At 42.6% G+C, this 72,089-nt stretch overlaps 1 protein-coding gene and 1 pseudogene across 1 annotated transcript; both read right to left on the minus strand.

Annotated features, from left to right (window-relative positions):
* Positions 1-20,481: 20,481 nt before the first annotated feature.
* On the minus strand, positions 20,482-22,661 carry LOC148534674 (uncharacterized; annotated as a pseudogene).
* Positions 22,662-23,426: 765 nt separating this feature from the next.
* LOC148534675 (chymotrypsin-like elastase family member 1) lies at positions 23,427-51,420 on the minus strand. The gene is made up of 10 exons (XM_088465871.1): positions 51,381-51,420; positions 49,765-49,862; positions 47,341-47,441; positions 46,247-46,372; positions 44,456-44,592; positions 43,500-43,645; positions 34,377-34,559; positions 27,073-27,201; positions 24,840-24,978; positions 23,427-23,710 (listed from the first exon to the last, which is right to left on the minus strand). Exons 1-10 carry the CDS (start codon positions 51,418-51,420, stop codon positions 23,427-23,429), a joined length of 1,383 nt encoding a protein of 460 aa, XP_088321997.1.
* Between the last annotated feature and the right edge of the window lie 20,669 nt (positions 51,421-72,089).

Genomic DNA, 72,089 nt, shown 5'->3' on the forward strand with positions numbered 1-72,089 from the left:
ATTGAGTCACAATGCGGGAAATATTACCTTGGTTTACTTGGTCTGTTAAGGGAACGTCGCCATCCAATACACAGTCCGTGATAAATTTTGTCACGTCGGTATTGTGTGGCAGGCAGGCCCTTAACACCACACGCCAATCTTTATTAGTGGGCTCATGAGAACTACCCAAATTTCTCAAAAATCTTTGACATTTGGCTAGTTCCTTTTTGGGATTGGGGAAATCATTTATGATGTAATTCAGTTCTGCTCTTGTCCATGGACAATGCATTACTACTTCCCTCGTGGGCACTAAACCGTTTGCATCCGCATTTCCATTCGGAACAGTTATTGTCCGAATGGGATGCAGACCGGCAGCGTTGCTACCTCTGACCGGGTTACCTGGCTAGGGGTTTAATCTGCTGCTGCTATGTATGGTATTAACAACTTCCTCAATGGGTGCAGAGTGTATTAACACTTCCCTTGCTGTTACCGATGGAGATGGCGGCACCACCCGTGATTGTGGTGATGCAGCATCTATCATTTGTACAGCATGGGAAATGGCAGACATTACGATAGGCTCATCTTCTACATCATAAACATTTTCTTTATGGTTACTTAAGAGGGGGTACAAATTACTTGTTACATTTTTATTGGTATTTTTGGTAACTGTACTTGCACCTCCATCCACATAAGGTGGGGGAGGTGAGCGTGAACTGCTGGCAATACTCTCCACGGCGCTACTTTGCCGCACGTGCGCGCCAATTTGCGGCTCACCCGTATTGCAACTCAGCGTCGTGGATGTATTTTCTGGCAATGCGTTCGCAAAGCTAGTTTGCGTCATTTGCACATTTTTAAGCCAAGCATCCCCTTCATGCTGTCATATTTTTAAACATTCAAAATACTTAATCTTTTTCTCTCGGGATCGCACCATACTGATGTGATCCTGGACATTATCTAACACATTTTTGTCAAAACTACCAATTCTGGGAAACGGTCTAACACTCTTTCTCGTCATATTAAACCATATATCACAATACCTTATTGCATAAATACCGTACTTAGTATGCATAATACGACGGGCTGATCCAATCGGAGCCTCCATTAGCAGCTCATCATTGCTTAACATTTCTACTGTTTGCGTGCCTCCCATTCTGAGACAACTCCTACGCTTTTCAATAAAAATGTAAACTGATGAAAGACAATCAAGATACTTTCACTTACCTGTGAACGATTTAAGTTGGCGGCGCCCACACACCTGGATAAGATTTCGTAAGGCCACTTCCACACCTAGATAAGTTTTGAAACAGGCAACTTCCAGACTCGGATAAGCTGTAGTAAGGTAACTTCCAGACCTATGAGAGTTTATATGTCGGCCACTCTCACGCACCTCTATACAACAAAGACAACAAGTACACCTGCTACTGTGTTTAGAACGGTAAAGCTGCTTACCGAGCGACTAGGCTAACCCTTGCACCTAGCCCTTAAGGATCATACGGTACCCTTAACTTTAGGGAATAAATTACCCCTACCAACAATACACACACTGTTACACACTTTTTCTCAGCGCAGAAAATAAACGTTTAACCCAGATATTGGTAGATAGAAAAAAATGTAAACCTCAATGGCTTTGTTCAAACACGTGGCAGCAGAACCGGAAGTGCGTATACGCTATTGTGCGATCGGCCGCATACACAAATGGGCGACTACCTCACAAGCATATAATTACTTTTTCTAACTGCGTACGCAAAAATGCGTTTTTTAGCTGCGTACGCAATACTGCAGCACCCCTCTACACATAAGGTTCTATCAACAGAGAAAAAAAAACTTTTTTTTCTCTCTCTTGTCCCTGGATTCTGATCAGCGGTTCCTCTACACAATAACCGGCAGTACGCTCTCAGCAACACTGTGGTAATGAAAGACTAATGCGTCTCTCAAAAGGCGCCTCCACCCTTTTGCTGAGAGAGGACTGACCGAGTGTTATCGTGTATCAGATAGTGTGATAAACCTACGAGCCCCCAACTGTTGAATCGTCAGTATTAACCTTTAATATATTCCTGCCTATAAACCTCTAAGATTCACCTGCCTAGAACCTCTAAGACAAAAACCTGCCTATAACCTCTAAACAGAACGCTAATTGCGTACACAGTATAACCGCAAATAAAGACAGGAGTGGAATCTGTGTTTCCAACGCACAAGTATTATTCAGGTAAAAGTACAGTCAGTTACACGCAATCTATACATACACAAGTTAGGCGTAAAAGGAAATAATACAGACCCAAGTACAGTTATACATACGCTGCGCCTCTGGACCCAGAGATAGACCTCAGACTAGATATCCTCAGTTCACCCAAAATTCAGCATGAACTGGCAAACCAGTGTTCGGACACATGTATTTATTCCCCCCCCAGCCTGAAACAGGACAAAGGGAAAACTTCCTGCTGATCTCATTGGTTCCCAGAGGAGAAGGGTATGTTACGACACATTTAACAGGTTGTTTCAAATAGACTTTCCCTGCCTCTAACAGCCGGAGTCTTTCTGGTAACGCCTCCTGTAACATTCCATCAGCTAAACATTTTGTTGCTTGTAAGTTCTGCGATCCGTAACTTGAGTTTGCATGATGCGATCTCTCCACTGATAACACCGGGATGCTGTAAAAAGTGTACGCATCAGAACGAAACCAAACACACCTTGCTTATCATGTATTATACCTTAGTTATCAAAAACCTCTATTTCTTAGCATTTAAACTAACTTAACCAACTTGAATCATACAATTTGATGCTAATGGAACCTTGTGTGCGAATTTGTAGTGTGTGAGTATTCGGGGTTTGATATAAGGACGCTAGATAATTTGGGGCAGATGCGTGCGCATAAAGCTACTTTTTCAGCAGTTTCATACTAAGTCTCATGCATTCGCTAATATGCGATTATTTAATAGCGCCCTTGTGGGTATGATTGTGCGTATGAAAAATGGTGAAAGAAGCGATCGCATAGTGCTAATAAAAATATCGCCACATGTACTATATTGTGAGTTCACCTAAAATGGCGCTTAGGCGGCCATTCGCAAAATGGCGTCTTGCGATCGCATTTCTAAAATGGAGTCTTGCGGCCATTCGCAAGATGGCGTCGCTGCGATTAAATTTTAAACTGAACTTGTCTCACTCAATTATTCAGCTTCGACAACGTCTGCAAGAAGTTGACTGCCCTTCCCCACATTTACAGGGCACACAAATGTTGGAACTTGGAGGATCCTCCAGTACACTAGTATTTAGGTCTGGCTCACACATGGCAACCGCGGACACACTTGCACTCTCCTCGGGGATTTGTGATTTCGATTTCTTAGGGTACACAGTTGGTTTTTCCGATCTTACTCTTCTTAACAACTTTCAATTTTTCAATGATACCACCACCACTACTACTACAAGCAGATGGGCGATCAGAACCAGCAGTCAACATAAATAAAGGCCAAGGCCTTATCCTTTCCTTGCCACTTTGTGTAGTTAATGGCATATTGCCAAGTTTTTGTTTATCTAAAGGCAACTTGCCTTTCGATTTTTTTTTCTTTACTACTGTACAGTAAAAGTAGCTTTACCATATTCATGGCATGACTTAAGCCCTGGGGCATGGGCCTTCATAGAGGGCAAGGAAGTTGACGGCCTTAAATTATCATGATGACTGCTGGCGGCAGCTACAACATTTGGTTCTTGGCCTTGCTCTCCTGTCATCTGACAGCCCTCCATATTTTCTGCGGTCTTGAAGCAGTATAGCTAAGGTGCACCAATAGTATAGCCAAGGTACGGTTACAAAAATTCACACACATGCAGTCTTGCGCACACAGAAAATATTAGACAAAAAAAGACACTATGGGCCAAATGTAATAGGGTGTCAGTTTTAGTAACAGTACAAACTCGCACTTTCTCGCACTTTTGAAAAGTGCGAGTTTGTACTGAAACTCGCAAATTCAATAGCCTGCGAACTTTTCAGCTCGAGGCTACTGCATTGCCTGCTTGGACAAGTGGATGTGATCGAAGCATAGCAGAGGTGAGTATGGATTTTTTTTTCAGGTACCCCTATGGATTCAGATACTAGGTGAGTATGTGTGAGTGTGAGTGTGCATGTATGTTTTATTAAAATGTTACTTTCACGGTGTATGCTTGTTTATTTACGTATTTCTTTAGTTGTGGAACTACAAGTGCCAGCGGGCCCGTAATGCCCCGCATGCTGGTATTTGTGGTTCTCCAAATACCAGCATGCAGGGGAGGCTTGCTGGTACTTGTGGTTCTACAACTAAAGATAATATGGACACTTTATTTTTACACTTTACACTAACACTATCAACCCGGCACCCATGGCCATAGGGTGCCGGGGATAGCCCCGGGCTATCAGTCTAGGCCTGGGGTGCCCTGGAGAGGCGGGCCCCTTTATTGGGGGGGTCCTCAACTCCCCAGGGACCCCCAGCCTGGACTGATTAGCGGTCAGGGATAATGCTTTGGCCGGGGAAACCGGTGAAAGGTTTTCCCTGGCTGTGGCATTATCCCCCCACTAGAAAGAGTTTGGTGCTGGTTCTGGAAATTTCAGGGGACCCCTACTCGTTTTGTCCCCTGATTTTCCAGAACCAGGACCAGCTCAACAAAGCCCTGTGCTGGTTCTTAATATACAGGGGCCCCCTACGCATTTTGGCCCCTGTATTTTTAGAACCAGAAAAGGCTTTATAAAGCCTGGGGCTGGTTATGCTTTTGGGGAGAAGGTGCACGTAATTTTTTTTACATTTAAAAACATTTTTCATAAGTACACACAGAAACTTATACATATCTCATGGATATGTGCATGTTTCTGTGTTAATCTGACCTGCTCAGGATATACTCGCTAGCCTGAAGCAGGTCTAATATTTGGGGACTTTTGGTAATCTTTTTTTTGCGAGTCTGAAACAGACACTCTATTACACTGGGTGAGCTGATTGTTTCCAATGTGAAAACATCTGGATGCGAGTTTGAGAATGGGGATTCTTAGTAACTATGAAAAATGTGAGTTTTAGTGAACTGACACCCTATTACATTGGAGAGTTGTGAAAAATTGCGAGTTTAGCACCAAACTCGCAATTTACCAAAACAGACTACCTATTACATTTGGCTCCATTTGTTTTTTGTTTTATTGGGTCCAGAACTTGGACCCAGAGCACAGATTGATGACGACTGGAGTCAGGCAACACTAGGTTGCATTGCTGTATCTTGTGTTGCTAAGGCTAACACGCACACACAGAAGAAAAATAAAAAGACAATATTTTTTTTTCCGGGTCCAGCAGACAGCACAGCACCAGCCTAGATGGTTTAGCACCAGCCCAGATGGACGCAGCAGACAGCACAGCACCAGCCCAGATGGATCAGCAACAGCACCAGCCCAGATGGACACAACCGACAGCACAGCACCAGCCCAGATGGATCAGCACCAGCCCAGATGGACACAGCAAACAGCACAGCACCAGCCCAGATGGATCAGCAACAGCACCAACCCAGATTGACACAGCAGACAGCACAGCAGTGACAGCACCAGATGAATCAGCAGTACACCAGCCTAGGACGCAGAAGACAGCACAGCACCAGCACAGCACAAGCACAGACAAGTACCTCCCAGCCCTACACTACCCACTCTCCCTGTTCAGCACATTCGGTTCTCGCCCCGGATCTCACAATTCGGGTAGGTTCGGACTTCTGAGATCCAAACCCGCTCATCTCTACTTTAAATCAGTTCACCAAAACAAAACTAAGGTTGAAAAACAAACTGTGTGTTCACTAAACTTCACAAATCCCTGAGGACAACCTAATGGTGCATACACACGGGACGACCGTCAGCAATAACAAAATCACTGAACAATCTCCCGGGTGTGCTGGATGATCAATATTGATCATTCAGCACACCACCAACCCACCAATGACGGCCAATGACCCACGATCAACGATCATGGGTCCTTATGATAACTTGGTCGATATTGACAAGGTTGGCCTGCATGCACGGGCGATGGACGATATTGTCCATACATGCCCACACATCACAGGTCTTTGGTGGGTTGGAAGGGACCAAAAAATGCACGATATGAATGACAACAATATGATTGATATCGTTATCATTCATATCGAGCATTTTAATCGTTCCGTGTGTATGCACCTTAAGTATGTCCATGAGTGCTATATGTGTGAGTCTGACATTTCTGACACTGTACTCTTTCTACTGTACATTTTCTACTAGTAGAAAATGGTATGTGCGCTCTAACAAACCTGGTGGTATTAATGGGAGCAGCTTATTGGTCGGGTCACCACTTAACCCAAAAGTAATCACATATAAAAGTAAGCATAAAAGCTTAGACCAGCGAGCTTTCAATATTAAACAATAAATAACACTCTATACAATGCAAACCTATGTCTGTCATAATTCCCCACAGCAATCAGCAAGTAACCAGTGCTGAAATAAAAGTGGTGTTTATGATAACAATAACTGATCAATCAAGAGCGTTGTAAAAAACATTTAATCTTATGTACACTAAGGGCAGGTTGGTCCAAATGCACGGTAATATAAAGTAAAAAATAAAAAATTCCATAAATAAACGGACCAAACTGAACAGGAAATATAGATAAAAAAATATAGAATAAAGCTAGCACAATACACTATGGTTGTAGGGCTAATCATTGCATGTCAATCTACAATGCAAATATCAAATAGGACCAATGAATGTAATAAACAAATATACACACATGACACACTAGGAAGGGGAAGAAGAGTGGACAAGTGGGGGTGATATAATCATATATCGGGGAACAAGTATTAAAACGATCCAATCTGATAGCAAAGTTTAAAATGTTGGGATACCAAAAATATTGTGGTGTAAAAATGGTAATCAGTTGACCATACAACTAAAAAGTATATATAATTGTTGGAGTAGTGCATGAGTCTAAATGCACCATATAATATCCATGTCCTGTAGAGATCAGGCTGATGTATCTATCATAGTCCGGCATAAGCATAGAGGTCAGTCCTGAGAGGTACTTGGAACCGGATTGCCTAGTCTGTGAGATGGTGAATACGAGTGACCCTGGCTCTGCAGTAGCCAAGGCCTGCACAAAATCAGCTTCACTGCTGCCCGGATGCGTGCTGGAGGTGCCCTAAGGCAGGAGCGCACCTGGTCAGCCTGGAGCAGTCGCGAGTGGGGCAGCCCACCAACACCTAGTGCGGGATAGTGCGTCCGCTGACAGTGTGGTGGACGCCCTCACTCACCTGATCCCCCGTGTACGTGCAGGCTGCTGTGGTGCACCAAACGCCGCCGCGGCCTAGGGTACGTTTGTACAGTTGGAAGACACTCCTCTAGTCTTCTAGTCTTCTGATTGGAGGAAGCCGCTATGCCGCGCCTCCTGGTAGTCGTTGTTATGGAAGCACGGGGAACATATTTCATATGGGCAGTGAGTGCAGTGAACCACAGTGAGGGAAAACAAAACAAGGGTCTAGGAAAAATAATGACAGAAAGTGGGAAGGAAAACTGACCCATGTTATGTCAGGATCCCAAAGATCCCCTTAATAATCAAAACTGTAACGGATATTACACAAATCATACCATGCTGATAATCATGACCTTTTTAATAATGTCATACAAAAGGGTGTATTGTGCTTGCCTGGAAAACCCAGGCTCCCAATGCACATAATACAAACCTGTATATATGGTTGAGTGTAGGGATTATATCCATGTCTGTATATATTCCACATATATTATATAGTCCCCTTGTAGAGAATGGACATTCATCATTGTGTATGTTGCCCAGTAAAATAAATTTAGTATATATTAATCAGATGCACAATATAAAATTGGAATCTAACTAGCGATGGTAATATATAGTGGAGAAGGTGTAATTGAAAAATGACATAACCTAATAGGGGCAGCATATAGGGTCACAAGATAGTCTGGATCACTAGATCCACATTTAATCCTAGAGGGGCTTGAGATCAATGATCCATTTGATCTCTTCTCTGCTCAATTTCTTATTGTAGTCTCCTCCTCTCCAATTGGGTTTGACTAATTTGATACCTACAAATTGTAACTTGGAGGCATCCTTATGGTGCTTGGTTTTGAAATGTAATGACACGCTGCGATCTTCAAACCCTTTCAAGATGGTCCCCTATTCTTTGTTTTAAGCTTCTCGTAGTCTTCCCAATATACTGTTTGCCACACGGGCAGGTAAGAAGATATATCACACCCCTGGTGTCACAAGTGATCATATCCTGAATTTTATTGGTGGTGCCTGTACTGTTTGACTTGAAGGTTAGAGTAGGTTTCGTATTCTGGTAGTGTGATGTTTTACAATACAGGCACCTGCCACAATGAAAAAAACCCTTATTCTTCCCCGTTGAAATTGAGGTTTGAGTAAAATTTAATGGCGGTTGATGATTGCAGACCAGTTTTTGCCTAAAATCCGGTGCTTTTTTGAAAATCACTCTTGGTTTCTTTGGTAATACCTGTGCCAGTACTTTACCTTTTGTAAGGATATTCCAATGTTTGCGTAAAATATGTTTAATAAATTTGGATGAAGAGTTGTATTCAGTGATGAAACATAAGTTGAACATGTCTTTATGATCCATCTTGCCTGTATTGTAATTAAGAAGTTGTTCTCTATCTCCATCCAGAACTGTCTGAAATGCTTCTTGCACTAAAGTCTTGTTATAATTTTTCGGGAAAAATTGCTTTTTTAGTTCATTACCTTGAGAGATATAATCTTGTGTATTGCTGCAGTTTTTGTCGCAGTCTGGTGAATTGGCCTTTCGATATATATTCGTGAGCCATGGTGGATAGTGTTCACTACTGGATAGAATAAAACTGTTGACATCAACCTTCTTCCTATATGTTTTGGTCTCCAGCTTCTGGTCTTTAATGAATATTTCCAGATCCAGAAAGAAAACTTTTTCTTTACTATAATCCGCCGTAAATACAAGGTTGTAGGTATTGGTGTTAAGATGTTTCAGAAACCTAATCAATGTCTCTTCGGATCCTTCCCAAATGAAAATAACATCGTCTATATAGCGTCTCCATAGTACCAAGTTCACTCCCGTCACTTCGTTGTTCCAGACAAACTCCTCCTCCCAAATACTCATAAAGAGGTTGGCGTAACTGGGAGCGAACTTGGTACCCATCGCAGTGCCTTGTTGCTGTAACACCAAGCGACCCCCGAACCAGAAGTAGTTGTGGTATGAAATAAATTTAATTCCTTCTATTATGAAAGTTATTTGTTCTGCTCTTAAGGTACTGTCCTTCTTTAGGATGTATTCCACATTCTTCAGACCATCATGATGGTTAATAGAGGTATAAAGTGCATTTACGTCACAAGTAACCAGCCATCTATCTTTGTTCCAGCTGATTTTCTTTAGTTCATTCAAGGTGTGTGTGGTGTCCTTCAGATGTGATGGTTGTTCTTTGACAAGTGGCTGCAGAAAGGAGTCAATATAGTGTGATAAGTTGGAACTGATGGAGTTGATCCCGGACACAATTGGCCTACCTGGTGGTTTACTGGGGTGTTTGTGTATTTTCAGCAATATATAAAACACCAGGATGACCGGGTGGGTGTTATAAATAAAATCCTTCTCATTTTTGGTGATGATACCTTTTTCATGGCCATCCTTCAAAAATGTGAGTAACCTGGAATTGTAGCTCGCTGTAGGGTCTGAGGGAAGTACTCGGTAGGCAGAATGGTCTCCTAATAGTCTTTCGACTTCATTGTAATCCGTCTTGTTTTGAATAACGATACCTCCCCCCTTGTCTGCTGGCTTAATGATAATATCTTTGTTATCCTTAAGTTCTTGTAGGGCTTCTTTTTCTTGTTTGGCGATATTCATATGTTTCCTCTTATTCCATATGGAAAAACCATGTTCCAGATCATCCAGTACTAGTTTCTCGAAAGTACCAATGACTTCCCCTTTCATGTGTCTCGTGTAGAATGTAGATGGTGGGCGCAAATTGGTGTGTTTGTATCCGTCTTGATTTTGATTTTGTTGTATTACTTCTCTCTCCCCTGGTTGATGTACAAAATACTTTTTGAGGGTCAATTTCCTCGTAAACTTATGCACATCTATATACGTGTTGAATTTGTTGAGTGGATTCGTTGGTGCAAACTTCAATCCTTTACTAAGCAATTTAATATGTTTAGCAGTGATTTGAAAATTGCTTAGGTTGAAGATGCCTTCTTTTTGTGCATTTGGACCCTTTTCTTCCTGATTTTGTTGGGGTTGTTTTTGTTGTGCTCTGCCTTCCCCTCCTCTACATCCTCTCCTTGTTCTTCTATCTTTCTTTTCCTTCATTTGGGAGTTTCCTTTTCTAGGGTAAGGGTTTCCCTTTGAGGTTTTAGTAGATGACATCTCTTCTCTGATGGGGTGAGGCAGGCTGTTAGACCTGCCTCCAATGCTAAAAAATTCTCCCCCCATATAGTTGAATTGGGATTTGGTGTAGAATGGAGTGATCCCGAGGCCGGATAATTAGTATTTTCCAACGTTGAGCAATTGGTAGTCCGTAGTCTAACAGATTCACATAATTCCTGTGTGAAGGCATCTAACCATGTGGTGTTAGGGTCTGGATACTGGTTTTCTGGGGGTTCCCCTTCTAATGCATAATTCAATCTGTCCTTCAGTACTGTAGTATCCTGATTACTTCTGGGCTTGTAAATAGTTGTTGCTTCCTCCTTTTCCTCTTCTGACACACAGACTTCTTTTTCTCCATGCATGTGTGTCCCTACTTGCAATGCAAATATCAAATAAGACCAATGAATGTAATAAACAAATATACACACATGACACACTAGGAAGGGGAAGGAGAGTGGACAAGTGGGGGTGATATAATCACTTATATATCGGTGAACAAGTATTAAAATGATCCAATCGGATAGCACAGTTTAAAATGTTGGGATACCAAAAATATCGTGGTGTAAAAATGGTAATCAGTTGACCATACAACTAAAAAATATATATAATTGTTGGAGTAGTGCGTGAGTCTAAATGCACCATATAATATCCATGTCCTGTAGAGATCAGGCTGATGTATCTATCATAGTCTGGCATAAGCATAGAGGTCAGTCCTGAGAGGTACTTGGATACGGATTGCCTAGTCTGTGAGATGGTGAATAAGAGTGACCCTGGCTCTGCAGTAGCCAAGGCCTGCACAAAATCAGCTTCACTGCTGCCCGGATGCGTGCTGGAGGTGCCCTAAGGCAGGAGCGCACCTGGTCAGCCTGGAGCAGTCACGAGTGGGGCAGCCCACCAACACCTACAGTTGGGATAGTGCACCCCCTGACGGTGTGATGGACACCCTCACTCACCTGATCCCCTGTGTACGTGCAGGCTGCTGTGGTGCACCAAATGCCGCCACGGCCGAGGGTATGAGCCTCAGCGGCAGCAGGGCAGGTGGAGACCATAAGCCAGTGATGGAAACGGGGGATATGTTTACCGGCTGATGAGATGGTATGCACCGCTATCAGGGGTCCTTACCAGCTTCCTCCGGCAGCTAGTGGCAATGAGCGTGCGACACGAAGTAGTGTACATAAAATTAAATGTTTTTTACAACGCTCTTGATTGATCAGTTATTGTTATCTTAGAGAAGCCTCCTTCCACCATTCCTGCACCCTTTGCAAATATGGGGATGAGCAGCACAAGTAAATATGGTGATATAGAAATTGAGGATGCTACTGTGGAAATACAACAGGGTGAGGGGGAGGATGTTGTTTGTATCTAAATAAGTCATCCACCAGTGGAACCTTTTCTTGCCTGTGATAAAAATAAGACTATTGTCATGCCTGGGCAAAAGACCAAAAAAGTCATCTCTTGTATATGGAATTATTTTTACCCAAATCCTGACATTTGTCAAGCCAACTGTACCATTTATGAACCCAAAGAAAGTAGAGGTAGGGACATTAACATTTAGGAACCTCCCCCCTGTTATGTCATTTGCAGCGAGTTCATACAAAGTTTTTGGAAAATTCTGGTAAAATATTAACAAGCAGTCCAGCATCAGTTAGCTGCTCTCAGCTAGATCCCAGCTCATGAAATCTCCACCACCAACACCTTCTTCATCAATGTCATAAATGATGGTAGGTAGTCTCCCGCATCCAATTTGCAAAGACTAACTAACTCCTCATCTATCCAGGATTTCTCAGAAGAATACTTGCACTCTAGGGCTGCTGCTGGTGGGGGTGAATCTTCATCTCAGAAGGGGACCAAGAAAACTAGTTTAAACAACAATTGACTGTGAAACAATTCTTTGCAAGAGGAGGCAAGTATGAAAGCCATCCAGTTGCACAGAGGATCACTGAAGCCATGATGGTTATGCTAACATTAGATCTGCATCCAGTATTCGTCAACAATGCATGTGGTTTTAGACAGTTAATTGAGGTCATGTGTGTCTGCTACCAAAATTCCATCTTGATTCCATTTTATAAGACCAGAAATTCTTCTCCTGTGCTAGTCTTGGCCTAGAAAATGCCATTGTAGCCACTATCCACTTAACCACAAATATGTAGACAAGCGGTACTGGTCAAATGAAAAGATTAAATTTTTGCATAGACAAATATTTTTATTGGTTATTGCTCTTACACATAACTAATTTGCAACACATTTTTAACCAGAAGTAATGCAGAGCCTCACAAAATATAAAAAAAATTAACAAAATTATGGAGCATATTTAGTAATATGAACAAGAAGATACATGGCTACGTCTCAAGGAAAAAAATTTTAATTGATCATTTTTTTTTACCTTCCTTCCAATACTCTAAGCTAGTTTCTCTCATATTCAGACTCTATGGTGCACATCATAAATATACTACAGGGTGTGAAATCCTCCTTAAATCTCTCTATGGCTGTTGATGTCATGTGGACGCACCTGACATATAGCAATACGCAAATGAGGATGCGCAGTGTACGCAACATGTGATGCATACACAATACCTTCCTATTTTTGGAACAGTATGCATAATAGTTGCTATATTCATATCAAAATACAATGTGCAATATATATATCACAGTATAGTAACCTTATGTGAAAGCAAGTGAACACACACACACCAGTTTCTGTGGTCCAAAGCACAAAAGTAAATATTGTATTGAAAGTATACATAACATAATTATTATAAGTTATACAGTGGTACAAAACAAATCAGGAAAAAGGTCAGAGTTACAAACCAGTATACATACGTTCGCATGCGCTCCCTGGATCCAGAGTACAGTCGTAACCAGATGACTGGTAGAATACAGCTACTGCTCTCTGGATCAGGGGAGCATAATTTATTCAGTTAAATCATGGGTGTATATAATAGCAGGCTGTGTCTTTTTCCATTGGTCCAGGGGCGGGACATTTCCAGTTCACTGGGGGTCATTGGTTGGTTCAAACAGTGGGTGATGCCTAGGCTCAGGATGCTATTACAGGAGTTCACCTCTGGGTTCCCTCTGAAAGGCTAGTTCAAATCAACCATTGTTATATGCAATATTAAACATAAATCCGGCTTTGCTAATATCTGCTTGCTGCAATGTGCGACAATCTATTCGCAACCACCGTATTTATGCTAACACAATTCTGTACATTATGACCCCAAACACGATGTTAATATGTGATCCTGTCCCTGGACTATATATATTGTGTGTATATAATACATTGGACATGTCACTATTAATTCTAATATAAATGTCTAATCCATTCTATATATATATATATATATATATATATATATATACTGAAATTACAATAGAGTAAGATAATGATTATGAAAGGAAAGTTTGGTTTGAAGAAATGCCTCAAAATGCTTTAAGAACAATCATGATAGATTAATGTGTGGCCAATCAAATGTGTCACGGCCAGGGTATTTCAGCATGGCGCTAGGTGGGTGTTTCCTGTGAGGTCGTTGTGGCGCGGGCTGTCTGGTGGCGGAGCTGGTGTCTGGCGGGGGGCTTTGGCAGCGCGCGTTGTCGTGCGGGCCTGTTGTCACTCTGCACTGGTTAGGCCTGGCGGCATCTCCGTTCCATTTGGCATGGGCGCCGCCATCTTGCCTTCTGGCCATGTGATGCAGCTGGCCAATCCTGGTGATTCACATGTTCCCTAAGGCCAGTAACAGCACGGCATGGGGTATTTAGGAAGGGTCAGTGCCTTCCTTCTTTGCCAGTGCAATGTGTATCTCAGCCTAGCTGAGAGGGAGTTCTCTGTGCTTATCCTGTTCCTGTGAATTCGCTGTCTGCCAGTCTGCCTGTCAGCTCATAGCTTCCGCTGGACTACCCCGCTTCCTCCACCACCCTTACCCATTCCTGAGTGCCTGAGCCTGCTGACATCCTGCTCATTGCCTTAGTTCACTACCTGCAAACCTGGCTTATTATTTCCTGCATCACTACCTGCATACCTGGTGGATTATCCCAGTCTCACTACCTGCACACCTGGACAATTCTAATTGTTTCTACTTGGACATTAACCCACTACTCCCACCACAGAACTTTAGTGCACGATTATATATACCTGGACTTTTAGTTACTGCCAAACTTTATGTCTTCTCAAGCACTTATTAAAAAACCTAGTTTTATTTTCAAACTCGCTTCTGAGATCGCTCCTGCTACTACCCTGGGTCCACAAACAACCCAGAACATAACAGTTTGCACTGGCCCCATGGAGCCGGCCACGGATCAGGAGTCAGGAGTGGATTTATTCCGGTGCATTTCTGGTCATTTAGAAAATATGGAAAACATGCAGCATCAGATGGCTCAATTTTTGCAAGAGATGTCTGAGCGACAGGATAGTTTACAAACTTCCTTTTCTACCCCTGGAGTACCAGCAACCACATCCACATCAGCATCTGGGAATACAGGAGGCAGATCATCTCCCCGCTTACATCTTCCTTTACCATGTAAATTTGACGGCAACCCTAAACTCTGCCGAGTATTCCTAAATCAGTGTGACATACATTTTACCCTGCAGCCTAACAACTTTCTAACTGCAAGAACTAAAGTGGCTTATATAGTCTCTCTGTTATCCGGCCAGGCCTTGGACAGGCAAGGCTTCCCCACTCTGGGAGGGCTCAGATCCGCTGCTGAATAATTACGCAGGCTTTGTGTAATCCTTCAGGAGGATTTTCGATGAACCTGGGCATACTGTATCAGCATCATCAAACATCATGACACTGAGATAAGGGGTCCATCCTGTCAGTCAATATGCCGTGCAATTTCAAATTTTAGCATCAGAGCTCAAATGGAATGAGGAAGCCCTCACCTTGGCCTTCCGGCATGGGTTGTCAGACTGACTAAAGGATGATCTAGTCACTCGAGAGCTTCCTACTAATCTGAACAACATGATTTCGTTGTGTATCAAAGTTGACCTACGCTTCAGGGAACGTCAGGCTGAAAAAAACAGAACTGACCGGCAAAGGTCATTTGCTCCCTCCATTTCTACCCATCCCATTCCTTCTCCTACTGAAGAGGAGCCTATGCAGGTGAATCATACACACCTCTCCAAAGAAGAATGTCAGAGAAGAATGCAAAAGAACCTCTGTCTGTACTGCGGAGAGTCAGGTCACCTGCTGATCTCCTGTCCCCGTAAACCGGGAAATGCCCAAATCCTAACTGACCCTGGAGACATCAAGTTAGGAGTTATGTGCCCATCTCCAAAAATTAAAGACTTCACGATTACCCTAGCGTTGGATCTTATACCCAAACCTGTCTTTGCTACTGCTCTACTTGACTCGGGAGCAGCCGGAAATTTCATAGCGTCTAGTTTCATAGATAAATTTCAGGTTCCTTGTTTGTCTCTCAAACATGCCATCTCTCTGACCTCTATAGACGAACGCCCTCTAACTAACGGGATAGTCACCAAGTAGACTCAACCAGTATTGGTCCAAATTGGGGCACTTCATTCTTAGTCCTTAAAATTCCTGGTGATATCAGAGGCCTCTCAAGAAATTGTTCTTGGTCTACCCTGATTGCGTCAACATAATCCCCGGATAGATTGGAGTTCTATGCAGATTCTTTCATGGGGTATAGACTGTCAGAAATCCTGTCTTCCAAAAATTTGACCTGTAAGAAAGACAGTTCCATTAGTTTCTTCTGCCATTCCCAAGGAATATCAGATGTACGCCGACGTGTTCTCTGAGCAGCAAGCAATTATCTTACCTCCTCATAGGGAATGGGACTGTCCAATTGATTTGATACCTGATAAGATACCACCTCGTGGTCGTACCTATCCGTTATCCTTTCCTGAGACTCAAGCCATGACCGAGTACATCCGGGACAACCTGGCAAAGGGGTTCATTCGCCCCTCTACTTCACCTGCTGGAGCTGGGTTTTTCTTCGTTGGCAAGAAGGACGGTGGTTTAAGACCATGTATCGATTATCGAGGCCTTAATGACATTACTGTAAAGAATCGATACCCTCTTCCCCTGATTACTGAGTTGTTTGATAGGGTCAAGGGCTCTGTCATTTTTTCTAAATTAGATCTGAGAGGGGCTTACAACCTCATTCGTATCCGAGCTGGCGATGAATGGAAGACCGCTTTTAATACCAGAGATGGACATTTCAAATATTTAGTAATGCCTTTTGGATTGTGCAGCGCCCCTGCTGTCTTTCAGAGTTTCATTAATGAGATTTTCCGGGATCTGTTATATGTTTCAGTTGTTGTCTATCTGGACGATATACTGATTTTTTCCATCATCTGTAGCTAAACATCATGAACATGTTAAAGAAGTTTTGACCCGTTTGAGAGAGAACCACCTTTACTGCATGCTGGAGAAGTGTGTCTTTGGAGTGCCCAGTGTACCTTTCCTCGGCTATGTTATTTCTGGCTCCAGTTTGGAAATGGACCCCAAGAAGGTACAAGCATTTCTGGATTGGTCCCGACCTCAGACACTGAAGGCCATCCAGAGATTGTTGGGCTTCACCAATTATTATAGGCTTTTCATTAAGGGATTCTCTACACTGCTGGCTCCCATTACAGCCTTGACCCGCAAAGGTGCTAATCCTGCCCAATGGTCACCAGAGGCAGAGTCTGCCTTTCATCTCCTAAAACAGGCCTTTATCTCAGCCCCAGTTCTTCGACAACCAGATCTGGACAGGCCTTTTTTGTTGGAAGTAGACGCATCATCTGAAGCTGTGGGAGCAGTCCTGTCTCAACGTTATGAGGACAATCGAGTCCATCCTTGTGGGTTCTTTTCTAAAAAATTCTCACCTGCCGAAAGGAACTGAGCAAGAACTACTAGCGGTAAAGTTGGCATTGAAGGAATGGAGATATTTGCTAGAAGGTGCTAAGTTACCATTTACTGTATTTACGGACCATAGAAATCTTCTATTTCTTAAAAACCTTCAATGTGTGAGTCCTCGTTTGGCCCGCTGGGCAATATTCTTTGCCAGGTTTCAGTTCTCCCTGACCTTCCGGTCTGGAGCACTTAATCAGAAGGCTGATGCCCTATCGAGATCTCTCCTCTGTGATGATCAATCTGAAAATCAAAACAACACCCCTGTCTTGGAATTAAGAGTCTTCGCCACATTACAGGTTAAGCCTCCTACAGGAAAATCGTTTGTGGCCCCGGAATTAAGGAAGCGGCTTCTCACTTGGGCACATTCCTCTCGCTTTGCAGGACACTCAGGCACTCGGAAGACCTTGGAGTACCTGAAAAGACACTATTGGTGGCCTTCCATGAAGGCAGATATAATGGAGTTTATCTCTTCCTGCTCCTCCTGTGCCCAGCATAAATCATCACGACAAGCTCCAGCTGGGGAATTGCTTCCACTACCTACTCAGTCACGTCTCTCCATGGATTTTGTCAGGGACCTGCCAGTCTCTCAAGGCTTCAATACTATCTGGGTTGTAATAGACCGATTCTCAAAGATGGTCCACTATATACCTTTGAAGAAGTTACCTTCTGCTCCTGACCTGGCACAGTTGTTTGTCCAACACATATTTCGTCTTCATGGCCTTCCTGCTGAAATTGTCTCTGACAGTGGTGTGCAGTTTACTGCAAAATTCTGGAGGGCTTTGTGTTCTGTTCTTCAAGTGAAGTTAAACTTTTCCATGGCCTACCATCCGCAAAGCAACGGCTCCACCGAGAGAGTTAATCAAGATCTAGAGACTTTCTTAAGAATCTTTATGACATCTTCCCAGGACAATTGGGCTGCCTTGCTGCCATGGCCCGAGTTTGCACATAATGCTTCCTACCACTCGTCAAATAACCAAATGCCATTTCAGGTTGTTTATGGCCATCATCCTCATGTTCCCGAATTTCGAAGCCTGCCTGTTTTTGATGTTCCGGCCATGGAGGACACGGTGCAGAATTTTGCTGTCTTCTGGACTCAAGTACGGTCTGATTTGTTGAAGGCATCCTCTCGCTATAAGACCCAGGCCAATAAGAAGCATGGAATAGTTCCACGCATGTAAGTTGGAAACCAGGTCTGGTTGTCTACCCGGAACCTTCGTCTAAGAGTTCCTTCAATGAAATTTGCACCCCGCTTCATTGGTCCCTTCACCATAACAGAAGTCATTAATCCAGTGGCCTACCGTTTACAGTTACCCCATACCTAAAAATTCCTAATTCCTTCCATGTTTCCTTATTAAAGCCCCTGATCCTGAATAAGTTCCATAATTCTCCACCAGCTTCTCCTCGAATCCAGACGGAGAGAGGAGTCGAGTTTGAGGTCGCCCAGGTCTTGGACTCTCGTCTATGCAGAGGTCATCTACAGTATTTGCTGGACTGGAAAGGTTGCGGTCCAGAGGAACGTTGCTGGACCAATGCTCGTGATGTCCATTCTCCTACGCTCATCAGGAGATTCCATTCTGCCTATTCGGAGCCTGGTGAGTGTCCTGAGGCCACCCCCAAAGGGGGGGGGGTACTGTCATGGCCCCGGCTCCACAAACAACCCAGAACATAACAAAATGAATCTCTCATGGCCACAAGGGGAAACTGTTACCGCAGCTAGCTAGTAATCAATTGTAAAATTAAATATATTTTAGGAAAATGAAGATGAGAGGCATTGCCAGAATTAAAACATCATTAATTGTTATTTTTGATATACTGTATAAGTTAAATATTTAGTAGCATGTAGAGATATATTTGGGCCTCACTGCAAGGCTTAGTCAGTGTGTGGGAAACAGGTTTTATTGTGTATGTCTGTATGTGTGTGAGTTTGCATATATATTAAGGAACTGGGTAACAAATAATTAAATCTGGCAGATAAAGTCAGCAGGTCACCTGGCTTAGGTGACTTAAGATACACACAGGTAGCACCTCCAATTATATATATATATATATATATATATATATATGTTCAAGGTGTGCAGTCTGAGGCCCATTTCCCATATAAACTCAATCAGTGCATTGCTTTGCACACCTGGAAAGCCTGAGACACATTCCACTCAGGCTAGCACCCTTATTACATTGGTTAGAGCATGGAGTCTGGCATTGTAATATGCACACCAGTCAGAGGCACAATATAGGTAAGTCCTGCAAATATTTAGACTGTGTAGTGCAGCTTTGGTTCATTTTTGGGGTGCTTTGGCTGATCTGTTGCAGGGCACTGCATTATAACACATTTTTTCTTTATAAAACATTTTAATCCTTCACTATTTGTTTATTATATATGTACTTCACTTTTTATTTTCATTTTTTATATGCAGCCTTGGCTGCTCTTAACTATCTCTTTTACCCTGCACTTTTCTTATTATGGCATGCCCTGGGGTGGCTTAGCTGGGCCAGTTTGGGGGTGTCCTGCGCTTTGGATTGGAATCCTTGTATGTTAGGGACCTACCCGACAGCGTTTACCCGGATGCAGTGGGTAGGCCCATAACCTTGGCCAAGATTATGCCAAAAACCTCTATTCATTGCAAAAATGTATTTATTTATATACAATCAGTTAATTTGGAGTTGAGCACATGTACTTCTTTTTTTGTGCAAGTGTAAATACTACAAAGGCCACAGAAATCTGCATACCTTTAGCAATTGAATGTTATCTGGCCAATTGTTCAGAGGAATTTACAACATAAGATCAATTGAACCACAAAACAAGTCCCAATTGTTGATGTTTACACTCCACATAAACATAGGAAAAACCTTTGATGAATATCAGATTTTACAACTCCTTGGAGTTTAACTGGCTAACCTATAATTACCTATTGCATTAAAATCTATGAAAATATGCCAGTTAATATTAAAGTCTGGGATATGTTATTTTGTAGTATATTTAAATATTTTTTGACTTCGACAGTCCAGCCTTTGATAGTCTCCATAAACTATCCTACCTAAAAAAAGCATATTAAATACATACAAACACTAATTGATAACTTAGGTATATGTATACATATCTATATCACAAGTCAGACATTGACTATTCAATTTGTGTCGGGGACTACCGGGGTAAGGGTAAGTCAACCTAACCTTTAAAGAAGGGTAAGTCATCTAACCTTTAAAGAATGCTTGGGGAAATTAGGACTACATTTTCTATGATGTCTGATGTAACATTTACTATACATATAATTAAGCGTGACTAAATCTATTCACATTTCTATTACTTGATTGTGCTTTCGATTTCAGGATTACAGTATACACCAAATCTGCCACATTATCAACACTGCCCCTCATCATTAAATTTGTATTTCTGATTGCCCTCTTTTGCCAAGTCATAATTGGAACACATTTGAATATCAGACCAATAAGTATGATGACACCCTGGATACAGAGTAGAAGTTTCCCTACATTCGGCACCATTTCTTGTGCCCACTCTCCTAACCCAGAGAACCACTTGAGTGGGTTCAACCAAGTGACCCATCCAGTTAATTCCTTACCCATGGCAGCTAAAGTGAGGTTGTGCTTCCTCCTAAATTCCTACTTCATCTGCAGTATTTCATCCATTTTCTGCTCAATCACCTCCTCATCTGTACTATTGGTAATGTAAGTGCAGCATTTTACTCCATACTGAGTTGCTAAGGTTACACAGTACCCACCCGTTACAGCCGTGACATAATTCGAAACCATCCTGTGTTGCACAAGCTCTTTCTTGTAGGCTTGCAACTCCCTACCAGTAAACCTGAAGGTAAGGTGTCATCATACATCTAAGTGATATTATCAATCAAATTTGCCAACGCTTGGATATACCTATAATTTGTAACTCCTCTGGCCATATGGGTGATATCTAAGGCGATGAGGAATTGAATCCCGGTGGATTCCTGGATCAAATTTGAGGCTAAGGGGTCTCCCCTGTCTATGAGGTGTCTTTTATAAATGTGTTCATAATGAGTATGGGTATAAGGAGGGGGAGAGTTGTAGTGAATATCTATCATTTTATCATGTGTAAGGGTCATGATTTCTGGTAATACCCTTCTGAGATAGCATAAACCTTCAGAGTTTCAGAGCCATTTGTACGCTTTCCTTCCACATATGAAATATGGGGAGAACATAAGGAACAGAATGCATCATTATCATTGAACACATTATTTTGACAAAGAATCCTGTCCCCATCTCCCCCATTTGACTGGTACATGTTTCCAGTTGTATAATATTTACACAGTACCCTAGTGATACTCTGCCAACCATTACTTTGTCGTATCTACGTGTGTACCTATACCGAAAGTGACTCCCACTTGCAATAATTCTGCGTACAAGTTCAGAATCGATAGGCTCATTATCAGCTCTGTGTGAATAGGTCATTGTCTGATTGTTGAAGATCACCTCCCAATTTCCTGGTTTTCTGAAATTGGTGAGACTTAAGCATACCAGGGATCTATCTACATGGTACTGGTGGAGCTTAAGACTAGGGGGTCTAGATATATTATATTTCTTGTCCACCGGTCTCCCCCCATGTAATTCAAGTACCTCTGCTAACTTTAATTGGTATGGCACTAATCCCGAATTACTCTGTCCTTGAGGTACTTGTGAGCACACCCAACACTCTGTGTGGTTTAGAACCTTACCCACTAATGAGTGGTAATCACTCAAAGGGTGTCTGTCAAATTCAACATTACTACTCGACTGACATCTTTGGATGCATTCATCCTCAATTGGGTTCGCAGAACTTACAGATGCAGTATTCCTCAGACAATAGCCCATCACACTGTCTCTGAACTCCGTGACTAACAGACCTCTTACTTATTCCGGCTTTGTTCAAAGTAATAGACCGATCCTGGGATTCTACTAAGATCTCATCCTCTCTATCAGAACCACCTCCAGACCCATATTCGACTTCTCAGGGCCTCTCACAAAAACAAAGTGTCCTGATCAAAATAAAAGTACAAAGGGAAAACAGGAACAAAACAATTCTTGATTGAAGACACTCCATCTTAAAATAACAGTTCTCCAATAACTCTCTGATACGCTCAGGTACAGTTCAACAGTGCTACCTTTTAGTCCTCCCGGAACAGGTTCTCAAGTGATATTAGTGTGGATTCACCTTTTTCTGCTTCACGAGTTCTCTACGGGTTAGCAACCTTTTTGCAATGGGATGAGTGAACCCAAGTCTCTCTCTCGGCTACTTTCAGTGATGTCATGCTGGTCAACAAAACTTGGTATGGTCCTTCCCACCTGTCTATTAGGCAACATGAGCGTAGAAAATTTCAAATCATAACATAGTCACCTGGTTCAATATCATGACATTTAGTGTTTGGTAGGTCAGGAATCGCCAGCTTCAAGCTTCTTTGCTGATTTCTCAACTGCAGGCTCATCCTGACAAGGTATTGTACTGTTACTTCACTGTTAAACTTCAAATCGCCCTGGGGATCTATCATTATGTGTGGCTGTCGTCCAAAAAGGATTTCGAAGGGTGATAGGTTAAGCGGGGATCTGGGAGTGGTTCTGATGCTATACAATACTAGTGGCAGTGCCTCAGGCCACAATAATCCCGTTTCAGTCATCACCTTGCTCAATTTGTTCTTAATAGTGCTGTTCATTCTCTCCACCTTCACACTGGCTTGGGGTCGGTAGAGAGTATGAAGTTTACTATTAATGCCCATAAAATGGGTACCCCTGTTACTTTCAATAATCTTAGGGATACCATATCTACACACAAATTCTTGTACAATTTTCTTTGCGGTAAACACAGCAGTATTTGAAGCAGCAGGGAATGCCTCTACCCAGTTTGAGAATACATCAGTGCACACCAATACATATTTCAAATTCCTACAGAGTGGTAACTGTATGAAATCGATTTGTATTACCTGGAAAGGTCTGTCAGTAGGAGGAATATGGGATGGCTCTGTTGATATTGCTTTACCAATGTTCTTTCTCAAGCAAGTAAGACATGGCATTGCTTTCTTGCTCACCTGAGAAGAGAACCCTGATGCACTCCAGTTAGCTCTTACCAATTTGCAAATACCTTCCTTACCCAGATGAGTCAGACCATGTGTCACCTCAGCCAAGCTTGGGAGATATGCTCTGGGGGCTACTGGCTTTCCTTGTCCATCTGTCCAGAGTCCTGAGGACTCTTGGCCTTATCCCTTCACCTTGCAGACCGCCTTCACTTGTAGGGAACACAAATTTTGCATTTCAATTAATTTCTGTTTGTCTATGGTATGGAATGTCATCAGTGGTGTATATGTTTGTATGCTGGTGCTTGCTGCCTGTTTAGCAGCTTCGTCTGCTCGGCTGTTACCAAGTGAGACTGGGTCTTGGTTGTAAGTGTGAGCCTTACACTTGATAACAGCCACTCTGTCTGGTTTCTGTATGGCCATCAGCAGTCTTTTAATGAGTGACAAATGCGCTACTGGTGTGCCAGCTGCGTCATGAAATTTCTGAGGAGCCATAGGGCGCCCAAAATCATGCACCACTCCAATAGCATATCTAGAATCCGTGTATATATTAACTGACTTATCCTCTGCCAACTCACATGCCCTGGTCAATGCTACCAGTTCAGCGACTTGTGCAGAGTGGGGTGGCCCAAGGGGTTCAGCTTATATGATACCTTTGTCATCTACAACTGTGCATCCGGTGCACAGGTCTCCTGAGTCCATCTGTCTGTGACAACTACCGTCTGTATAGTACGTCAAGTCTGCGTCCACTAACAAGTTGTCACTTATGTCAGGTCTCGCAGTGAAGGTCTGATGTAAGTATTCCATACAGTCATGCTATCAGTATCTGTACTAAATCCTCCCTCACCAGTGTTCTCATCCTCCACCCTTTGTGCATTACAAGGCACACTAGGCAAATAAGTTGCAGGATTTATGGAGCGTACACACGGTCAGATTTGTCAGACTTGTCAGATTTGTCAGATGAACGACTGAACGATTAAACGATTTGAACGATTTGAACGATTTTACCAAAGTTTTGAACGATTTGAACGATTTGAACGATTGAACGATTTTTGACTGCATTAAAATGAATGGAATCGTCCAAGTCTGACTGCAAACACATCAGATGTCAGATATCGTTATCTGACAAACGGGAACACGCATCGTTGATCGTCCATCGTTCAGGCATGTCAGATATGAACGATTTTCCTTCAGATATGAACGACTGAACGATTTTGAAATCGTTATCGTTCATATCTGAAGGAAAAATCTGATCGTGTGTATGCACCATTAGTGTGTTGCACCTTTTTATTGTGATGTTTACTGGTGCCATCTGTGATAATTCCCATTTCGTAAACCTTGCAGAAGACACATGCCTGGTTTGTGCTGAATTTAGCAAGGCTGATACTGCATGAGGTGTATGGACTGTCAAGTCAAGTCCTAGCACTACATCTTCACTTTTACTTACCAGCAAAGCTATTTCAGCTACACTTTTCAGGCAAGTAGGGAGAGACCATACTACAGTGTGCAATTGTGCACTGTAGTAGGCTACTGGTCTGCTAGCATCATCATGTCTTTGTGTCAAAATGCCTGCCGCACACCCAGCACTCTCTGTACCGTATAGTTCAAATGTTTTCTCATAATCAGGCATTCCCAGTGCAGGTGCTCTTATCAAGCACTCTTTCAGTTTCTCAAATGCCAGCTCGGATTCTTCAGTGTGGGAAACCCGTTCTGGTTTGCTTGATGAGACCATTTCCTGCAGCGGTAATGCAGGAATAGAGAAACCTGGAATCCAATTCCGGCATTATCCACACACTCCTAAGAATGTACAGATTTGTTGCTTGGTTTCTGGCAGTGCCATGCCATGTATGGCTCGTATTCGGTCTGTGGTCAGGTGTCTCAGTCCTTGTGTAATGCAGTGTCCCAAGTATCTAACTCTTGTCATGCACAACTGTAATTTATCCTTTGAAACCTTGTGTCCTGTCTGGAAGAGAGAAACAGAAGCTGTTTAGTGTCTGTCAGTGAGGACTCAAATGAATCAGAACATAACAACAAGTCATCAACATATTGCATCAGGACCGATCCCTCCTCTGGTTGAAAGGATTGTAAGCAGTCATTTAAGGCTTGGGAGAAATTACTTGGGCTGTCAATGAATCCTTGGGGGAAACGGGTCCAGGTATACTGCACTCCCCTGTAGGAGAAAGCAAAGAGGTACTGACTGTCTGGGTGAAGAGGAACAGAAAAGAAAGTGGAGCAGAGGTCAATAACAGTGAAATAGGTAGAGGTGGAAGGGATCTGCATTAGGATGACATCTGGATTAGGCACTACGGGGAATTGGCTCTCAACTATTTTGTTTACCCCTCTTAAATCCTGCACTAACCTGTAGTTCCTCGCACCACTCCATTTCACAGGCAAGATGGGACTTTTGGCCTTACTTGATGTCCTGATCAGAATTCCTTGCTGCAGTAGATATTCAATGTTAGGATACACCCCTAACTCCACATCTGGTTTTAGAGGGTATTGTGGGATTTTGGGAGCTACTCTACCATCTTTTAACTGAACAACTACTGGAGCTGTATCTGCCATCAATCCAGTGTCTTGTCCATCCTTAGTCCATAGGGAACTCGGCATTTATGAGATCATTTCCTCTACCTGCGATGGACATGAATCTAGAATGGTAGAATGCAACATTAGTATTTGAGGAGTATCTAACATGTCTTGCACTTCCAGTGCGTGATTTTCAGGGATATCTAAAAACACACCATCAGGTGTACAATATATTATACATCCCATTTTACACAAGAGATCTCTACCGAGTAAGTTAGTCGGCGGCTGCAGCCAAAAGGAAAGAATGTTTGGTATGCAGAGGCCCAATCGTAACTTCTGCAGGTTTAGTCACAGGGAACTGTTGCACTTTTCCCGTTACTCCCATTGCCGAAATTATTTTACCTGTAGTTCTTAAACCTAGCGAAGATGTTATAACAGATTTGGCCGCCCCTGTATCCACAAGGAAAGTTTGACTTTTGCCTCTCTTTACCCCTTGTTCCCCATTTGTGTTATTTTGTAGTGGTCATGTGTGTGTGTTTTCCAGAGCCTGGATACTTACCGTCATTAGTCTCTCTGCCCTTTCTTCCTTGCACTTACTTTTTATCATGTTGTAAGGCGGATTCCCTAAGGGCATCTACAGTTATACCCCTCCAATTGGGCAGTGAGGTTTGTACCCTTGTTTTCAAAGATTCTTTAAGTCCATCCATTAGTACTGAGACAGCTACTTCCCGGTGGTGTATTTCATCTTTTTGTCGGCTACCCCAGTATATTTAGCCATTTCTTGTAATGCCCTTGTAAAATAATCCATTGCGGTCTCATTATCTTTTTGTTCTATAGTAAAGATTTTCTTCCAGTCCACTGCAACTGGGAAGTATGTGGCCAATTAAATTGTAATTTGCCTTATATTACTTTTGGTTGTCTGTGTCAGATAAAGATTTGTCCTCTCCCAGTCGACAATCTTCAATAAATTTTTGGATGTCGATACTGGTAGGAAGACAAGCTCTCAGCACTATCCGCCAATCTTTATTAGTAGGCTTATGAGCATTACCCAAGTCCTTCATAAATTTTTTGCAACCCGTCAAATCTTTTCTGGGGTCTGGAAAATCTGTGATAATAGACCGCAATTCGGACCTAGTCCAAGGGAAATACATGTCTACATTTGTAACAGGAATTATCCCTTGCCTGTCCGCTTTTCTTCTGGGAACTGCTATTGTGTGAACCGGGTGTATTCCTGCTACTTCACTACTTTCCAAATTAATTCCGGGCCTTACCATCTCAGTACTAAAGATGGCACCATGCTTACCTGTTTCACTGGTCCCAGCCACTTCTCCTGTATCTGCTGCAGACCCTCCTTTACTTTGGGAATATTGGCCCCCTTGGATGCTGAGTGCATGAGAAATGGCCTAGACCAGGGTATGGTCATCATCTCTTCCTGAATAAAAACTTTCCAAATTGGTTAGTACAGGGTATAGGTTACAGTTATGTTCATTTTTTGTAGTTATACTGGTTGTAACTCTTTCCTGTCCCACATATGGTGGCGGTGGTGCACTTGCTTTCACTCTTTCTAAAGTACCAGTTTTCTATTCCTTACTCATTTCTCTTTGAATTACCCCTTCTTGTTGCCACAAGTTCAGACAATCATTATGTTTCATCCTCAATTTGCGTGACTTTAACAGGCATATTTGATTTTGTACTATGTGTAATACCTCGGGATTGAAACTACCAATTTTTGGAAATGATACTTTACCACTCTCAGTCATGCATACCCATTCATTAACACAAGCCATTGCGTACTTACCATACTTGTTACGCATTATGTACCCTGCGGATCCTTTCGGTACGCCCTAAACTGGAACCACAGTTGCATCGGTCATCCAACGAGTAGATTTAGCACCCATATTGGTGGCTTTACCAAACTGCTAAATTACTTCTTTTAGGATACCGGTGGGGAATTCTTTCTAAGTACTCCCATGGAACTTCTTTCCATCAATATGCAACTGACAGTTCTGCTACAGGCAACGCATATAGCGGGGGTCCCTACCTACTTTGGTTTATTTCCACTAGAATTCCGGATGGGAAACATCACCACCCCATCCAGTGGACTTCAAACTGGACTTTTCAACTGAGAGAATCAGTGAAATTTCCTTTCTTTTACACAAATCACGCTTGTGTATTATACTCTATACGTACAATACACAAACGTGCGGTCCAATCGCAAGACACTCAGGTACTGGTTATCTATGTGTCTTATGATTAAAGAGGCAGTTTAACTAGGATATGCCCCCTGCACCTGAGGTCTTCATAGGACAGACTCACACCTGGAAATCGATTTCAAATAGGATACATTTCCTGCACCTTTCAACGTGTGGTTGCGATAACACACACCACCACCGGAACCTCTCTTTGTTCAGGATTTTACTGGGGCACCTTTCTGGTTCACACACTCATGCAATTCTCTTTCAACTGTTCACACACACAAAAAAAGCTATATTTTCTGTACAGAAAAATCACTTCACAGAAACAGATAGTACTTTCCCAAAGGTTTTACACTTTGTTGTAAAATATTACAGTAATCTTATTCAAATCGGATAGTTATTTTTGTCAATATACATATATAGATATATGTTAATTTACTGTATTAACCCATTGCTAATAGTGCAGCAAATTTACACACTCTCAACCGTACTTGCGTACCGTTGCCATGTGTGTGTCTGCGTACGCAACTATCACGCGTTAACAATCAAATCTGGCAATAAAATGTAAACTGTATTCTTATTGCTGTTAATGATTGGTACTTTTATATGCTTCCACATTCCCCACAAGCACTGGAAGTTACCCAGGCGGACAACTTCCGCTGCATGCTACCTAAATGTTTAGGCGTGAATGGAGCTTTTGTTATTTCAGGCCTATGCAAGTATTATGCGCTTATACGCTCACACAGTTTTATAATTTCAAATAAATAAACTTATCCGATTTGATTCAGACCTAGAATGAGTGCTATAATTATGGCAACAGTATAAGGACATCAATTTCGCGCCAACAGACCAAAGAAATAGCTTTTCTTTGTTGTTCCTCGGTTCACACCAGCACCTCTGAAACTATACAAGACAGACGTGGTTTACCAACATTAGATAGTTTTAAAACAAAATTATTTTACCTTATAGTGATGCGTCTCTCCACCCTTTGTTGTTAGACCAACGTCTGTGTAGTCCTGTTAGTCCGCGAGTGTGAGATGGACCGGACAGAGGGCCTGATTCAGAACCGCTCGCGGTTCGATGTTGGCCAAGTGTGCATGCGCACGTCGTGCGCATGCGTGAGACCTGCATAGCGATGGGCAAGCCATCGCTATGTGTCTCGCTACAATGGAGGCGTGCTGTCAATGTTGAGTGATAGCATGCCCCCTTTGGTGGGCGTGCCGGGGGTGTTGCTGCCCAGACGGAGGCATTCCCATGGGAACGCCTACCGTCTGGGGCCGGCCCCACTGACATCACAAGTGATGTTAGTGGGAGTGCTTTTGGCTTTGATAGAGCCAAAAGCACTCCAGGGCTTGCGGAAGACGAGACCCTACCATAAGGGTCTAGTCACAAGCCCGATGGTCGCGATGGTCTTGACCATCGCGACCATCTTTTTGGCCGCTTGCTATAGCTGTGGAAAAAGGTCAGAGTTACAATCCAGTATACATACGTTCGCATGTGCTCCCTGGATCCAGAGTACAGTCGTGACCAGATGACCGGTAGAATACAGCTACTGCTCTCTGGATCAGGGGAGCTTAATTTATACAGTTAAATTATAGGTGTGTATAATAGCAGGCTGCATCTTCTTCCATTGTTCCAGAGGCGGGACATTTCCAGTTCACTGGGGGTCATTGGTTGGTTCAAACAGTGGGCGATGCCTAGGCTCAGGATGCTGTTACAGGAGTTCACCTCTAGGTTCCCTCCGAAAGGCTAGTTCAAATCAACCATTGTTATATGCGATATTAAACATAAATCCAGCATTGATAATATTTGCTTGCTGCAATGTGCGACAATCTATTCACAACCACCGGATTTATGCTAACACAATACTGTACATTATGACCCCAAACACAATGTTAATATGTGATCCTGTCCCTGGACTATGTGTATTGTGTGAGTCACGAAAGCCGGGATATATAAATAATAGCTGGGGAAGCACTTTCTGTATATAATTATTCTTAACTACCGAAAAAGGCCAAAGCACTCCCTTACAAACAACACAGAACAGATCTTAACTAGTTTTTCGTGGGGCAGTGCCAAAACTCTTGCTGGGTTAATACAGATGTTGACAATACTTGTAGGATTTGCAAATACCAGGAGTAGAGTCATGGAGTCTAACATATCAGTGGTGTTCACCAGGGACCCTGCAAGGGGTTTGAGCTCCACTGCACCCGAAACACAGGTCCTCTGACTGGGTTCCTAATGTATGTGACTGGTGAAATTTGAAGGAACTGAAAGCAGTGAACTGGGTGATGTGAGGCGTACTGAGGGGGCAGGCAGAATCAGGTCAGGAAAAGCCAAAGTCAGAGCCAAGAAGTCACTAGAAGCAGTACCAAAGGCACATGCGAGGAGAATTGTCACATGTCCTGGATCAGAACACAGGTAAGTTCAAGTAGAACAGATGCTGGAGATCGGTCAGTGAGCCTAAAGCTCTGGCACTGCATAAACTTGATATTAGTATGTAGGCAAGTGGCATAAACCTGTTACCCGTTTTGTGTTTACTGCCTGTGTCTCAGACTGGTTTATGCTGGTATCTACTTTCCTCTGGCTCAGCAAGATACAGATTCCCCTCCTAAGGTGAGGGATTCTGTTGGGGACAATGTAACCTGTATCATCAGCAGCATTGACCGATAGATTTAAAATGGCAATACAAATAAATGCTAAATCAGGCTTGTTTTCCATTATTTCTATGGCTGTTTTAAAACTGTTGGTCAAAGCCGCCGATGATTGGCAACTTTGACAACCTGCTCCATAGTAAATCTACCCCCTTGTTTCATCTGGACAGGCTAAGCTTCTGTAACTGAGCAGCTAGAGAGGAATGAGGAGGAGCACCACTGCCTCGCTTGCCGCACCAGTCTTTTTAGTTACACTGTCACACAGAATATCCAGACATGGTGCAAAGTAACAAGTGCATTGGCGCTGGCTTGTTAGATCCGCTGCCACAGTCAGCATTAAGTAGACATTGGAGACATGCTTATGTTTTCTGTGTTGGGCAGCGTTTGCAATGTCTACCAGGTCCCAGCTCCCTAGACAGCTGCCTAATGGATGTGTCTGCCATGTAGGGTTGTCACCTACATCTACAACCAGAGAAAGGTATGTCATTTTAGTCTGCATTCTCTTGGTGCCATCCAGGGTTCTCTTGATGTTAGAAAGATTAGTGGGTTCAGGATACTTACAGTAATTGATAAGAGAGGTGCAGGTTATTAGTCAATTTGTTGCTGGTTACTAATGAGATGGGTGCAGGTTAATAGTGAATTAATGCTGCTTAATGAGTAGATAAGTGCAGGTTACTGGTCAATTGGTTGCCTGTTAATAGTCAGATTGATGCTAGTTACTGGCAAAATGGATATTTTAGTATTCCTTTTTAATGATAACTGATCTAATTGGTGCTGCACTACCTGCTAGTCCTATGTAGTATGTAAGTGTGACTATGAGGTCTTTTGCACAATATATGACTGAGTCTGAACAGGCCACATTATACATTCTTAGGGCAGTTCAATTATTAGCGACCCTTCCAGAGTGACTTGAGAACAGTCCTGAAGGCACACTGCGGTCATGTATCTTCACTTCATTTTTCTTTGCACCCCATAGAGGCACACAGGAAAATTAGCAGATTCCTTACCGTAATAAGCGGTAAAGTGCTCAGCGAATCAATGGTTCCGATTTTCTGACCTGGTAAAGTGGGTTATCTTTCCTGGAATGTTGTCTTGAACGGGTAGATCTTTAAGTGGCAAAGTGATGTTTGTATAGGGGCTGAGCTTTGGCCAAATAATTTGAGGGGCTTATTTTTTCCTGTTTTGCATTTTAAATGTTGAGGTATACATTTTCAGAATTTGTATCCTACTTATTTAATTTTGTCATGTGGTTACCAGTCATACTTCACTGTGTACACCCAGTGACATCACAAGGGGGGTGTGGGCCGCAACCAGGTGTCAGCCGCCGAGGTGCAGACTCTCCATCAGAGTACAGGAGCCGGGTAATGCGCTGTATAATAAGTGCAGCACTCGTCTCTTGACACTGTTAGGAAGCCGTCACTGCACACAGGGCAGAACACACCTCCGGCAGCCCCCCCTCCTGTCCCCACAGTAATAAATTGACCATGCACCATCAAGCAAAGCCAAGACCCATTTTCGGCAGTGCGCGGCTTACCCGCGCACTCAACATCCCTCCCCACACCGGGTGACACCACGGGGAGGAACGTCACTGTGTACACCTCTGTCATAGCACAGCAATTATTACAGCATAGCGGTTGTCACTGACAGAGAAATTCAACGTTTGGTCATGTGTATTATTACTACATGATCTATATAAAATAGTAACAGCAGCAGTAGAGGTACTCTGGTTATATTCATATATACTGTCTTGGGTCTACAAACTATACTGGTTAATTACATATACCATGATATTTGTAGACATTGTCATGGGCCCACTTACAGGGAAATCTGTTTATATGTGTATACTGTACTGTAGGTTGGTGAGGCCATGGACATAGGGCCTGCTTCCCATTTGTACGTTATTGCCCAGCTGCAGGGAAGCGTCTGTGCTGTACAACTAAAATGCAAATACAGCCGGAGGTGTCTGTAGGAAATAGATGCCTCCAGCATTCATCTATGATCCGAGTGCTGCGACCAGAGATGCAGCATGAGATAACCTGGTCCGATGGTCGCAGTCCTCGGTCATTCTGCGTAAGCCAAAACTTACTCAGACTGGCCATCGGAACTGGTCATCTGGGTACAGGGAGTCTGCGACGATGCAGACCCTGGATTCAGCACGCTTTGGTGGGATTTGTCTACTTTTTGCATACGTTTTTTATGGTCCAATTAAAGTGATAGGACCTCAACTTATTCCTATCAGCTGCAGAGCTCTGCGTCCAAAAGTGTCACACTATCCTTTATATAGTATCTATAATGCTACATTTCACTTATGTATGAAAGGATTGAAACTGTTTTAAGATATTTGCTGGGGATAAATTCTTTATTAGCAATTTGTTATTCGTATTCAGTAATATATATACATATATATTTTATATTTTATTGTTGTTTGCAGAATTCTGTCCTGGGAGAAAGGTGTGATACATTTAGACATTCTGGAATAAAGAAGAAAATATATTATTAGAGCACAATCCCACGTATTAGACTCTGATAACAAGGAGCAGAAATATCATGACCACTTGTACTTGTATAACAGTACTGCAGACACAAATGCCCCAAATATGTAATTTTAGACATCACTTCATTGACATTTTAGTAGCTTTAATAAGCTATAAAAAGGTAAAGTCTAAATAAAGGCACGATTTGCTTATGACTGCAGTGTGGGTAATGTATAGTGATAAAATGATTTTGTTTACTTTATGTCCTGACATGATGATTGTACCATTCAGATGTAAATGACCCAAGTAATATACTGTAACAAATAATATATAGGTCTGCGTTATCAATTAGTTAAAAAATGCTTTGTTGCTGTATTTACATCTAATGTATTTGCACCCAATTTGTAGGAGTTACTTTAAAACATAATTGAAATTAGTAAATAGACCCCACTGTCACACAGACTAGAACAGCCGGACCTGGTGCATTGGTGCAAGCCTGTAAGATCCGCAGCCACTGTCAGCATTAATTGACATTAGGGACATATATAAAATATTTGAATTGCTTTAAAAAAATATACTAGTACTTCATACATGCCTACTCTCCTGGAAGTAGCGGGAGGCTCCCGATATGTCGGGTAACCCCCCGCACCCCCGGTACAGTAGGCACTTCTCAATCATTCCTGTCCACTTCCTAGTGACGGGCACAATGGGGGGAATTTTCAAGAAGATCGGGGGGTCCCCGAGTAGGGGCGGGGCTTAATGATGCAATTCTACAAATATTGTCATTTGGCCCGCCCCCTATTTAAATATGTGCTATTTGCATCAATTTACCACAAGGGACAGGATTTTAACCATCAGTCCCTCCCCATCTGCACCTACCTGCTTCTCCTCCCTGGGCTTCTCCCGGGAGGAAAAATGAAAAGTTAGCCAGTATGTAGTACTTGTTAGCGGCACTAAAGCCAGGAATAGTAGAGAAGTAACCCATAACAACCAATCAGCTCTAGTCATCATATATCTAGCACAGTCTCTAAACTGACAGACGCTGATTGATTTCTATGCAACGTCTCCACTTTATCTCTCTTAAACATTTAAAACACCTCCCCCACTGTATGCTATGAAATACTGATAGTATTTCACACCTGAGACATCCTATAGCACTTTACTTCCCTGTAATATACGATTCAGTTATGCGACAGTTCATAGATATTATATAGGTGGTGCTAGAAGTATAATAGATGGTTATACAGTATATACATTAGAATTATGACAGAAGAAGGAAAGCACTGTTATCTGGAACATCCATAATGGGTCACTTACGCTGTTGATCCAGGCAGTGTAAGCAGAGACTCTGGTAAACACTGATGGTTTCTGGAAGTAGTTGCACCCAAGAGAGGATCCAAAGCTGACAATACCATGGACCTGGTACACACCACTGACAGAGCAGCTGAGGGGTCCACCAGAATCACCCTGAAGAAAACACAGACAACAAAGATAATTGACATTACACATAGAGATGAGCGGTTCGGATTCTGTGGAATCCGAACCGCTCCGAACTTAAGGGATCCGAGTCCACCCGAATGCTGTTTGGGTGTTCCCCGCCTGACTAGGGGGCCGAACGGCGGCCTCCTGATATCGGATTCTTGCAAGAGAATCCGATGTCAGGGCTCCTCTAGTGTAGGGCAGAACGCTGTGATAGTGGTCTGCCCTACACAGAAACAAACACACAGCCGCCAGCAGCAGCTGTGTGTTTGTTATAGCAGCCAATGAGAGTCACATAGACTCTCATTGGCTGCTGCACGGAGGGAGCCGGTTGGAGCTCACCCGCTGTGGGTGATGGGAGAGACGTCATGACGTCTCTCCCATAGTGCAGAGAGGAGCGGACGGCTGCGGTCACAAGCAGGAGCTGGGATTCTACAAGGGGCATACTACAAGGGGCACAACTACTGGGGGCACTTCTAATGTGGGCATACTACAAGGGGCACTTGTAATGGGGATATACTACAAGGGGCACAACTACTGGGGGCACTTCTAATGGGGGCATACTACAAGGGGCACTTGTAATGGGGGCATACTACAAGGGGCACAACTACTGGGGGCACTTCTAATGGGGGCATAGTGCAAGGGGCACTGGTAATGGGGGCATACTACTGTGGACACTACTAGTGGAGGCATACTACTGGGGGCACTACTACTGGAGCACAACTACTGGGGGCATACTACTAGGGGCACAACTACTAGGGGCACTTCTAATGGGGACATACTACTAGGGGCATACTACTGGGGGCATTGTGTGAGGGACACCACTGCTGGGGGCATCGTGTAAGGGACACTATTGCTTTAGGCATTGTATAAGGGGCACTACTACTGTGAGCATTGTATAAGGGGCATTACTACTGTGGGCTTTGTGTATAAGGGTCACTAATGTGGACATTGTGTAAAAGGGGCACTACTGTGGGCATTGTGTAAAAAGGGCACTACTGTTGGCATTGTGTAAAAGGAGCACTACTATGTGTCATAACATAAATAAGAGACACTACTTGATGGTGCAATGTGAATCAGGGGCATCATGGACCTGATTCAGACCCACTCGCGAGTGCTATGCACTCACGAGCGGGTCGATATTAGGCCACTGTGCATGCGCACGCCGGAGCCGGCTCCGACGTGCGCATACACGAGACCCGGCTAGCGACGGGCGCTCCGTCGCTCCAGGTCTCGCACCAAAAAGGAGCGGCTGTCGATTTTGATCGACAGCTCGCACCGTTTTGGAGGTGTGGCGTGGGGGTGGATTCACAAACTGAGGCATTCCCATGCGAACGCCTGCCGTTTGTGGGTGGCCCCACTGACATCACTAGTAATGTCAGTGGGAGAGCTTCCGGCTCTATTAGAGCCAGAAACTCTCTGGGGCTTGTGGCCACGAGACCCTACCACAAGGGTCTCGTTGCAAGCCCGATGGTCGCAATGGTCTTGACCATCGCGACCATCAGCCTGGCCACTCGCAATAGCTGTGGGTGCGGCCAAGAGGCCGCTCCAGAAAAAAAAAAAAAAACGCCCTGATTCAGAGCGAGCGCACTTTCAGAGCGTCCAGCTCTGAATCAGGGCCAATGTGCGGTGTAATGTGAATAAGATTGTGCACTGTGACTCCTTGGGCCGTAGCCACCTGTGTATACAAGTACTGTGACTCTGCTTGCCATACTCCACCATTCCATCTTGCACTAACTTTCATTTCTGCCACTGCTGTGTGGTAATGTTTCATAGACGTGCTTTAAACTGTGGTGTCTGTGTCGCTGCGCCGCTGCTCTGACGCTTAGTAACCAGTCAGCTCACTGCAACCTTTGGTCAATAATGGTGAAAACTATAATGTAAACTGTGAGGTGGTGTAAATTGACTGTAAATGATTGGAAGTTAATGTTATTGACCAATTTATGTGGTTTTAGCTTTTTTTGTCAATTTTTGTAAAAAAAAATCCAAATCCAAATCCAAATCCAGTCACCACAGTTTGGCAATATCCAAATCCAAATCCAAAGCTGTACGACAAATTAGAACCAAATCCAGCAAAAGTGGTCCGACGCACATCCCTAATTACACATTAATACAGTTCAGTAATTATATTGCTACATATTTTTTGCCCATTAGGGACTAATTCAGAAATTTTTTCACAGCTGATATTTATGCAAACAGAGCGATTGTTAGCTATTGTGCATGTATGAAAGCCGCACTGTGCATACACAATGAATGCATTGCACATATGCTCAAACAGAGGAACCACTCGCAAAGCGGTAGTTAGAGGTGGTAACGGGGGGTAGTTGGTGGTTAGAAAAACGCAGGCGCGTCGGACTGTTTAATCGCTGTTTCATGGGCGTGTATAAATTAGCCATTGTGATCTCCGTCACAGCATGAGAGCTGTCTGCGTGTCAGGAAAGCTGCAGTGCTTGGATTTGGTCAGACCTGACTTACATGCCAGATGTGCATCAATGTTAACGATGTTTACACTGTTGCATGTCATCGGACGGATATGAGAAGGCAGCAGTGGGCGTCCCTATGCTCGGCTATGCTTTGGAAGGCAATAGCATATTTTAGCAACGGCGATCCGTGAGCGTAAATCTCAGAATCAGGTCCTTTGGGGAAGATTTAATTAAGCCTGGAGAGAGATAAAATTGTGAGAGTTATAGCACCAACCAATCAGCTCCTAACTGTCACTTTACAGGCTGTGTTTGAAAGTGACAGTTAGGAGCTGACTGGTTGGTGCTTTATCTCTCTCCAAGCTTTATTAAATTTCCCTCTTAGTATTTAACTTTTAGAAATGTCAAAAACCCTTTATGATTATTCAAGCAGCATAGAACTGTTTACGACCTTACCACTGATACTTGTAATTTATTATTATAGGAGGCATTTTAAAAGATACATATAATAATAGTAGATACAATTTGCTAGTAGTTTGATTTATAGGGCCAAATGTAATAGGATGAGAGTTTAGAAAATGTCAGAGTTTAGCAGTAACCTCTCACACTATTATATTGGTTGAGTTGTATTTTCCAAATGGGAAAACATCTGGATGAGAATTTAAATCATGAGAGATTTTTGAGTCTGAAAAACATGCGAGTTTCCCTGTTCAGGGACTCTATTACATTGGCTGAGTTTACTCTAACATTTTCTAAACTCTCACCATAATACATTTGGTCCTTAATCTCTACCAGACTTTTTATATGACCTGGGTAATATTTATACATATTTATACATTTCTTGGGGGCATATGTATCAAAGCTTGATGTGAGATAAAATTGTGATATATATATCACCAACCAATCAGCTTCTAAATTACATTTTGCAGGCTGTGTTTAAGAAATTATAGATTGGAGCTAATTGGTTGGTGATATATATTTCACAATTTTATCTCACATCAAGCTTTGATACATATACCCCTTTGTCTATTAAAAAAGACATAAAGAAACTTCCGGTACGCGGGCCATCATGCATGGCCACCTTTTAGCTTTCTCCCCAGAAAGGGATCTTGAAATCTGCCTTAATCCACGGTATTTAGGACACTTTTCACTTTACAAACCAGCCTATCACCTTGCCCTGGTAGTGGTGGTTTGATATTGCAATAAGGGAGTCTTTTACCACCAGAGTCCGGCCGTGTGTTTCAATGGCCTGTATAACCGCCTCAATTGTGGCGAGAAACTTACAGTAGAGATGTTTAGCTGCTGACTAGGCTCTGTTCCTTGCTAGTGGCTGGCCCTACACTTACTCACCAAGATCATTTTACTTGAGGATAGCTTACTGTGATTGAGTGTTTCTGTTCTGCACCTCCTGAAGTTCCCTTCTAACTGCCGGGTCCCCGGAGAGGATTGCTTTATCCTGCGCTGTCAACAGCTTGGAGGCTCCGTTTTCTAAGCCTGGCTGCAGAGGGATTTTACCTTCCAGCATAGGCACGGGAGGTCTACTCACCTGACTGCCTGCTGTGAAGTTGAGGATGTGATTCCCTGCTCTCTCCTGTAATCGTGCTGCCTGCCAGACGCTGGACATGCCATGCTCCTGTGTCCTTGAAGTGAAGTCTTACTTGCCGGTGTCTCGAGCGTGCTGGCAGTTTTGGATGTCCTGTTGGTCCAGACCGTGAACTTCTCCCTGCTTCCCATTGTCGCTAGTGCAGTGCCTGAACAACTGCTGTGCGAGATGATTCTCTGAGCCCTGAAATGCTCAGCATGGAGTTATTTCCTCCCCCCTATCCAGCTGTCCTCTCTCCAGTACAACTGTGAGGCTGTTTGATCTTTGTGGGCTCTGGACTGTCTGGGGATCTAGGAAGGTCATTTGGAGTCCAGACCCTGTGGTTCCTTTGCTGCTGAGCTTCCCAGAGAGTTAGACACAGTGCTGCATCTCCACCCCAGGTACTAACACTGTTTGGGCTTTCCTCTTTTTTAACTAACAACTTTTAGCTAACCCTCTTTCATTTTACCCCAATCTTTTTTCCTACCTCCCTTCTATGTGACCCCTCCTAACCCTCCTTCTCTCCTCTCCCGTACCAGGTCATATTTTGCCCTTCTTTAAACCCCTACTTCTCTCCTTAATCGAACCTCTGCTTAATATTATTGTGAGGGCTGACTGAGCTACGTGGCAAGTTTGGACTGTCTGAGGACTTGACAAGCTTTCTGTGAGCCCTCTTCCATATCAGATGAATACACCTGCTTTTCTACATTAGAGGGACTGAAGATTTTTTTTTTCTGCTTTACAAATAACTTTTCCTTTAATACAAATTGCATATTATGGCTGTTTATGGTTATAAACTTTGTTGATAGACTTGTATATTAGGATTTGTCTCCATCTAGTGGGATTTTTTTCTAAATTACAGCCTCTTTAATGTTGTAACAGCCTGGGCTTTATAGTACCACTTGGCACCGTGTAGTTTCATCTGCAATACTGCTCCCTGCATACCCCTTTTCTGCTACTGAGCTGGCGGAAGCCATTGCCCAGATCCTTCTGCCTCATATTGACAGATGGATAAATAAAATCACACTGAAACTGGCTGGTATTAGACATACTGGGCCTGATTCAGAGCCGGACGCTATTTGCGGACGGTCGTTCCAAAAAAGGGGCCGGCTATTTAATTTGAGCGCTCCCTCATTGCGGTATTTTGACGCCTCTATGTCTGAGCGAGTGAACGAAAAATGCGCTCGCTATTTTGTAAAGACGCCCCTTTGCCGTTCGCATCACACTTCATCTCCAGTATTTATTTGATTAATCGGGTACATCGAAAGGCATCTGAACTGCTCGCAGTGCTTGTGGTAGGTTTTACCTACTGCAATCACTGTGAGCAGTTCAGGCTAAAAGACAACCAAGTGATGTGGTCGATGACGCTCCTTTACTAATTATGCACTCCCATTAAACGCCCTTTTTACCGTTAGGTACGCCGGCGTTCGGATCTCCACTCCCCCATTTTCAAGCACCTTCCCCTGTTACCACCCACAAACGGTACATTCTGTCAATCAAATTAGCAGCCCCTCGCTGTTTTGCGAGCACTCGATTTCCGACCGCAATGACTGGTTTGAGCATGCGCATTAAGACCCATACGCATGCGCAGTTGTGTGAAGATCGAGCGGCCGCTTACGAGCGGCTCTGAATCAGACCCACTGTACGCTCACTATTTTGACTACCGAGATGCTTTTACTTGAATGTTGAGTTATCTCTCTGTATATATGCCACCTAGTTCACGAAGTCTATTAAGTATTATTCTCCAATTAATGTGTCATATACCAATACTCAATTTTACATTTCCTATTGTAAGTTCATCTTTTTCTATTGACTGATTATCATTTGTTTTAGTATTATCGAGAGTATATCTCCTATTTTTCTAGTTAAGTTGCATGCCCTGTCCCATCGATAATTTGATTATCGCTATAACCCATCTAGAGGACTTTTAAATGTTTAATAGTCTGCAATCTATATTGGCTAACTGACAGTACCCTATTACGATTTTTATGCACTTTACGCGCTGTATAAATTAGGGATGAGTGGGTTCGGTTCACAGAAAACAAAACCCACCCGAATTTTGGGGATCCGGGGCGACCCGAGCCAAGCTCGGATCTCCCTGCCTGCCCTGGATCCCTCACCGGAGGCACAACCTCGCGATCCCGCTGTTGGGTCATGAGGTTTTGTATTGAGCGGGCTTAACGCTGATTGGTTGAGAGAGCCATCTGTCATGGCTCTCAGCCAATCAGCGTTAAGCTCATTTAATATGCACACAGGAAGCAAAAGGAAATAGCGCCCGCCATCCCCCGCTGCCTGACACCTCCGGCACCCTCCCGCTGCCGACATCCCCCGCTGCTGACACCACAGCTGCCGACACTGCCGGTAACCCCTGCACTGCTGCCCCACGAACTGAAGACACCTTCAGCAACCCCCACACTGCCAACACTGCCAGCACTCCCACACTGGGGACACCACCAGCACCCCTGTACTGCTGACACTGTTGGCACATATGCACTGAGGACACCGCTGGCACCCCTGCTCTGCCAACACCGCCGGCACTCTGCATTGAGAACACCCCTGCATTGCCAACACAGTCAGCAAACCTGCACTGAAGACACTGCTGGCACCCCCGCTCTGCTGACACCGCCGTTACCCTGCACTGAGGACACTGCCAGCACCGCAGCTCTGCCATTCCATGTACTGAGGACACCGTCAGCATCCCCGCTCTGCTGACACTGCTGTCACAGTAAGTGCACTATTGGTGTATCCACCCCACACTGTATAACACACTGTATCCGTGTTGGAAATTGGAAGCTGAACTGCCACATTTTAGTGCCATCCACTGTGTCGCTTAGTTTAGTCAGCCAGCTAGCTGGATGCAACCTTTTGGCCTTAACTAGATGAAAAAAATTATATTGTGAGGTGGTCAATATTGATTGGAAATGACTGGAAATAAAATGTTATTGAGGTTAATAATACTGTAGGAACAAAAACAGGCTCATTTTATGAGATTTTAGCTGTTTTTATGATATTTTAAGAAAATATCCAGATCCAAAACCAAAACCGAAAAACAAAACACCAATGAAAAAAATCCAAAACCAGATTCAGATCCAAAACCAGGGGAGATCTAGATCCAAAATCAAAACCAAGCCACGAGGGTCAGCGCACATCTCTAGTTTAAATTTCCCAGAGGCTCTTAAGTGAGGTTACTAAAGCGGACTTGCTGAAAACTACTGTTTAAGAAGGATGACAAAATCTTTATCCCCGTTCTTTGCTTTATATATTCATAACCTTCTGGTCTTTGTCTCTTGGGTCATTATCTTTGAGCTGAGATAGCTTATTATTCTCTTTAGTATGCAGTAAAGTGAGTTATATAATTTCACTTGGGAGTAGTTTGCGGTGAAAACCGTGACTCCCCCCTTTTGTTTTTTTGGGAAAATTAGAAATGTTCGTGGAAGAAGCTTGGTATCACAATGCGCATTATATTGTATGTTTTGCAAATTATTACAATATTATTGTGGATTTCTATTACTTGAAACAACAAAAACTAATCCCGCAGCACTCAGAATGAAATCAGCAATATCCCGGAGGTCCCTATCACTTGGTCAGAGTCTGGGGTGCAGAAACCCAAAAAAGCCAGTGAAAGCCAGCCACCCCAGTGAAACACACCAGTGAGAGACTAAAGTGTTAGTATGTGTTAATAAGAATAAAGCAAAAACTATGTGTTAAGAGGTGAAAGGTGTAATTGAAATGCTAAGAAAAATAAATAAATCGAAATATATATACACACAATAAGAGAAAATAAATAATTAAAGTGCTAAATAAAGTGTTAAAGTGTGCCACCCCAGAACAGCCCAGCTACACCAACCCCAGGAGGCACCGCACCCCAAACTCATCCCCATAACTGATAGGCATAGATGGGACCAGCGTTTGGAGGGCATGCTGGTTCTTGTAGTGCCATTAGGAGGACTTAGGGTTGACTCCAAGGTAAGCTGGCTCTCAATTCAGGTATATTTGTCAATTCAGGTATATTTGTATGTGCCATTATCATGTGGCCTTATATTGGGCAATTATATGACCAAAGTTGGATATAGTTATCAGTTATGGGGATGAGTTTGGGGTGCGGTGCCCCCTGGGGTTGGTGTGGCTGGGCTGCTCTGGGTGGCACACTTTAACACTTTATTTAGCAATTTAACACCTTCAAATATTTTTTTTCTCTTATTGTGTGTATATATATTTATGTTTATATATTTTTCTTAGCATTTTAATTACACCTTTTACCTATTAACACATAGTTTTTGCTTTATTCTTATTAATACATACTAACACTTTAGTCTCTCACTGGTTTCCTTTACTGGGGTGGCTGGCCTTCGCCAGCTTTTTTTGGGTTTTGCACCCCAGACTCTGACCAAGTGATAGGGACCTCCGGTATCAGAGACGCTGTGCGTGGCCTGGAGGCAAATATATGCAACTGAGATCTCTGAATTATCTACCACCATGTAGTTTTTAAAATTTTATTGCTGATTTCATTCTGAGTGCTTGGGGATTACTTTTTGTTGTTTCTTGTATAGACTAACCCCTCCCTTACATGCACCTGAGTGATATTACTGAAGTGATTGAGCAGCTACCAACATGTATTGCTTTCCCGATTTCTATTACTTGTCATGTGCAATGTTTTTTATTGCTTAAACTTGGCCTCACATTATGCTTTATACTATATGCTTTGCATTTTGTTGCGACTTTGTTGTGGTTTTCTATTACATGTCATATGTAATGTTTTTTATTGTTTACTGAATTGTTTGTGATATCACTGTATCATTTTGACCTTTGTACTTATCTCAACATGTAATGTATTATGTCTTTACTAATTGTGATGTTGGATTGTGGTGCTTGTGCTTCAATAAAAATAAGTTAAACAAAAAAAGACATAAAGTACATTCAACTTACATTACAGGAAGATTTGATTCCATCACCACCAGCACAGATCATAGAGGTCTTGACAGTGGAGCCCCACCAGCCACTAGTAGAGCAGGTTGCGTGGGCAACAACGGGTAGGGTGGCCTGCTGGAGGATGCTGGGAAGAGCCCCACCGGCTGCAGACAAAGATAAGTTAGTATTATTAAAATAAATAATAATCCATAGTCAGTGGCATTACTTTTTTACATTACTTCTGTGTGCTCTATAGAGGCAGAGATCAATGGTGACACCAACGGCAGTTAGTCAATTTCATCGCTGACTGTATGGGATGCAGTCAGCCGGGATCCCAGCCTTCAGAATCCTGACACCGGCATCCCGACAGGGTTAGCATACCGACACTTATTTTGTATGCTAACCCTCTCCCTACCACCCTCCCTGTTTGGTGCCTAACCTCCCCCTCTAGTGCCTGAAACTAACACCCCACGCGCCTTAAACCTTACTCCCTCTTCCCTTAGTACCTAACCCTAACCCTCCTCCTAGTGCCTAACCCCTAACCCTCCCAGCCACCCTGATACTTACCTTCAGTATCCCGGCAGGTCGGGATGTAAGCGCCGGAATTGTGATAGGCATCGGAATTCCGGCACCGGTAATATTAGTGCTGGCATCGCGGCCGCTTGGATACTGACTGTATCCCATTTCATCAGATTCCTCTGATGAAACAGCAGAATTATTCCCTTTGTTTATTTTCTATTTCATTTATATTAAATTATAAAGTATAGGATTTCATCATTCTCATATTTTTATTTGATCTTTTACTGTACTTATGATTCTGACAATGTTGAATATATATAACAAAATAAAACAGACATGTCCTTTCCTAAAAATGTGCTATTACTCTTTTGCCTTTTTCATTTAAGCCTCTCCAATTATATATTACTATAAAATGTAGCCCATTTTATAGACAAAGCTGTACACAGAGAACTTACTGGTGAGTCTTCCCCATCCTGTAACAACGCAGTTGTAGTTGTGGGCCAGGATAGCGCCATTAGAGGGCAGTGTAGCCACTTTCACAGAAGTGTTCAGGGTAGCACTGGAGGCCAGCCAGAGTATAGCAATATCATAGCTGCAAAAATACAAATATTGAGAATATTCCAATAGGTAAAGGAAAATGTATAATCTCAATGCATTGTATGTTATTTTGTATAAAATAACATATTGCTTAAAAGTGTTCTATTTTGTTAACCATACTAATGTCAATGGTTGTTACTGTCAGCGAAGAGGTTTACTTATTGGCTAAAAATACTTTATAGACAAAATAAAGCAAGAGGTGGGGTAGCACACTTCATACTTGCCTACTCTCCCTCATTGTCAGGGTTACTCCCTGAAATAGTAACAATCTCCCTGTCTCCCTGAAGAGTCTAGTAATCTCCCTGATTGCACCTTACCCCCATTATGTAGATGGTATATAAACAGAGATATATACATTCAAATGGGATCATTATTATAATTTCCCTGCATTGGTTATAACTTATAAGGCACAATGATCCCTATGGCTACTTGCATTTTCTGAAAAGTATTAGTGTGTTTTTTTCATCAACAAATAGATCTTACTAACTGCTTTGGGTCTCGTTTAAATTTGTATGTAAATCAATTTTATGGCAAACCTCTCAGATGTAGCAGTACACACCCACTTTACAACGTGGTCTTAGATGTTGTTTTCACAATCTCCCTGAAGTGCTTTTTCAAATGTAGACAAGTATGACACTAAACACTACAAACATTGGAAGGTTTTTTTTCTTTGTAATGCACTAAATTAATTATAAAAAGGTTTAATAGGCGCTGTAAGTTACTAAAGACATTTTCATTCATGGGGAGCTTTTATATAGATACAGTGACTAATGTCACTTCTAAATCTCTGTGTTTTCAGTCAGGGAGTTCTATGATGATCTCTCTAAAATAGATAGCACTGTATTATATATACTTAAAGTAAAAATACAATACTAATAGACATACTCTGCACCATCGCCGATAGTACGTCTTTTGTACGCACACCGGTGATACAGTGGATACATGCCACAGTTGGACATCTCAACAGGATGCTCATCAGCTGTGGCATTAGCATAAAGACGCAGTTGCGGTTATTACAAAAGTCACAGCCACTACTACCTCTGAATTACCCCCACACAGTGCAGACAATGGCTCTCAGCTACTGGGAGGAGGGACCTGGTGGCCGATCATGGAAGGGCTAACGTTAGTGCTTCCTGTGCCACAGGAGGAAAAATATGTGATGGCGGAGAACCATCGGATCTCTGCCATTGATGACATAACCATCGGGAGCAAACCATTGATGAATGTTAACCATGGATGGATGATGGCCAGGAATGTTGACATGACTGATTGTTATCCGGCATTGTATTTTTTTAGGGCTACGGAGGATGTGCTATTGGGCAATTTGTTGCAATAAAGAAGCATGAAAATGCCGTATCCAGTAAGTCGTTTTCTAAATAAATGAATATTAAGATTCTGACATTGAAGGAAACATAGCAAAATTCACCATTCTCTGAAACATAGTAAACTATTTTTTTTTTAGGGTTAGTTTCACAATAAAACCACAGTCCAAGGCAGTAAATGACCGAAAAATTAAGCTTCATAAAACCATGTATCTGCCAATGTTCACTGTCTACCTTTTGCCTAGTACAGATTTTATATTATGTTTTTATATGAACTTCAAAGTCTTTTAGTTAGCTGTGATAATCGTTCCTAATTTAGTTCCCTACCCGGCAGCGACATTGTTGGTATTCCAGCTGGCGTGCTTCCTGATGCTAGACACGGCAATGATCTGTTCAGTGCCTTCATTAACACTGAGGTTGTGATCTCCCAGAGCCACACGGAAGGAGAGGTTACTGTTGCAGAGGATGAAGAAGAAGGAGCATGGTATTAGCAGTGTGTACTGTCAGTCATTTTATAAAGCATGAACCCAAATATCTTCATCAATTTTATAATAATGTGATAAACACAGCACAAAACAACTGTATGTGCCAATTATAATAATTACTGAAGGAAACAAATATAATGCATTGAGTATATGTGGAGTGGGGCAACAAGATCTCAAACCTCTATTTAACTAGCATAATTAGCAATGGAGATCCCTCAACTGGTATCCGCAGCATCACAAAATATACTCTAATAGGAAACCAGTGCACAAGAGAAAAGGGGTGTTGAAAGGTGGTCTTGGTAAGAATCAACCAATACACAAATAGCAATCTACGAAGCTTGCCTGTTAATTTGTAAATCACTGCCCTATAAAGGGCCCCATACACTGTGCGATATACACCTTGCGATGCGTCGGCCGATCCGACGGCCAACATATCGGGCAGTCCCCATACATGGAGCGATCCTGTGGCCGACCATCCGATATGCCAGCACACCCCCACCCCCACCCGCATATCGCTGCATGGGATCGTTCGTCAATCCCCCATTTCAATTGAACAAGCAGAAAGATCTGGAGAAGCGAGGGACCACCCCACAGGAGCGGGCAGCGGACAATATCATGCCCACACATGGAACGATATAGCGGCGATATCATTCAAAACTGTCGGATTGCCCACTATATCGCTACGTGTGTGGGGGCCTTAAGACAGAGAAGCATCAAACGCCTAATACAGCAATTGAGTTTAGGTATATAATTGTGTAACCCTTAAGGTGTATAAGGTATATAATTGTATCTGATATACTGTATATCAATGTTCACTAGTCTTTAATACCTTCTTGGAAAGAAGCCTTCTATTTAACAACTAGATTAAGTATTGCAATAAATATTATATAAGTAATCTTAGTGGACTATTAACAATACACAAGCCCGATTTGTTACCTGTCCACGCAGTGAGCTGCAGTCAGCACACGGTTAGCACGGATCAGGGAAGCTCCACAGGTGTGGTACCAGCTGCTGCCTGAGCGATATTGGAGGGATGCCTGGAGGAACACAAAAACAGAACATTACTTTATGACTCAGTGAACTAAATAGTAAAAGCTTGGATATAATGATCAACACATGTTGCTTAATGCTTGATCCTGCAAATAGTATGAAATAAAACATATGTATGGAAGTTGTGCTAATATGTACATAAACAAGTATGTGTAGTACGAGCCCTGTGTCACATAGTTCAGGGGTATGAAACCTTAAGCCAGTGATTCCCAACCTCGGCCTTCAAAGCACACTAACAGTCCAGGTTTTAAGGATATCTCTGCTTGAGCACAGATGGCAAAATCAAACTTACTGAGGTACTAATTAAGTCACCTGTGTGATTTATGGCTAACCTTAAAACCTGGACTGTTAGTGTGTCATGATGACTGAGGTTAGGAAACACTGCTTTAAGCAGATCATGTGGCCATAGTATGTTTCAAGTTACAATCATTGCATCTTAAATGTATAATAAAATATATATAATTGAGCCATATAGTGAACATGAAGTTGCTACACATTGACAATTCTTGAATGCTTGACAGTCCATTTATGGACACACAAGGGTTCATGTACAGTTGGATGGAAGCCTCTTTTTTTCTAGCATAGAACACACATTTCCATACAGCTCAGGTGCACACTAAAGACTTACACTTGCGTCCATCTGCAGATCAAGTCATATCTTACACTTACAGTACCATATGCTTAGTGATATGGAATGGCAGAGGGAATAATAATAATGTTATTTATATAGTACTTTTCTCCTAATAGGACTCAAAGTGCTTTACATTTGCCTTTACAGCACACAATACAAAACAAACTTAACAAGGGACATTAGTGAAATGCTTTGGTGAATAGGTGTGTCTTGAGTATATTTTTGAAAGATTCTAGAGTAGAGGCTTCTAGAACTGTGCGGGGAAGCAAGTTCCATAGAGTTGGAGCCACAAAGCTGAAAACTCGACCCCCAAATTCCAGGAGATTATAGGTACTATTAATAGTCCTTCACCAATGGATCGCAGTAATAGAGTGGGACAGTAAGGGATCAGAAGCTGCTTTAAGTACCTCTGGCCCAGGTCATGTAGGGCTTTGAAAGTCAGTAAGCCAATCTTGAAAACTATTCGCCATCTTGCAGGCAGCCAGTGAAGGGAGTAGAGAATGGTTGTTATGTGACTGGAATGGGGCTGGTTGGTTAATAGCCTGGCAGCTGCATTTATACCATCTGCAAGCAGTGCAATTATTTTGGAAGGAGATCAAGATAGAAGACATTGCAGTAGTCTAGGCGTGATGATACAAATTCATGTATGACTTTAGGGACATCTTCTGAGGGATGTGCTTGATTCTGGTAAAGTTCCTCAGATGATAGAATGAGGATATAATTGTGGCTAATACCTAATGTTTAAGTGTCAAGCCACTACCCAGGACAACACCAACATTCCACACATGTTCAGTGTTTTGTAGTTCTGAACCCCCAAATGTAAGTCCTGTTGGTTGGCTATGCTACAGCCTTGTCCTGTGACCTATCATAAGGACCTCTGTTTTATCAGGGTTCAGTCGCAGCCATCTGGCACTTATCCACTCATGAAGCTCAGCTAGACAGCCATTTAGGGTTGTTATTGGGTTCTCAGTACCTGGAGCAAAGGACAGATACAGTTGTGTCTTATCTGCATAGCACTAGTAGACCAGGCCATATAGGATGAATACAGTAATATATTCCTGGTGAGGGTGACTTATTCAGACCTGGACATGAACTCACTACGTATATCAGCAGGTATATCTTTTGAGGGTGCTTAACCCGTAACGCATAATACACACTGATTATAATGGCAGCCTTATGATTGGTTGATTGTGGATTACCTTCTCCAGCTGATTAACCTTAATTAAGTTGTGGCTATATGACAGGTGTCTGTTCGCATTTGTTACTCTTAAGCCTTACAACCATTGTGCCAAAGAAGCGACACTATAAAGTGCCACTACAAGTGCACACAAAGCAATACTCAAGAAATAACCATAAGGGGAAAACCATTGTGGGTCTTGTGAACACTGCAATAGCTGCATTTCATTAGTAACTGTAAGCATACAGCTGTAGTTTGAGCTGTAATTTAATTTTTTTGGATGCATTTCTCATGTAAAATACTATCAACCCTACATGTGGCCCCGAGTTGCTTATTTTACACTTGTGGAATGTACAATTCAAGCAACAAAATCTTGATGGACCATGAATGATGGTTATGATGTTTAAGGTCCATTGGGTGTTGAGGATATTGTCTGTGTGTACAGTATAGTCATCTAGAAAGCCAGATGTACAATCTGTGTGTGTACTATAGTCCTGCTCACCTGCCATGGCCAGGCGTTCTTTGCTGCATTAGTTCCTCCTACCACACGTCCATTTTCATTTTCTTCCAAAAAGAGTATGTTATCCTCGTGACAATATCCTTTAGGCAGAGAAAATAGAAATTAAAGAGACTTACTACTTTAAAAAAATAAAATAAGCATATTTTTTTAAACATCTCTTTAGCTCACTAAAACAATATTTGAGATGTGTTTTAGCAAAATATTTTATTTGGTAATAATACAATGCAAGTATTGTGTACATTTTAATATTTATTCGGTCACTTGAGTTTCCTTTCATGGTATGTTACATTTGCAAACTATGGATAATGATACATTATTATAACCAGGGACATACTAACAAGAGGGCCTGTGTGCAGCGGGCAACCTCCTCTGAGTGGTGGGGCTCCCCAAAGCCCTGCATCATACCTTGTGCAATCAAGTGAGTCCCTCCTCCTCCGTGGTGCAATCTTCCCAGCGATATTCAGGAAGATGGCACATGCACACAAGAGAGCAAAGACTGGCACAGCACCAGAGTGTTTGCTTTCACTGCACGGCACCATCTTCCTGAAGATGTCACTGGGAAGATGGTGCCATGGAGGAGGAGGGACCAGCTGGTTTAATCAATAAAGGACATATGCATACGGGAGGATCTGATCCCCCTGTACTCTGTTCCATCTGGAGGTAGCGGGAATTGTTGCTCCCTCTGCAAAAATGTAATGTGATAATTGCGTAAGTTTTGCATTTTAAACGTTCCTATTCAATAAATGTTAACTCCTAAAGCCTAGATAATACAAATGTAGATGTAAAGGATATGCATGTAACATTAACTATTGACTGTTGTGTAATGGAGCCTAGTTATTTAACTGTGTGGACATGATCAGATGCCTACTCTTCATGAATTTAAATGAACCTATTATCGCATAGTGGCTTTAAATATATTTTGTGAACATTTTGTAAACGGTCCTATTTAAATTTAAGAAGGTGAATAATAGTAATAGAACATAGAAAATAGACTGCCTTGCTATTCACCCCTGCGTGATGTCTCTTCTCTTAAAACTATTAAGGGGAGATGTATCAAGACTTCGTGAGGGATAAAGTGGAGAGTGATAAGGTACCAACAAATTAGCTTCTAACTGTCATTTTTCAAGCACAGCCTGTAAAATGACAGTTATGAGCTGATTGGTTGGTACTTTATCTCTCTTCACTTTATCTCTCTCCAAGGCTAGATTCCATCTTCCCCTTTAATCTCAAAGAACTAAAACCTCTATTTTCCTACAAACGTGTTTTGCTTCGGCTTTACAATGTATGATAACATTCACTTTTTCACCACAAATTATATAATAAGTATGATATATGATAAAGCGTGCATGTAAATTTGAAGAAGGGATGAAGACTTGTTGATGGGGAAAGCAGAGGACTGGGGACTAGGGGGAAGGGGGTCTTTCAGAATTTGGTCACCTCTGAACAACATAAGTATGATTACTTATTACAGTACAATAGTAATTGTAGCAAGGCAATTCAAGAAACCACAAATATAGTACAGTATTTAGGAATTGCTTATAAAGATTTGCCGGTATAAATAGAATATACAGTACATGTATTTAGATAATAAAACTTACCGCAAAGGACAAGAGCAGCCACTACAAGAAGCCTGAGCATGGTGAGACGATTCCTGGGCAATTGTTCTGTAAAGACCTAACAGTGGTGTCTCCTCTTTTATATAAATGAAAAAGGCGTCAACAAATAGTGAGAATACTTCCAGATGATGCAGGTAACACAGTTGGCAAATGTGTTTCCATGTGTCCCTGAAGGACAAATATGGATAGATATGTTCAGCGCCATACCTGGATGGCAGTGCGCCCTGTGCAGCAGTGCGGTCCCTCTTGCTCCCTCTCTGCCCCCTCCTCCCCCTGAGAGCTTACCTTTCCTTCAAGGGGGTGAAGGGTGGGTGGGATCCTGCGCCGACATTCTTCGTGTGCCGAGCACCACTGCCGGAGGTCTCTTCCTGCAGACCTCCGGCGCCGGGTAGTGTGTGGCCTGTGCAGCTGGAGGATTCCACCCTGTGCGGAGGCACCGGCCGCACTACCCTCCCTACGGCCCTGGATATGTTGTTATAAAAAGAATTTCAAATAGGTTGCATTGCTGTATCTTGTGCGGCTAAGCCTAACACGCACAAACACACAGAAAAATATTAGACAAAAAAAGACACTATTTGTTTCATTTTTTTTGCGTCTAGAACTTGGGCCCAGAGCACAGACTGATGACGACTGGAGTCGGGCAGCACTAGGTTTGCGTTGCTGTATCTTGTGCGACTAAGCTTAACACGCGCACACACACACACAGAAAAATATTACACAAAAAAGACACTATCTTTTTATTTTTTTCGGGTCCAGAACTTGGGCCCAGAGCACAGATTGATGACGACTGGAGTCGGGCAGCAATAGATTGCATTCCTGTTTCTTGTCTGGCTAAACCTAACATGCACAAACAGAAAAAAAATAAAAGACAATATTTATATTTTTTTTGGGGCCCAGAACTTGGGCCCAGATGGACGCAGCAGACAGCATAGCATCAGCCCAGATGGATCAGCACCAGCCCAGACGGATGCAGCAGACAGCACAGCACTAGCCCAGATGGATCAGCAAGAGCACCGGTCCAGATGGACACAGCAGACAGCACAGCACCAGCCCAGATGGATCAGCACCAGCCCAGATAGACACAGCAGACAGCACAGCAGTGACAGCACCAGATGGATCAGCAGTGCACCAACTCAGGACACGGCAGATAGCACAGCGACAGCACAGCATCAGCACAGCACCAGCAGAGGTAAGTACCTCATAGCCCTACACTACACACCCTCCCTGTTCAGTCTCCATAGCTGGAGTGAAATGGCGGCCGCCGCATGGTCCCTTATATATAGAGACGAAAGCTCGTGAGCCATGAGATTTCGTCTCTACGGTTTTGCCTCAGTTTGAAATCCGGGACCGGCGGGGGAACCAAACGCACGTTCGATTCTCGCCGCAGATCTCAAAATTCGGGTGGGTTCGGATCTCTGAGATCCGAACCCGCTCACCTCTACTTTAAATCAGTTAAAAAAAAAAAAACTAAGGTTGAAAAACAAACTGTGTGTTCATTAAACTTCACAAATCCCTGAGGACAGCCTAATGGTGCATATACATGGGACGACCGTCAGCGATAATGATATCATTGAACAATCTCCCGGGTGTGCTGGATGATCAATATTGATCATCCAGCACACTGCCAACCCACCAACGATGGCCAATGACCCGTGATCAATGATCATGGGTCCTTATGGTAACCTGGTCGATATCGACAAGGTTGGCCTGCATGCACGGGCAATGGATGATATCATTATTTGACAACAATATGACTGATATCGTTATCGTTCATATCGAGCATTTTAATCGTCCCATGTGTACGCACCATAAGTATGTCCATGAGTGCTATATGTGTGAGTCTGACATTTCTGACACTGTACTCTTAGAGAAGCCTCCTTCCACCATTTCTGCACCCTATGCAAATATGGGGATGAGCAGCACAAGTAAATATGGTGACGTAGAAATTGAGGATGCTAGTGTGGAAATACAACAGGGTGAGGGGGATATTTGTGTATTGGACGCTGATGAAGATGTTGATGATGAGGATGTTGTTTGTGTCTAAGTAAGTCATCCACCAGTGGAACCTTTTCTTTCCCTTGATAAAAATAAGACTTTTGTCATGCCTGGGCAAAAGACCAAAAAAGTCACCACTTGTACATGGAATTAGTTTTTTCAAAATACTGACATTTGTCAAGCCAACTGTACCATTTATGAACCCAAAGTAAGTAAAGGTAGGGACATTAACCATTTAGGAACCTCCCCCCTGTTATGTCATTTGCAGCGAGTTCATACAAAGTTTTTAGAAAATTCTCATAAAATAATATCAAGCAGTCCAGCATCAGTTAGCTGCTCTCAGCTAGATCCCAGCTCATCAAATCTCCACCGTCAACACCTTCATCATCAATCTCATAAATTATGGTAGGTAATCTCCCGCATCCAATTTGTGAAGAATAACTAAATCCTCCTCTATCCAGCATTCCCAAGGTGAATACTTGCACTCTACGGCTGCTGCTGGTGGGGATAAATCTTCATCCCAGAAGGGGACCAAGAAAACTAGTTTAAACAATAATTGACTGTGAAACAATCCTTTGCAAGAGGAGGCAGTTATGAAAATGATGGTTATCACTATCCACATCAACAATGCATGTGGTTTTAGACAGTTAATTGAGGTCATGTGTGCCTGCTACCAACTTCCATCTTGATTCCATTTTATAAGACTAGAAATTCTTCTCCTGTGCTAGTCTTGGCCTAGAAAATTCCATTGTACCCACTATCCACTTAACCACAAATATGTAGACAAGTGGTACTGGTCAAATGAAAAGATGAAATTTTTACATAGACAAATATTTTTATTGGTTATTGCTCTTACACATGACTAATTTGCAACACATTATTAACCAAAAGTAATGCAGAGCCTCACAAAATATAAAAAAAATAACAGAATTATGGAGCATATGAAGTATTATTTAGTAATATGAACAAGAAGATACATGGCTACTTCTCAATTAATTTTTTTTTAATTGACCATTCTTTTTTACCTGCCTTCCACTACTCTAAGCTAGTTTCCCTCATATTCAGACTCTCTGGTGCACATCATACTACAGGGGTTGTTACCCAATTCGGGAAGAGGGGGGCGTAGTATGATCAGCTTCTCTTGCAACCCTTGTCAGGAAACCTTGGCTATATTAAAAATATCTCGGGGCGTGGCCTGGTTGCCAAGTGGAGTGGTCGAGTTTCCCTGCAGCTCCTCAGGATCACTCCATAATACACCACAAAAGTGCTGCTCCAGCTGTTGAGGTGGCCCCAATGTCCCTTTCTCACCTCCTGCTGCCTTGCTGAGTGTCCTGCCGGGACCCGGGGGTGATCTCTGGCTCCAAGGGCTCCGCGGCCTACACCACTCCCAGAAGCCGGGGACTAAATTTTCGGGGACCCGCGGATTGGCGGCATCACGATCGCTGCCGTGCGTCATCGCGGCCTCCCTGTCCTCCTGTTGGATCCTGCTGTTGGAGTGGGGATCTGAGGAAGGGTGCTCCATACCCCCGAGGGCCTTTATTAGTAGTCACGGCCGGAGCCGCGGATCGCAGCCGCCGCCATCTTTGAAAGAGGCCGGATCAAGCTTGGCTTTCTGCTGCACAACTGGCCTGGCCATCCCCTCCAAGCTGCACAGCCTCCCCATTACTGGACCTGCTCCTCTGACCTGCCTGGAAGGTGTGGGTTCCCCTTCCAATTGTGCCCACCGTGCCGCTGTTGGAGCATCAGAGGGAACTCCCCAGGTCAGAATTTTACCTGCAGGGACCTGGGGCTGCAGTCTGGACTCCTGATCCCTGGGCCTCAGTGGACCCTTAGCTCCCTGGTCTGTTTCCCACTTGTCGTGACTCACGCGTGTGTCACGCTGCATCACACCTAGTGCTGAACCCGGCTCCCTTCTGTCACCCTTTCTCTGTGGATCGCAGGTGTGCAGCTGCCTCCTGATTGCAGATCTCAAGTGGGTGCCTGGCCCTCCTGCCTGCACATTCTGGTTCCCACGGGTGCCGCACTACACCATAGACTGTGTTGTACGGGTTGCCTCTTGGGGCAGTCCGGGTCTCTTCACCAACAGCCCATTCAGTGTCAGTGTCTGGGCCCCCTCTCAAATTCTGACCCCCCAGGTCTGACCTCCAGACATAACAGACACTACAAGCTATTAATATACAACAACAGGATCCCTCCAGGAATCCACCTTGCTGTGGAATAAGGTGGCATACGTTCGTGACTGTAACCTGAGCAGTGTGACGAGCCCTTTACAGCATGGATTCGCCTTACTGCAGTTCTTTTTATGTGATGTGACTCACTATCTGCCTCCTCACCTAGAGCTGATGGCATGACAACTTGGATACTATCTATTCACTTATCCTAACCTGCCATTTAATTTTTATGATTATATTATGAGCAGAGCAGGTACCAGAGCTAACAAAGGGGATCACAAGATATTACCATTTCTCTCGATGCGACAAGCAATCTTCTGCTTCCCCACCTAATTTGCTCACCCCGCGTAATATGAATGACCCTGGATCAGCTCCGTCCACCAAGGACGATTTCCATTCTCTACAGGCCATGATCTTAGATTTAAAATCATCCTTCACTACGGCCCTCCAATCGACTATTGGAGAACTTAAATCTGATATAGTGGCCCTAGATACACGCACTTCATCACTGGAAACTCGTGTGGATAAATTCCAAGAATTTCAGGAGATGGTTGGTAGAGATATGGACTATCTACATGGGGAATTGAATTTTCTCAGAGATAAAATAGAAGACCTTGAGAACCGTGAGAGGAGGAACAATTTGCGCATTCGCAATGTCCCTGAATCTATAAATGCACGTGATTTGGACTCGTATCTCAAGAAAATTTTCATTTTGCTGGTCCCATCACTAACAATGGACTCCATCCAAATAGAACGAGTTCATCGTGGTTTACGACCCAAACCCAAAGATTCCGACCCTCCACGAGACGTGATTCTCAAATTTCTATCTTTCAAGATTAAAAATCAGATTACAATGGCTACCAGAATTACTCCTTTGACTTTCTATGAGGGCTCTCAGATACAGATATTTCAAGATCTGGCACCTTCTACCATTGTAAAACGAAGGGATTTTCGCAAGGTTACTACTGTCCTCCAAGACAATGGATATAAATACTGTTGGGGCTTCCCCTTCCGACTGTCAGTGGACATTGAAGGTCGTTTCCACACCATACGATCACTAGAAGACGGAATGCAACTGCTTCGCAAGCTTCGTCTTACCTCTAATGACAGACCTATTGCTTCTCCTCCCACTTGATCCATCCTGGGTTCTGGTTTGATTATTTTCTCATGTTCTATATATCTTTATGTCTTAATAGTATTCATTATAATATTACTATAGACAAGGGTTTTTTTATGCCTTAGAGTTTACATATATTCTCTGCTAAAGTTTTATTGTTCTTTTTCTATTTGGTCTTAAAGTTATATGCCGTTAGGTAGTATTTTCCGATATTATGGTTTTAGCTCTGGGTGGGACGTGGCGGGCTCTCCATCGACCACTCCACCCCCCACTACTAGGGATTATAGTATTTAATTTCTAAAGGATTCCACGTTGAATCCATAATTAAATATTTATTCATTTTTTTCCTTGTATCCCGCAAGTGAGCTCTTTTTTTTTTTTTTTATATTGTAGAGCTCAATTTTAGTGGCAGTTCATCAGATATATCTGGTGTATTTGGTCACTTATTATTTTGATTTAAATTGTTTTCCCTCCCCCCCATTTTTTTTCTTCCCTTCTTAGTTTTATTTCTTGTATTTTAAGGTGTAAAGATTGTGAATTGGGTTCTGTATTTATTTTATTTTATAGATAGTCTTTTTGTGTTAACCATTACAATGCCACTCACATTTCTTTCTATCAATGTTAAAGGATTAAACACTCCACAAAAACGTTCCCACCTTTATATGACACTTAAGAAACTACAGGGGAACGTTATTTTCCTACAAGAAACTCACCTAAAAAAAGATATCCATCCCACATTATCATCTAGAGTTTTTCCCGCAGTGTATTACTCCAATCATGTATCTAAACGTAATGGGGTGGCAATACTTATTCGCTGATCCCTTCCATTCCAATTATTGGATACGAAAAGGGATACTGAAGGTAGATACATTATGATTCGTGGTAAGATCGGACATGAGGAAGTTACACTGCCTAACCTAAATGCCCCCAATTCTGGCCAGGCCAGATTTTTTCGTAATTTTTTCCAAGAACTTTTTTTATATAGATCGGGTAAGACTTTAATAGGTGGAGATTTTAATTCCGTTCTATACCCACATTTAGATAAATCACGTCTCCCCACATGGGGTAATTCAGCTCTCAATTCTTCCGCTCTTTTGAAGTGTATAGCCGAGGCTGGTCTGTTTGATGTTTGACGCTCCCTCAATCCCACTACTCGAGACTATACTTTTTATTCTAACCCTCACGATGTTTACTCGAGTATAGATTTGTTTTTATGTTGTGCGTCTCTATCGAAAACAGCTCATCGTTCCTCTATAATCCCAAACACATGGTCTGATCACTCTATTTTAGTGGCAGTTTTTGACTTTCTGGAGTCGACAGAAGGTAGACCTTCCTGGAGATTGAACGAAACCCTATTGAAAATTCCGCAGTTTCAGGAAACTATGAAAACCAAACTTCAGGATTATTTCGCCTTAAACATCCCCAGCGAATGTAACCTGTCTACAATTTGGGAAGCTCATAAGTCAGTTTTAAGGTGAGACATGATTCAGTACGCCTCACGTAGAAAAAAAGAACAGGAAAAACGTATTATCTCTCTAACCACTTCTATTGCAAATTTGGATAGGGAACAAAAACGCACCTTCTCTAGAAAAGTTCTGTCACAACTTTCTCAGGTCCGTGCTGAACTGCAATCCCTTCAAGCCGAGAAAGTTGAACACTCCCTACGCTGGGCTAACCAGAAGTTTTTTGATCAAGGTAATAAGGCCCACACTTTACTTGCAAATAAATTTCGTTCCAAACGAGCTTCCCAGGCTGTTACTTTTATTAAAGATGCTTCAGATAAACCAATTTATGACCCCAAACTTATCAATAATATTTTTTTTAAATATTATGAAGCGTTGTATAATCTGCCTCCTCCCTCCGACCCTCTAGGTCATGCTGAGAAATGTCAGGAATATCTAGATTCTTGTAACCTCCCAAAAATTGATATAGCCTCTCGCAAATTATTGAATAATGACATTTCTCCTAAGGAATTGAAAGATGCTATCAAATCCCCAAAACCATCTAAGACACCAGATCCAGATGGATTTCCGATGGCATACTATAAAACATTTGCCCCCCAACTCATGCCCCATATGATTCATCTGTTTAATAAGATTATGCACGGAGCACCATTTCATATTGACTCGACTATTTCTCGGATATGCACTAACTATAGGCCCATATCTTTATTGAATACTGATCTTAAGTTGTTTGCTAAAATTTTGGCAAACAGATTAAACAAAATTTTGACTTCTTTAATTGACCCTGATCAAGTGGGTTTTATCCTGGGTAGACAGGCCTTGGAAAACACAAGACGAACTATTAACATAATTCACCACATTAATTCCACCAAACTTTCCTCGGTTATATTGGCCCTTGACGCGGAAAAAGCATTTGATCGCATTTCTTGGCCTTTTTTATTCTCAACAATGTCTACTTTTGGATTTCAGGGTCACTTTATGTCGGCAGTTAAAGCTTTATATTCCCATCCCTCTTCATCGGTAACAACCAATGGCCCCCCTTTACAACCTACTCCCCTCGATTTACTTTGTCCAATGGCACACGTCAGGGTTGTCCACTTTCACCGTTACTCTTTGCTCTTTGCATCGAACCACTGGTGGCACGTGTCAGGGCTAATGTGAATATTGGGAGAATCACTATGGGGCAAAACCGGTACAAAATATCCCTATTCGCAGATGATGTTCTATTGACATTATCCAATCCATTGGTGTCTCTTCCTAACCTACAATCTGAATTGTCAACATACGGTTCTCTCTCTTGTTATAAAATAAACAAATCCAAATCAGAAGCTCTAGCTTTAAATACTTCTTCCCAAACTCGGACATGCCTGGCCTCTAGGTTTCAATTTATTTGGAGATCTTTGGCTATTAAATACTTAGGAATATCCATCACTAAAACATACTCTTCCCTATTCAAAGCTAATTATATCCTGATGGTTAAGACATTTAAACAAGATCTGGATAGATGGAACCGATTGTTTATTTCATGGATAGGTAGGATAAATGCGATAAAAATGAATCTACTCCCTCGTTTACTATACTTATTTCAGACTCTTCCGGTTACAGTTCCCTATTCAACCTTTGTCCTTCTGCAGAAACTCTGCAATAGGTTTATATGGACTGGACATAAACCCCACATTCGAAGATCTATTCTAGCAAAGAGTACAGTCTCAGGTGGTTTGAGTCTACCCATATTGCAGGACTACTATGTGGCATGCCAACTCAATCATATTGTTTCGTGGCACTCTATACCGGGGCTTAAAAAGTGGGTGGATATTGAAAACTCTTTTATCAAAGATGGGAGTCTAGGTTCTATTATATGGCTCCCCAAGTCGTGCAGACCAGCCTCGGCTTTTTCGGTTCCAACTATCAATTTTACTATATGATTATGGGATAGACTTTGCACTACTCGTAATATTTCTTCCTACCCTTCTCCATTGACTCCGATTTGGAATCATCCTCTGTTTCTCACGTGATGTGACAACACAATTGCGACTAGATGGTGTAATAAGGGTATAGATCGATTCAGTCACATTAAAGGTCCATTTGCCCCCTCCTCATTTACAGATATTCAGACTCAATACAACCTACCTTCCTCGTGCCAATTCCAGTATCTTCAGATTCTTAGTTTTATCCGCTCTCAAACCAAATCTTCCTCACTACGTATGCCAACCCCATTTGAACGGTTATGTCTTTATTCAACTATTAGGAAGGGTAACATTTCAACAATATACCATTCAGTTTTATCTCCCAAGCCCCCAATTTGTGAACCCCACGAATTAGCTTGGGAAACTGACCTATCTGTATCCATGGAAGATGAGCAATGGGAGGAGATCAGATTGCGTACAGCCAAGGCCTCCATTAATGTATCTATAAGAGAAACATGCTATAAAGTTTACTCCTGATAGTACTTAGTTCCCACTAAGCTTCACACCATTTTTCCAGCAACGACTAATTTGTGTTGGAGGTCATGCGGGACAGAGGGCACTTTTTTCCACACATGGTGGACCTGTCCTGTGATAGTTCCATTCTGGGACCTGGTTTGTTCCTTGATATGTTGTGTACTTGGTTTTGGAGTGACATTGGAACCCGTAGTTGCCATGTTACATGCTCCTATGCCAGGGATTTCCAAATCTCAGGACATACTGCTGGTACACATCTGCAATGCAGCCAAGTCTTTGATAGCCAAATTTTGGAAAGAACATAATCCACCACCATTAGCTGCTCTTGTGGTAAAAATTAATTTCATAGCCTCAATGGAGTACATCACCAGCTTGCAAAATAATGGGGTTGTTATTTTCAGACAATTTGGTCCCCATGGTTCCAATCTCAGTCTCTACCTATTCCCGGTCTCAATTAAGTTTTATGTCCTCCATTCCCTTCCCACTTCCTTCACCATCTTTGGTTAATTATTACCCCCTTATATATATATATATATATTATTTTTTTTATTTTATTTTTTTATTATTTTTTATTATTTTTATTTTAATTATAGTCAAATATATTGGAGATATTTAGTTTATTTTATAATTTTATATTTGATGTTGTATTAATATGTTGGATCTGCAATTTGAAAAAGTTTTATTTTTTTTTCTTTATTTTTTATATGTGCAGCAAATTATTGATGTATACTTTGGTTGTTTCCATTATTATCTTTGTAACCAATATTGTATATTGTTTTTGGTTGTTTGATTTATTATTTTAATAAATAATAAAAATGTAAAGATTAAAAAAAAAATATCTCAAATTAAATTTTCTTAATTAATGAATGTTTTACCTGCCTTCCACTACATACTCCACCTCCATTTATCTGTACTATCCTTGGGCCTCTGAGCTAGTTTCTCTCATACTAAGACTCTCTGGTGCAACTCAATTGTACTATAGGGGTTGTTAACAAATTATGAAGGAGGGTTTAGTATGGCCAGCTTCTCTTGCAACCCTTGTTAGGAATCCTTGGCTATATTAACAACATTGTATTCTTTTATGGGCTTTCCTCTTCTCAGTTTCTTAATCACCCAACCAACCAACCAATGCTTTACCTGTCTTCCACTACATACTTCACCTTAACTTCCCTGTACTGCCCTCAGGCCTCTGATCTAGTTCTTGATTAATGAAAACATACTTTCTATGGGGTTGTATAGTTTATGAAACTGCCATCCATCCTGCCACTGCTGTGCTGCAATGTTTCATATATGTGCTATATTCTTTTAAACTGCTGTGTGTTTGTGCCACTGCTATGTTGCTTAGTTTAGCCAGTCAGCCTTTGGCCAATATTGGTGAACAATATTGTGAGCTTTGAGGTGGTCAAAATGACTGGAAATGAATGTTATTGAGGTTAATAATACAGTAGGAACAAAATCAGGCTCAAATTATATGACTTAAGCTGTTTTTATCAATCTAGAACTAAAACCAAAACACAATGATGAATTACAACCAAAACCAAAACAAAGGGATCCGCACAAATCTTTACTTCGTATATATACAATATATTTAACTTGACTATTTAATTTAAGATAAAATAGACAACATTGTTTGAATTGTATGTGTCATCATGATTATTTTATTTGTATCAGATTATGATGTCCTTATTATGTATACCAGTCATTCCCAAACAAGGTACCCTGGGGTGCACTTGCAGGGGTGCCAAGTCTTGGAGGTCCAGGAACAAATCAATTTATTTATGGTCAATGTGATAAGCAAAACCAGTGCTGGTGGCTGCCAATCATAAATTATGTGGACAAGTAAGCAAATTTTACTTAATTTCATATTTTTTTCTGAATTTATCAAGAAGAAATTTTTGACCTAGGGATGGCGTGAAAAAAATGCCGATAATATAGGGTGCTGTGATTCAGGAAAGTTTGGGAATCACTGAAGTATACTATTTATTATATCATGCAAGAAATTGCTGTTATTGTATATCCATGTTTGATATTGATAAGGAACATACACTACCATCATCATGAGACTTATCTCTATCAAATCTTACTAATATATGTATATTACACTAGTGCACTATTAAGAAACATATGTCATCATAAAGTACTTATACCTGACCAATATGCAGACAAGATTTACTGATTAAAGAATGACAATAGCTGGGGAAGCACTTTCTGTATATAATTATTCTTAATTACTGAACAAAATCAAAGCACTCCCTTACAAACAACAAAGAACAGATCTTAACTAGTTTTTCGTGGGGCAGTGCCAAAACTCTTGCTGGGTTAATACAGATGCAAATATCAAGAGTAGAGTCATGGAGTTTAATGTATCAGTGGTGTTCACCAGGGAACCCGCAAGGGGGTTTGAGCTCCACTGCACCTGAAACACAGGTCCTCTGACTGGGTTCCTAATGTATGTGACTGGTGAAATTTGAAGGAACTGAAAGCAATGAACTGGGTGGTATGAGGCGTACTGAAGAGTGGTCCTCAGAAATCGGTCAGAACCAGTAGGGCAGTGTGGTACCATGGGGCAGGTCAGGAAAAGCCAAAGCCAGAGCCAAGAAGTCACTTGAAGCAGTACCAAAGGCACATGCGATGAGAATTGTCAGATGTCCTGGATCAGAACACAGGTAAGTTAAAGTAGAACAGATGCTGGAGATCAGGTAGTGAGCCTAAAGCTCTGGCACTGCATAAACTTGATAATAGTATGTAGGCAAGTGGCATGAACCTGTTACCCATTTTGTGTTTGCTGCCTGTGTCTCAGACTGGTTTATGCTGGTATCTACTTTCCTCTGGCTCAGCACGATACAGATTCCCCTCCTAAGGTGAGGGATTCTGTTGGGGACAATGTGACCTGTATCATCAGCAGCTTTGACCGATAGATTTAAAATAGCAATATACTTAAATGCTAATCAGGCTTGTTTTCCATTTATTTCTATGGCTGTTTTAAAACTGTTGGTCAAAGCTGCCGATGATTGGCCACTTTGACAACCTGCTCCTTAGTAAATCTACCCCCTTGTTTCATCTGGACAGGCTAAGCTTCTGTAACTGAGCAGCTAGAGAGGGAGGAACGAGGAGGAGCACCACTGCCTAGATTGCCGCACCAGTCTTTTTAGTTACACTGTCACATAGAACAGCCAGACATGGTGCAATGTAAAAAGTGCATTGGCGCCGGCTTGTTAGATCCGCTGCCACAGTCAGCATTAAGTAGACATTGGAGACATGCTTATGTTTTCTGTATTTGGCAGCGTTTGCAACGCCTACCAGGTCCCAGCTCCCTAGACAGCTGCCTAATGGATATGTCTGCCATGTAGGGTTGTCACTTACATCTACAACCAGAGAAGGGTATGTAATTTTAGTCTGCATTCTCTTGGTGCCATCCAGTGTCTCTTGATGCTAGAAAGATTAGTGGGTTCAGGATACTTACAGTAATTGATAAGAGAGGTGCTGGTTAAATGCTAAATCAGGCTTGTTTTCCATTTATTTCTATAAAACTGTTGGTCAAAGCTGCCGATGATTGGCAACTTTGACGACCTGCTCCTTAGTAAATCTACCCCCTTGTTTCATCTGGACGGGCTAAGCTTCTGTAACGGAGCAGCTAGAGAGGGAGGAACGAGGAGGAGCACCTCTGCCTAGCTTGCCGCACCAGTCTTTTTAGTTACACTGTCACACAGAATAGCCAGACAGGGTGCAAAGTAACAAGTGCTTGTAAGATCTGCTGTTACAGCCAGCATTAAGTAGACATTGGAGACATGCTTATGTTTTTAGTGTTGGGCAGCGTTGGCAATGCCTACCAGGTCCCAGCTCCCTAGACAGCTGGTTAAAGCTGCCTAATGGATGTGCCTGCCATGTAGGGTTGTCACCTGCAGCTAAAACCAGAGAAAGGTATGTCATTTTAGTCTGCATTCTCTTGGTGCCATCCAGGCAGAGGCGTCACTAGGGTTGGTGTCACCCGGTGTGGTAGCTCATGGTGTCACCCCCCCCATCCTTAGTACTGTTTTTGTACTATCACTAAATGCAATGGCAATAGTAATAAAATAAACAGCTAACAAAACTAACGTTATTTCTTTAAAATACAATATCACAGGTAAAACATTATAACATTTACATAAGTGTTATGCAAACTAAACTCAATGCCTAAATTATTTGACTCAACAGTTTCATGACTTACTGGACACAAACTTAGACTGTAAAACGGTTTTGCATTGCAATGAGGTTTTTCATGTGTTAGCCAAGATTCGGAAGGGCAACATAGGGATGAATACATTAAGAGAAACTCTCATGAACAGCACGCCAAACCATATTAAATTTATTATATTCAGCAAAGTATATCACACAAAGTATTCATTTGCACACCTCGATAATTTAATTTGAAGTAATACCATAAAAAACATAAACAGTAACAAATACAAAAGCATTTTAGCACTTAATGAACATCTCCACAAAAAAAATCAAAACTTTCCTTTTCTGGCCTTCACAGCTGCAAACTTTTGAATCACTTCATCAAAGTCAATGCCTTTTGCCATCTCACTTTCAACTGATAGAATTGCAAGGTCTGAAAGCCTTGACTGTCCCATTGTAGATCGCAAATAGTTCTTTATAAGTTTCAGCTTTGAAAAGCTCCTCTAACATGAAGCCACAGACACACAGATCGTCAAAAATAATTTTAGACTTTGTGAAAGGTTTGGTAGAGATTCTACAAAGTCCCATTCTGCTATGAATTTCAAAATATCTAATAGTACCCAATCTTTGGCTTTTTCCAGATCAATCTTTGCTGCTTTCAGGTGCATTCTTAGCCTTGGTATTTCTATTAAAAGAGCACTTTCAGATAATTCATCATAGAAAGTGGTCAATTTTGGAATGGACACCTTTAACTGTTCATCAGTGGCAGATATAAGACTCTTCGCTTGAACAGCTTCAAACATGGCTGCTATTTTCTGGATGGCTCTTGATCTGATCTGAAGCTCAGAATGAAAGCGATCAATGCACTCAAGCATCGCCCTCCTATTTTCTTCTTGAAGAGAGAGTCCAGCATCACATGCTTGTTCCCCTGCCAACCTCTTCTTGACCCTGGCTCTTCTCTGTACTGCAATTCCATATTCTTCTGACTTTGAAAGTGCCTGTTCAATTGCATGCTCCACTAGTTGACTGCGTTCATCATGTAAAAAAAGTTTAAGCGCCTCTAACTTTGTCACCACCTTGTCAAGAGTTAAGCCCTTTGTCTGCAGGTACTGCTGTGTTAGATTAACTTCCTGAAGTACATTACACCAGAAGTATAGGTAGCACAGAAAAGTGAAATCACAGACAGCAGGCAAAAGAGTTTGTGCTGCTCCCCTTGTATCCAAATTTTCATGTAGATCACAAAGAGCTTTGATCGCCTCCACAAACTTATCAAACTTCTCCTTAACTGGTGTAACAGCAGCATGATGAGCACTCCAACGTGTTGTTGACAGCCTTTTCACTGAGACTCCAGTATGTTCCATTAACACATCCCATCGATGGGTGGAAGCAGCAAAGAAAGAAAACATTCTTTCAACAGTCCCAAAAAATGTCACACATGATGCATTTTCAGCAAAAGAGTGCTGACCACACAAATTAAGTGAATGGTCCACACATCCACTAAAAATAGCCTTCCTGTTCTTTTTTTTTTTTTTAAACAATTTCTTTTATTGAGACACTGCACATAAATACAATCAGATACAGCATAATAACAATCACGTGATATGTAAATATACATAAAGTACATTAGACATATAGATCATATTTGTTATGAGCATAATATAGTAACAGTGTGGCTATCAAGGAAGAAAAGAAAAACCAAAAAACAAATCAAAAACCACATAGACATATATATAGCTCATGATAAAAGTTCTCCATCATATAAACACTGCATCTGTCCTAGTTATCAGAACACATTTTATATCAGATAATATTTAACACTTTCATCATCTGACTAATACTACCAAAAACCAGTAAATAATACTATAACAAAAACAAAAAGAGCCCTCTCCCGTTCCCCCCCCACCCCCAAAAGGACCCCCACCGTCTGTGGTAGAGTTGATGTCTATTGGCGCATTATTTCCAACAGTCTGGAGTAAAAACCAAGATGTATCCTTTACACTACAATATATTTGGCGCCGCACGTCGAGGGATAATGTGGATATATATGATTCCCACATATCAAAAAATTTCTCCACTTTCTTTTCCTTCTCTAAGACTACCTCTACCCAATCCATTCGAAATATATTATATAACTTTGTCTTAAATAACACAAAAGATGGGGAGGAGGTCGAAATCCACTCCTGCAATAATGTTTTACGAGCAGCCGCGCTAATTGCCAACAACAGTTTTCTGCTTCCTTTACTAGCTCTTGTGTCTGTAGGTATAATGCCAAAAATAGCCCACTCTGGAATGAAAGGGACATAATTGAGTAAAGCTGACTCCGCATATCGTTTGATCCGTAACCAAAATCCTCGAACTATTGGGCACGACCAAAAGCAATGATATAAGTCCGCATTATCTTCTCCGCACCTATAACAGGAATGAGAAGCCGAACGTCCCATTAAAAAACTTCTATGCGGAGACAAATAAGCTCTGTGAAAAATGTTTAGAAACATCTCCACATATATTGTTGATGTTAAAGATTTACAGGAATAATTAAGGGCAGTCAATAACTCTTCCGTTGTATACAGAGGAAATTTTTGAACCCACTGCGAAAGTCCCCTAGCATTGGACGCGTGATCCAAAGATATTTTAAAATACTGATAATAATTAGAGATAGCTTTCTTGAGTATTGGAGGCCTGGAAAGAAGGTGATCTACTGGATTATTCCAATCTTCCGCCACAAACACCTGTATTACTGAGTTGATATAATGCTGTGCCTGTAGGAAGGCCATGGGGAACCCCAACAAAGCATTACACTTTTCTACAGCTTCGCTAAAAAACAAAACCCGACACATTTCTTTATCTACCAAACAGCCTATTCTCTGAATGCCGCCCACTCGCCATATTGTGAATGGATACGTCGCCTGTCCCGATTGAAAGTGTGGATTTCTTACTAGAGGAAGAAAAAGTGATTTGTGCGAGTTAAGGCCCGCCTCTTGTCTTATCAAGTGCCATACCCGTTTAGTATTCCATAATAATGGATTATTTTTAATTGCAATTGGTAGCTCCTGGTCTCGGGAGTGAAGAAACGTAATCAAATCGCCCTGATCTAAAAACTCTCGCTCAAGTGAGGTATTAGCATAATTCTCTGATCCATTTATCCAATCCGACAAATAACGGATCATAGCTACTTTATTATATAATCTGATGTCTGGAAAGCTTATTCCTCCATTCAATTTGGTTTGTTGCAATTTTAACAAACTAATCTTAGGCCGCTTGCCATTCCATATAAAGGACCTAAATATCTTATTTAATAGACGCAGATCCTTTACTGTAATGAGCAAAGGTAGGATTTGAAGCGTGTACATTAACCTTGGAAATGAAATCATTTTGATTAAGCTTGCGCGACCCATATATGACAGAGTGATGTTCTTCCAGCCTTCCAATTCATCCGAAATTTTTTTTATAATGGGTCTATAATTAAAAGGATATAGATTTGCCAAATTGCTAGGAAGTACAATACCTACAGATCTGCCCAGCTATTTTGTTGCTCATGGCGTGGCGTGAGTCGCGCCACGGACTTGTGGCGTGGCGTGCAGGCATCTGAGTCACGCCATGGACTTGTGGAATACCGTGGTATTCTTCAACGAAGGATATGGTACGGCATGTAATACAGTGCTTAACCGCTGGGTGGCGAGTGCTCCACTTTTGTAATTGCATGTAATATAGTGCTTAACCGCTGGGTGGTGAGTGCTCCACTGTGCTGAATGTCTATCATATTCACAGCATTTGCATGAACGCACAACCCATACTGTATTTTTAATGTCGCATAATATACTGTACAAATCACTGCACATACTGTATTGTACATACGGTACGGTGCAGTAACTGAATAGTAGAGAAGTTGCCGGAGTTGTTGTCACGGTATAACCGATACTGTAGAATAATTAGATGCACGCACAGCTTTCACTGATATGGGATGCATTAAATTTTTTTTTTTTTTAAATTAAAAACAGCAGCGGGAGGAGTGCACAAGGATGAGGCCACTCTCTGTGGTTCACTGTACTGTAGCTGTCGTGTGGGCTAGTGGTTAGGTGATCACTTTGGTAGAATTATGGTCCGGGGTTCGATCCCTGGAAAAGAATATACTGTACCGTACTGTATATATTTTTTTGTCACTGTCTGCTCTGGACACTGTAGTGCCCAGAGAGGGCTCTGTACTGTACTGTATTTCACTGAATAGTGATTTCATACTGTGGCTATGGTGCGCCCAGAAACCGCAAAACGCAAACATGCGACAACGCATATGCGGTCTCAGCCTCGCGCACTATGGCTACGTCCCTTGGACTGTGTCTGAGAGTGCTTTCCGTCTGTGAGAGAGCGCTCTGTGTTCAAAGCTGACTGTGCATTTGATGCGCAAAATAGCGTTGCATCCCAAACTGATGACATTGGTGATGCTACTCCAACCTTGCACACTAAGTACGGTAGTAGTGGGATCTGTAGGAGAGAGAGCTCTCTGTATTACACGGTTGGCGCTACGGTGGCTGCGATGGATTAGAAATGGAGGGGGTTACAATGGGATCTGTGGCGCCAAGCCATACGCCATGTAGCGCTATGCTATCACTGAGCATGCGCGGTTGGCTGTATTACTGCAGTCGGTACAGTATTGTATTCTGTTGCATTTCCATCTCTGGCGGGCGCATGCCCAGTAGGAGGGTTGCGATGGGATTTCTGGCGCATGCCCAGTGGGCCCAGAGTCATACACAGTGCATTAGGTCCCTTCCCCCAAAGCAAGCCAAGAGCCTCACATTACCATAATAAAGGAAGCTTTGTTAATCCATTTACTGTAAGCAGTCAGCTCTGCCCTAGTGTCCTGAAAAATGCTACGAATTGTCACCATTGCCAAAAGACACCATCCCCCGTCTGCTAGGACAACTAGTGTGCCGCTATGAATGTGCCTGTACTGAATATTCAAAAGTGACGGTGCCCTACAATTTAGCACCACAGAATAGTGATTTCATAACTGCAGGAACTGTTAGTGAAACTACTGGCTAGAATGTGAGACAGGCCTCTGCATCACAAACTGGTGCGCCCAGAAACCGCAAAACGCAAACATGCGACAACGCATATGCGGTCTCAGCCTCGCGCACTATGGCTACGTCCCTTGGACTGTGTCTGAGAGTGCTTTCCGTCTGTGAGAGAGCGCTCTGTGTTCAAAACAGCGTTGCATCCCAAACTGATGACATTGGTGATGCTGCTCCAACCTTGCACACTAAGGGCCTGATTCAGACCCACTCGCGAGCGGCTGTCCGCTCGCAAGTGGGTCGATGTTATGCACTGAGCATGCGCACGACGGAGGGAGCTCCGTCGTGCGCATGCGCCAGACGCGACGAGCGAAGGAAAGTCCTTCGCTCGTTGTGTCCGATCAAAGGGGGCGTGCTGTCAATGTTGATTGACAGCACGCCCCCTTTGGTGGGCGTGCCGGGGGCGTGCCTCCCTGACGGGGGCGTTCCCATGGGAACGCCTCCCGTCAGAAGCCGGCCCACTGACATCACTAGTGATGTCAGTGGGAGTGATTTTGGCTCTGATAGAGCCAAAATCACTCCGGAGCTTGCGGTTGAAAACCTCAACCGCAGGCTCCGGCTCGCAATTTCGATGGTCGCGATGGTCTCGACCATCGCGGCCATCAAAAAGCACGCTCGTATAGCCTGTGGGTGGTGACCCACAGCTATACGAGCGTCCAGGAGGACGCTCCATGAAAATGGAGCCCGGCCCTCATTCAGAGCGTGCGCTCTGCTCAGAGCGTACGGCTCTGAATGAGGGCCTAAGTACGGTAGTAGTGGGATCTGTAGGAGAGAGAGCTCTCTGTATTACACGGTTGGCACTACGGTGGCTGCGATGGATTAGAAATGGAGGGGGTTACAATGGGATCTGTGGCGCCAAGCCATACGCCATGTAGCGCTATGCTATCACTGAGCATGCGCAGTTGGCTGTATTACTGCAGTCGGTACAGTATTGTATTCTGTTGCATTTCCATCTCTGGCGGGCGCATGCCCAGTAGGAGGGTTGCGATGGGATTTCTGGCGCATGCCCAGAGGGCCCAGAGTCATACACAGTGCATCAGGTCCCTTCCCCCAAAGCAAGCCAAGAGCCTCACATTACCATAATAAAGGAAGCTTTGTTAATCCATTTACTGTAAGCAGTCAGCTCTGCCCTAGTGTCCTGAAAAATGCTACGAATTGTCACCATTGCCAAAAGACACCATCCCCCGTCTGCTAGGACAACTAGTGTGCCGCTATGAATGTGCCTGTACTGAATATTCAAAAGTGACGGTGCCCTACAATTTAGCACCACAGAATAGTGATTTCATAACTGCAGGAACTGTTAGTGAAACTACTGGCTAGAATGTGAGACAGGCCTCTGCATCACAAACTGGTGCGCCCAGAAACCGCAAAACGCAAACATGCGACAACGCATATGCGGTCTCAGCCTCGCGCACTATGGCTACGTCCCTTGGACTGTGTCTGAGAGTGCTTTCCGTCTGTGAGAGAGCGCTCTGTGTTCAAAACAGCGTTGCATCCCAAACTGATGACATTGGTGATGCTGCTCCAACCTTGCACACTAAGTACGGTAGTAGTGGGATCTGTAGGAGAGAGAGCTCTCTGTATTACACGGTTGGCGCTACGGTGGCTGCGATGGATTAGAAATGGAGGGGGTTACAATGGGATCTGTGGCGCCAAGCCATAAGCCATGTAGCGCTATGCTATCACTGAGCATGCGCGGTTGGCTGTATTACTGCAGTCGGTACAGTATTGTATTCTGTTGCATTTCCATCTCTGGCGGGCGCATACCCAGTAGGAGGGTTGCGATGGGATTTCTGGCGCATGCCCAGTGGGCCCAGAGTCATACACAGTGCATCAGGTCCCTTCCCCCAAAGCAAGCAAAGAGCCTCACTTTACCATAATAAAGGAAGCTTTGTTAATCCATTTACTGTAAGCAGTCAGCTCTGCCCTAGTGTCCTGAAAAATGCTACGAATTGTCACCATTGCCAAAAGACACCATCCCCCGTCTGCTAGGACAACTAGTGTGCCGCTATGAATGTGCCTGTACTGAATATTCAAAAGTGACGGTGCCCTACAATTTAGCACCACAGAATAGTGATTTCATAACTGCAGGAACTGTTAGTGAAACTACTGGCTAGAATGTGACAGGCCTCTGCATCACAAACTGTGCGCCCAGAAACCGCAAAACGCAAACATGCGACAACGCATATGCGGTCTCAGCCTCGCGCACTATGGCTACGTCCCTTGGACTGTGTCTGAGAGTGCTTTCCGTCTGTGAGAGAGCGCTCTGTGTTCAAAACA

Source organism: Taudactylus pleione, unplaced genomic scaffold (assembly GCF_031769625.1).
Source record: "Taudactylus pleione unplaced genomic scaffold, aTauple2 ptg000065l, whole genome shotgun sequence".
Classification (NCBI taxonomy): domain Eukaryota; kingdom Metazoa; phylum Chordata; class Amphibia; order Anura; family Myobatrachidae; genus Taudactylus; species Taudactylus pleione.

Bases quoted from the DNA above. Each gene is read 5' to 3' on its own strand.
- LOC148534675 (XM_088465871.1), bottom strand. From the start codon at position 51,420: ATGCTCAGGCTTCTTGTAGTGGCTGCTCTTGTCCTTTGCG. The intron at 43,646-44,455 runs GTAAGTTCTCTG...CTTTGTCTGCAG, and splicing joins AGGATGGGGAAGACTCACCA to CCGGTGGGGCTCTTCCCAGC. The intron at 27,202-34,376 runs GTGCTTTCCTTC...GTTTTTATTCAG, and splicing joins TATGGATGTTCCAGATAACA to GAAGAGATGATGACCATACC.